Below are 72,089 nucleotides of genomic sequence, written 5' to 3'. Positions count from 1 at the left end.
GTACAGAGAGGACTCACCGGTACATGTATGGAGGCCTTCCCTTCACACTGGCCACAGATCCCGGTAATGAGATACAGAGACATGGTACATAGAGGACTCACCGATACATGTATTTGTCCAGCTTGGCAGCAAAGTGCCGGGGCATATCCTGGCAGCCATAATAATTGCGGTCGTTCTCCGGAATGTGGTCCACATCATGGAATATCAGGCAGTCCCAGTCCAGGTCCTTCATGGCCTCCAGGAAGCCGACATTGAAGAGTTTGGCTCGATTGAATGGCTGCGTCCCGGTCTGAATTGAAGAGAATATGTTGCACTGAGATCGGTTATGTATACTGTATGTTCAAAAATATAGACTCTGTACCCCCAGTTGTGCAATATACAGGGCCGGATTTCTGGCAAGGCCACATAGGCCATGGCCTAGGGCACCAGAAATTTAGGGGCGGCTCAGTAAAGCTGTTCCATGCAGCCATTCCTATCTACAAGGACAGCTTTAACCTTTGAACTCTCTGTCCTGTGTACTTGTGTTGTCCCTACAAGACCTGTAAGCTCTATCCTACAGGTACACTTCAGCCTAACTCACATGGTGGCATAATGGGTCCATCATTAATGAGATGGCAGCAAACATAACATAAAAGTTCTTAAGGAAAATATAACTTATAACTTATACGCGTATTACTGAAATAGTTATTGTCTGTGACATCCAATGATGTAAGTAGAATTCTCATTGCGGCACACAGAGATAACAACCATACAGACGGTATAATTGGCCTTGGGCGGTAAAAAGTACAAATCCGGCCCTGGCAATATATGTAAGCTGCATGTTCTAGGCATCCATCTGAAAATGGCGCCTGCGAATAATGGCGCACAGTGTTGCAGCTAATCCGTTTGCCGCTTATCGCTATTTAACGTTAAAGCCTTATTGTTATTTAACGTTAAAGCTTTATTGTTATTTAGCGTTAACACACAGAACCCTCTCTGTACCTATCCCTAACCCATAAACCCTCCCTGGTGGTGCCTAATCCTAAGACCCCCTGGTGGTGCCTAACCCTAAGACCCCCCTGGTGGTGCCTAACCCTAAGACCCCCCTGGTGGTGCCTAACCCTAAGACTCCCCTGGTGGTGCCTAACCCTAATACCCCCCTGGTGGTGCCTAACCCTAAGACCCCCCAGGTGGTGCCTAACCCTAAGACCCCCCTGGTGGTGCCTAACCCTAAGACCCCCCTGATGGTGCCTAACCCTAAGACCCCCCCAGTGGTGCTTAACCCTAACCTTGACAGTGTTACATTAAATCCATTTGCAGTTAAATAGCGTCTGCAGTTTGGCTTATGTAGGGCACTATTGATAAATAACGTTACTGTAGGCAATAACGTCTGCTGTTTGGCAAATGAACAGCACTATTGATAAATAACGTTAGTGTGTGCCACTATTGATAAATAACGTTACTGTGGGCAATAACGTCTGCTGTTTGGCAAATGAACAGCACTATTGATAAATAACGTTAGTGTGTGCCATTATTGATAAATAACGTTAGTGTGTGCCGTTTTTCTTTTTTTCCCCCTGTGCGCCATTATTATGCAGTACTAACGATAAATAGCGATAAGCGTATCTTTTTAATGCGGCGCCATTTTTATGCAAAGGCGCTGTGCGCCATTATTCACTGATCCGTGTTCTAGGGCTGTGTAGTCGGAGCAATTTTTGGGTACCTGGAGTCGTTACTTAGTCAGTACTCAGCACACAGGACCAGAGCCTGAAGAAGGCTTATTAGCCAAAAGCTTACTATTTTTCTTTTAAGTTAGCCAATAAAAGGTCTCTTTCTGATTATTCATATAAAAAATTAGAGATTTTTAAAGCGTTCACAGACTTTTGGGCACCCCGGTATTGGGAACCATTGACAAAAGAGATAGTCAGAAGAAGCACCTGGCTGGATTTACTGCTACATTTTCTATCTGATTTGAGTCTGAGAGCAGATACTTGCAATGTGCTGTGTGTAGCTCATCTGTAGTTCAGCAACATGGCCACCAGTGGGCAGTGTGCATACTTTTAGTTCTCCATTCACATACACATGTAGCATAATAGGGTTGTTATCTGTTGTTATTGCCATTATTGATATATGTGCATCATTGCTATTTACCTGGTTTTGGCAATGTTTGCCTAGTGCTGGAACTTTTGTATATCACTGATATCTGCCTGTAATTGGTTTAATATGCATGTCGCTGATATTTGACTGTCATTGATCTCTGCCGTTGTTGATATTATTTGCATGTCATTGATATATTTGAGGTGGTAATAATAAATACCTGTTAATATCTGCATGTCAGTAGAATTTGCCTGTTGCCAGTGGGGTAGCTAAGGAGCTGTGGGCCCCAGTGCAAGTTTTACATTGGGCCCCCCCAAGCACTCTATACATGACAATTGATACGGCGCAGCAAAAGCTGCTAATGGCAGCTACAGTGTCAGAAGGGGATGGGGAACAGCTTGTTAATGATCACTACTATTCAAAGCACCTGTATAAGTGATTATTACCAGCACATGACCAATAGAGAGCTAATACTGTGGTTGAGGGAGGGTCTTTTGGGGCCCCTCAGGTTCAAGAGCCCCGGGGCAGTCACCACCTCTATACCCCCTATTGCTATTTGCTACGCCACTGCTTGTTGCTATGAATGGTACAGTCCTGTCAGCAGTATGGGGCACAAGCCATCTATGCGCCCAGCCACATGTGGACCCCAATCTGTATCAGCCACAGAGCAGCCCACCCAGCCTAATAGTCAGTGAGGCTCCCCCAATCTCGTTTTCTACTGAGCAGTACCAAACTGCCAATGGTCAAACAGTAGAAAGTGGGGGGCATCCTCTCTGAGGGCACCAGAAAGCTGGGGGACACAAGGATTATTATTATTTATTGTATTTATAAAGCAATATTATTAATACAATAAATATTCTAACTTATTATTAATATAATGTGTGATAAATACAACATAGTATGGGGGGTACTAGAATCTGAGGAAACCTATAGGGAGACCTGGAAAACGGAGAGTATAGAGGTAACTGCACCACTACAGGGGTCACTGGGGTTGTGGCAGATCATATGTGGCACACGTGGCCCTGTCCACTTCAGGCCACACCCAGCACCCTCCCACCATTCCTCCTATATACTACAGGGGTCACTGGGGTTGTGGCAGATCATATGTGGCACACGTGGCCCTGTCCACTTCAGGCCACACCCAGCACCCTCCCACCATTCCTCCTATATACTACAGGGGTCACTGGGGTTGTGGCAGATCATATGTGGCACACGTGGCCCTGTCCACTTCAGGCCACACCCAGCACCCTCCCACCATTCCTCCTATATACTACAGGGGTCACTGGGGTTGTGGCAGATCATATGTGGCACACGTGGCCCTGTCCACTTCAGGCCACACCCAGTACCCTCCCATAATTCCTCCTCTATACTACAGGGGTCACTGGGGTTGTGGCAGATCATATGTGGCACACGTGGCCCTGTCCACTTCAGGCCACACCCAGCACCCTCCCACCATTCCTCCTATATACTACAGGGGTCACTGGGGTTGTGGCAGATCATATGTGGCACACGTGGCCCTGTCCACTTCAGGCCACACCCAGCACCCTCCCACCATTCCTCCTATATACTACAGGGGTCACTGGGGTTGTGGCAGATCATATGTGGCACACGTAGCCCTGTCCACATCAGGCCACACCCAGCACCCTCCCATAATTCCTCCTCTATACTACAGGGGTCACTGGGGTTGTGGCAGATCATATGTGGCACACGTGGCCCTGTCCACTTCAGGCCACACCCAGCACCCTCCCACCATTCCTCCTATATACTACAGGGGTCACTGGGGTTGTGGCAGATCATATGTGGCACACGTAGCCCTGTCCACATCAGGCCACACCCAGCACCCTCCCATAATTCCTCCTCTATACTACAGGGGTCACTGGGGTTGTGGCAGATCATATGTGGCACACGTGGCCCTGTCCACTTCAGGCCACACCCAGCACCCTCCCACCATTCCTCCTATATACTACAGGGGTCACTGGGGTTGTGGCAGATCATATGTGGCACACGTGGCCCTGTCCACTTCAGGCCACACCCAGCACCCTCCCACCATTCCTCCTATATACTACAGGGGTCACTGGGGTTGTGGCAGATCATATGTGGCACACGTGGCCCTGTCCACTTCAGGCCACACCCAGCACCCTCCCACCATTCCTCCTATATACTACAGGGGTCACTGGGGTTGTGGCAGATCATATGTGGCACACGTGGCCCTGTCCACTTCAGGCCACACCCAGTACCCTCCCATAATTCCTCCTCTATACTACAGGGGTCACTGGGGTTGTGGCAGATCATATGTGGCACACGTGGCCCTGTCCACTTCAGGCCACACCCAGCACCCTCCCACCATTCCTCCTATATACTACAGGGGTCACTGGGGTTGTGGCAGATCATATGTGGCACACGTGGCCCTGTCCACTTCAGGCCACACCCAGCACCCTCCCACCATTCCTCCTATATACTACAGGGGTCACTGGGGTTGTGGCAGATCATATGTGGCACACGTAGCCCTGTCCACATCAGGCCACACCCAGCACCCTCCCATAATTCCTCCTCTATACTACAGGGGTCACTGGGGTTGTGGCAGATCATATGTGGCACACGTGGCCCTGTCCACTTCAGGCCACACCCAGCACCCTCCCACCATTCCTCCTATATACTACAGGGGTCACTGGGGTTGTGGCAGATCATATGTGGCACACGTAGCCCTGTCCACATCAGGCCACACCCAGCACCCTCCCATAATTCCTCCTATATACTATACTATATATACAGGGGTCACTGGGGTTGTGGCAGATCATATGTGGCACACGTAGCCCTGTCCACATCAGGCCACACCCAGCACCCTCCCATAATTCCTCCTATATACTATACTATATATACAGGGGTCACTGGGGTTGTGGCAGATCATATGTGGCACACGTGGCCCTGTCCACTTCAGGCCACACCCAGTACCCTCCCACCATTCCTCTTATATACTACAGGGGTCACTGGGGTTGTGGCAGATCATATGTGGCACACGTGGCCCTGTCCACTTCAGGCCACACCCAGTACCCTCCCACCATTCCTCCTATATACTACAGGGGTCACTGGGGTTGTGGCAGATCATATGTGGCACACGTGGCCCTGTCCACTTCAGGCCACACCCAGCACCCTCCCACCATTCCTCCTATATTCTACAGGGGTCACTGGGGTTGTGGCAGATCATATGTGGCACACGTGGCCCTGTCCACTTCAGGCCACACCCAGCACCCTCCCACCATTCCTCCTATATACTACAGGGGTCACTGGGGTTGTGGCAGATCATATGTGGCACACGTGGCCCTGTCCACTTCAGGCCACACCCAGCACCCTCCCACCATTCCTCCTATATACTACAGGGGTCACTGGGGTTGTGGCAGATCATATGTGGCACACGTGGCCCTGTCCACTTCAGGCCACACCCAGCACCCTCCCACCATTCCTCCTATATACTACAGGGGTCACTGGGGTTGTGGCAGATCATATGTGGCACACGTGGCCCTGTCCACTTCAGGCCACACCCAGCACCCTCCCACCATTCCTCCTATATACTACAGGGGTCACTGGGGTTGTGGCAGATCATATGTGGCACACGTGGCCCTGTCCACTTCAGGCCACACCCAGTACCCTCCCATAATTCCTCCTCTATACTACAGGGGTCACTGGGGTTGTGGCAGATCATATGTGGCACACGTGGCCCTGTCCACTTCAGGCCACACCCAGCACCCTCCCACCATTCCTCCTATATACTACAGGTGTCACTGGGGTTGTGGCAGATCATATGTGGCACACGTGGCCCTGTCCACTTCAGGCCACACCCAGCACCCTCCCACCATTCCTCCTATATACTACAGGGGTCACTGGGGTTGTGGCAGATCATATGTGGCACACGTAGCCCTGTCCACATCAGGCCACACCCAGCACCCTCCCATAATTCCTCCTATATACTATACTATATATACAGGGGTCACTGGGGTTGTGGCAGATCATATGTGGCACACGTGGCCCTGTCCACTTCAGGCCACACCCAGTACCCTCCCACCATTCCTCTTATATACTACAGGGGTCACTGGGGTTGTGGCAGATCATATGTGGCACACGTGGCCCTGTCCACTTCAGGCCACACCCAGTACCCTCCCACCATTCCTCCTATATACTACAGGGGTCACTGGGGTTGTGGCAGATCATATGTGGCACACGTGGCCCTGTCCACTTCAGGCCACACCCAGTACCCTCCCACCATTCCTCCTATATACTACAGGGGTCACTGGGGTTGTGGCAGATCATATGTGGCACACGTAGCCCTGTCCACTTCAGGCCACACCCAGCACCCTCCCATAATTCCTCCTATATACTATACTATATATACAGGGGTCACTGGGATTGTGGCAGATCATATGTGGCACACGTGGCCCTGTCCACTTCAGGCCACACCCAGTACCCTCCCACCATTCCTCTTATATACTACAGGGGTCACTGGGGTTGTGGCAGATCATATGTGGCACACGTGGCCCTGTCCACTTCAGGCCACACCCAGTACCCTCCCACCATTCCTCCTATATACTATACTATATATACAGGGGTCACTGGGGTTGTGGCAGATCATATGTGGCACACGTGGCCCTGTCCACTTCAGGCCACACCCAGTACCCTCCCACCATTCCTCCTATATACTACAGGGGTCACTGGGGTTGTGGCAGATCATATGTGGCACACGTGGCCCTGTCCACTTCAGGCCACACCCAGTACCCTCCCACCATTCCTCTTATATACTACAGGGGTCACTGGGGTTGTGGCAGATCATATGTGGCACACGTGGCCCTGTCCACTTCAGGCCACACCCAGTACCCTCCCACCATTCCTCCTATATACTACAGGGGTCACTGGGGTTGTGGCAGATCATATGTGGCACACGTGGCCCTGTCCACTTCAGGCCACACCCAGTACCCTCCCACCATTCCTCCTATATACTACAGGGGTCACTGGGGTTGTGGCAGATCATATGTGGCACACGTGGCCCTGTCCACTTCAGGCCACACCCAGTACCCTCCCACCATTCCTCTTATATACTACAGGGGTCACTGGGGTTGTGGCAGATCATATGTGGCACACGTGGCCCTGTCCACTTCAGGCCACACCCAGTACCCTCCCACCATTCCTCCTATATACTACAGGGGTCACTGGGGTTGTGGCAGATCATATGTGGCACACGTGGCCCTGTCCACTTCAGGCCACACCCAGTACCCTCCCACCATTCCTCCTATATACTACAGGGGTCACTGGGGTTGTGGCAGATCATATGTGGCACACGTGGCCCTGTCCACTTCAGGCCACACCTTCCCACCATTCTTTCTATATACTGCAGGGGTCATTGGGCCAGAGCTGTACTATCTCAGGAGGAGGAGCGGTTGCTGTAACTTGCTATAACTGATGCATGGAACTGGAATGAGCCTTTGATCACTGCTAGTGATGAATGTAATCAGCTAATTATGATTACGTGGAATTTCAGGTCTATTGTCACAATCATGCCTATACGTAATTACGATTTGTAAATTCAATTGATTTCTTATATTCATTCGTAATGTTGTGTACATTATCCAGGAATTTTCGAGTAATTGTGCTGAATTTAGCAGTGAATAGCACAGTCCCCCATACCTGCTATTCTCCCCAAAATATAGTGGGTACAAGTCAAAAAATCATTTTTCAAAAAGACCTTGTAGTTTTAGAGAAAAGTCGATTTGAAAAATGCAAAGAAAAATGTTTTTTTAAACACAGAAAAACGACAGTTAAAAAAACATTTTTCTTTTGCTTTTTCAAAATCAGTTTTCTCAAAAACTATTAGGTCTTTTTGAAAAATTATTTTTTTGATTTTTTTGTATCCACTATTCTATGTAACAATTTTGGTGGCAATAGCATGTAGGGGGCCTTGCTATTCACCAGCACAAAATTATGTGAACATTATGCAAATATATACACAAAATTACAATTACTGATGAAATTAACTACGATTTTTTCCAAAAGTTCACATTACGATTTTGCATGGTAATTGCGAATTAGAATGCAAAATTACGTCTATGAGAAATCTGTGCTCATCACTATTCACTGCATTTTTTGACAGGTCCTCTTACCTGTTCAATGACGTAGAAGGCAAACTGTAGCCGCTGCCTCTGCAGGAAAGGGATGAGGTGTCTGAGGAGGACAGGAAGATGCTCGTGGCGGTTCCGGAATGGAATAAGTATGGCCACCTAAACAGACGTAAACAAAATCTGCATGTTACATGAACAGCACTCGCTATAAGTGAGCGGGAGATGGAGGATGCCATGTTTATTAACCTTTATACAATGCCGATTGCCTGGCTGTCCTGCTGATCCTCTGCCTCTAATACATTTAGCCATAGCCCCTGAACAAGCATGCAGCAGATCAGGTGACTGACGCGTGACTGGATTAGCTGCGTGCTTGTTTCAGGTGTGTGATTCAGACACTACTGCAGCCCAAGAGATCAGCAGGGCTGCCAGGCAACTGGTATTGTGTAACTGGAAATAAACATGACAGCCTCCATGTCCTTCTCACTTCAAGAGTCCTTTGAGCCCAGAGAGTAACAAGTACTACAATTTAGAAGTTTTAGAACACCAAACATTTTTACATTTTTTTTTAAATTAAATTTCGTGCAGTTTAGAACCTCATCATACTCATGAATTAAAACAGAATTAATAAACAAAATAAAAGGAAACCATGAAATCCATGTAAAAAATTTTTTTGGGGTAAGATTTGTTGAGGGCTAGCATGAACCAGGCCCCTAGGCTTTCTCCACGCCCTAGACACCTGTCTACGTTGCCTTGGGGATGATCCGGCTCTACCCGGGCCTAGTCAGTATGAAACTAATAATCCATAAACAGCTACTTTATCCCACGACTGATAATAGCAGGCATACAAAGATTGGCCGATGACTCCTTACCTTCCAGCGGGGGATGCAGTCACGGGGCTTCCAATGTCCACCAAGTCTGATGGAGTCTACAGCAAGGAGGTGGGGAAGGTTCTCCATCTGGACTTCACTCATGTTGACCTCTATGGGTCCTCCTGCATTGTGGCAAATGGAGAGAAGGTATGAGAAATCAAGCCATGATTGTTCTATGCCAGCTATCCTTTCTTATCACAGGTCTCTGTAGAATAACAGATACGATTTCTCTATGGGGAATGTCACCCTAATGCTGGGAATACACGGTTAGATTTTGAGCCATTTAGATGGCTCGATAGATAATTTCCGACATGTCCGATCTCGCGCCTGATCATTTCCTCTGGCCACCAGCTGCTCTCCCTTGTACCTCTCTAAAGTGGTGACGGTCCAAAAAAACCCCACCCCTCTTTCGCACAGTCTCCCCAGATTCTGTTGTAGCACCTTGGCGCCCACAGAGTAATTAGAACTGCTAGATCCTCCAGTATTGGTGAAAAGAATGGTAAGATCAGACCTCCCCGCAGTGACGTGATCACCATGCTTGTTGGTCGGCTGGTCAGTGATGTGTAGGTCTTCGGGAGGACTCTCCTCTCCAGAGATAGACATATCCGGTGCTCAATACCAAAAAGACAAAAAGTGGTACACAATTTCTGGGAGAGCTGGCAGGCACTGGGGTTAAACTGAAATTGGCAGGTTACCCATTAAAGTGTCCAAGCACAGTAACCTGCCAATTTCAATTTAACTCGAGTCGAGTGCCTGCCAGCTCTCCCAGAAAAAGTTATTTGTGCACTAGGCACTGTACACACCCATGTCTATCTCATCATGTCACACGTCACTTTGGGTATCCTTTAACTGGTTCCAATTTTTGGATGTAGTTTCCATGTTCAAAAAAGTCCTCAGCTGTGTTTCCATTGCATAGAATCTACGTCCACCAATGAAAGCCACCGACCCCATTCAATACAGTTAGGCAAAAAATTTTGTACATGTTTTCTTTAAAAAAATTAATGTAACAAGGTCGCAGTAAACTGGTTTTTCAGTTTTAACGCCTACCTTGCCCATTAACCCCTTTGTAGCCCCTGTAATAGCTATATATGTTAACACACCTTTAATGAGTGCCCCCGGTAGCGATTGGTTGCGATGGCTAGGGCGACAGTTCCGGCACCCAATGTTCTACAGACACAGGCATAGCAATTGCAGGGGGGCACCAGGGCTTTGGGGGCTCCTCCCACCATGCAGAGTAGCGCAGGAGCGTTACATTCACCTGCTTCCAGCGCTGCAGATCTCCGCGCATCACTGTAGCACTGGAACAGGAAGCGAGTCTCTGCTGCCATTCAACGGCTCGCTATCACATGACCAATGAGTGATCAGTGGCAGGAGGGCGGGCAGGGACGTTTGTTTACTGGCTGCCTGCCTGGTGCCTTGTGGGGGGGCCATGGACCTAGGGGGCCCCATGTATTTTTATTTTTTTATTTTTGCAGGGGGGGGGGGGGCATACATGGTAGTTATGCCCGTCTACAGATAAGTTGCTTTGCTGTTGCCTAGCGATGCATCCGTACAGAGATAACCCTTCGGACCTCAGTGAGCTCAATCCGTGGTAAGGCATGAAATCGTAGAATTTAAAATACATGTAAACACTTACAAACAAGAAGTACATTTTTCCCAGAGTAAAATGAGCCATAAATTACTTTTCTCCTATGTTGCTGTCACTTACAGTAGGTAGTAGAAATCTGACAGAATCGACAGGTTTTGGACTAGTCCATCTCTTCATGTAGGACTCTCAGCAAGGCTTTTATTCTTTATAAAGACAGTCCCTGAAAAGAATTTATACAATGATGCTGGCCAACCTCCTTACTCGCTGCACATTTTTTGGGCAGTTGGATGGAGCAACTGCCATTTACTAAGTGCTTTTGAAAATAAACAAAACCCTGAGAATCCCCCATGAAGAGATGGGTTAGTCCAAAACCTGTCTGTTCTACCAGATTTCTACTACTTACTGTAAGTGACAGCAACATAGGAGAAAAGTAATTTATGGCTCATTTTACTCTGGAAGAAATGCAGTTCATATTTGTATGTGATCACATGTATTTTAAATTTTACAATTTTCACGATAGTGTTGCTTTAAAGAATTCTTGGAAAAAATATTACCAAAAAGAAGGCCTAGATTGTCCTGAAGGAAAAAAAAACAAATATATATATGTTTGGATGTTATAAGTAATGAAAAAGTTATTGCTGTTTGAGTAGCCACACAGGTGAAGTGTCAGACTTGTCAGGATGGTACGGGGTAACCTATGGATGTGAGGGGGTTAATAGGGGTACAACACGAGAGGTTGGGTTCAGCAGAAGACCTGAGGCTTCCAGAATCTCTTACTCATTGATGGGAGTCGCTCTGGACACGCCCCGTACACGGGATAGCTGAAGTCTTCTGGAAGGAACGTTGTGGTCCTACTATGGGAATCATTCAGGCTGACATACACGGGATGTTCTGATGGAAGACAGAAAAAGACACGTGATTATATACCATCGATATTGTTTCCATCATTAAATATCATCATTATTATGCATTTGGCGGTGTCAGTATCTGGTCCTCACAATCTATCGTATTTGCCAAACTGCAGGAACAAGTTTCAGGAAACTTAACTCGATACTTTGGTTTCCTCACAAATTCTAAAACCAGAGTATCTGGAGGAAGCTCAGGAGGGCCTGGGAAAACCATACAGGCCCCATGTGGAAAGTGGAACCTGGAACTTAGAATACTACCACAAATCGTTGTACCAGATACTTCCCTGGTTATGAGATTCCATGTTCTGCTGCAGTGAAACACGCAGCTAGACAGGAGCAGCTATCCATAGCATTGGAAGGACGGGTTCCTTGTGGTCGACCTTCTTGCCATGATATTTAGGAACACTTCACTGGATGGAGAAAAGGAAAGCGGCAACGCCTCCAACACAATTCACCGCATGGCAAAGTGTGGCTTCAGGTTTGAGCCACATTCACCTTAAAGTGAACCTGAAGTGGGGTAAACAGAAAGGTGACATACTTGCCTATGTAGAGGGAACGCTCTATAGAGCCTTCCTGGTCCTCTCTGTGCCCCGTGCCCAGCGCCATCACTGGCAAAGTTCTACGATTCCCTCTTCGACCCTCCTCGGACAGCCTTTCAAGGTAATCGCATCCCAGAGTACCTCTGAAGACGAGTGGATCCGTACTGCCCCCACGTGAGGCTGACCTCGTGCATGCGCAGGGTTGCCTTCTCATCCCTTTAAAGAGGAGCTATCAGCCATACTATCTCAGAAATCCCACCCCCCATATATATAAGTAAATAAATACTTGCTCTATTTACATAACATTTGTACTGCACTGTCCACATTTTGATTTTAGTGATTTTTCTACAGAAAAAAAAAGAGAAAATGCTTCTTAGCATTTCCCATTTTAGGTGTGGCTATTTTGAAGCCGATCCTGGTGTCATTTCCTCCCTTACTCTCCTCTGCCTGATTGTGTATGCAGGAGGGAGTTTGTGTGCACCACATAACCATGACGATGGTACATGGCGGCTCAGGGTGAGTTCGCTGCTGTGGGCGCATATTGGGCTTGCTACCACGTATACGTGGGTTGTTATGGTAATCAGCGCAAGGACGCCGTAATGACACCCGCCTGGTTAGTCTGTACCTCTGGGTGTTACAAGCCCTACTGCATAGAGCCAAATTAATCCATGCCATGCAGTGATGAGGATCAACCAATACGAAACAGTCTGTATGCATGTTGGATTATTATGGTTCTGTACAAATGAACAAGCTGACACATCATTGCATTGCATCGGATGTGGAGGTGTGTTTAGCTAGAGTGGCCAGATTTTTGTCTGTTCAACCTGGGACAACCTGGGGGGGGGGGGGGGGGGGGGGGGGGGGGGGGGGGGGGGGCGGCGCGCACAGCGAAAAACGAGGGGATGCGCGCTGCGCCGAAAAACTGGGGGCTGCGGCGCGCGCAGCTCGCCGCGCCGAAATATGGGCATGGCCATGACATTCTATGGGCGGAGCTAACGTAATGATGTAACAACGAGGCATAAGAAAGCAGTGTTTACGCCATGATGTGGTGAAACGCGGATTCGCATCATGGGTGTGCAGAAACTGTGTGATGCTATTTAATAGTATACCGTAACCCCAAAGCAGCAAATATAGCCAACTATGACCATTAAATAATAAATGCAGCAACAGTTACCCCGGACACCAGAAAATAAATGCAATGTGGGCACATTTCAGCACAAAATAAACACAATGTGGGCACATTATAGCACAAAATAAACGCAATGAGCAACATTTCAGCACAAAATAAACGCAATGGGGGCACCTTTCAGCACAAAATAAACGCAATGGGGGCACATTTCAGCACAAAATAAACGCAATGTGGGCACATTACAGCACAAAATGAACGCAATGGGAGCAGATTTCACGTGGGAAAAAAAAGAATTTACTCACCTGGCAGAAGTCTCCTCTCGCTCCTGGCCGGCCTCTGGCGCGCTGCTCCTGGGACCGTCTTGCTCCTCCTCCTACAGTCTCCCGCGCTGACAGGCAGAGCAGGGCTACGGCAAAATGGCGCCCGAAGCCCTGTGCTGGAGATACAAATTGTCTCCAGTACAGAGCTTCGGCAGCCATCTTACCGTACCCTGCTCGCCTGCCGGTGTCGGAACACCGGAAGACTAAGGAGGTTGGAGCGGGGCGGCGGGTAATGAACTGGCACAGCCTCTATAGATGCCGCTGCCAGTTCATGCAGTTACAGTGGCCAGAGTCCTGAGGCCGGGACGTCCCGCAGCTAAAAGCGGGACGTTTCCCGGGACCTCATGCTGCCTGGGACAGCGGACCCCGAATCCGGGACGTCTGGTCACTCTAGTTTAGCTTCTAAGGGCAACAATGGTTAATTTGCATATATTCAGCAGTGGTGCTCTGGGAGACATCTCGGAGCTCACTCCAACCTGAATTATCGCAAATTCTATGTTTTAAGAAAGCAAACTTTTGTTCACCCTCCATAAGAAAGTCCCCTTTTCTAATCCTATGCTGCCCTCTGGTGGTTATCTACATAATATGACGTTACTAAAGGTGTCACCGTCACCCTTCATAGGAAAGTTTCCATTTCTATTCCTATGCTGCCCTCTGGTGGTTATCTGGCATGACTGGTTGCTCTAGGCTTCAGTCTTCATAAGAGTCTCAATATTTACTCCTATGTTGCCCTTTGGTGGTTACCTTCATGCTATGACTGGCTGCTCTGTTGGATCTGTAGTATAATAGCAGTACTGTAATTCAATCGGTGATTTGCCTCTGGGGTACCTACCTGTGTGGTTAGTCTTATTACTTCTCCGGGGGTAGGCGCTGCGCACTAGCTGCTCGTAGACCTCAGCCCCTATAGAGCGCATGTTGTCCCGGATAAGAATGCTTTGTGCTCGCATCATGAAGAGGTAAGTATTCACTGCAGAGACACAACATGGAGACACGTGTAATACCATGCAATAACGTGACTATCCTGACGCTGCACAGAGACATAGCAGTATGCAGAGGACATACACTATTCATGAGATCATAACTAACGTTGCTGTAATTCTGTCATCTGCAGCAGAAGAACGCAACACACACAATCTTAACACACAATCCGATTGCTGATTACGCACGAAACAATAACGTTCCCTGCACAGCGGAGTATATTGCATTACGGATACTTTACTATCAACTACCCCTAACCTTCTCTCCCCATCACCTTTATCCTTCTCCTAACCTGTCCTCTAGCTAACTAACCCACCTCACCCAGGTATCGGAGGCCAACGTCCATTAGCTGTTCACCTCCCCGATATCCAGAGCTTGACCTCTGATAGCTGAACCCCACCTCCATTAGCCACTCACTTTCTGGTAAAGCCAGGCTAGGTAAAGCCTCCAGCGCACCATAGTCTAGTCATCAAATTACATTGCGGCCTATACCGGTGCCTGGTGTAGCTGGCGCTCCAATGAAATGATCAAGGGCGTAACCAGTAATCACTGGGCCCACCTGCAAAAATTTGGGTGGGGCCCCCTCCCGCCAAAACAAACCTGCAAATCTTTGTCTGCAAAACTATCTATGATTCCTTATCAGTGGCTGAGCAGATGCAGTCATTAGAACAATTATGCAGAGAGTAGAAAGTTTTTTTTCCCTCCTTGCCCTTTGTTGTTAGTTTCTCAGGATGGGGCCCCCTGTGGCTTCTGGGCCCTCCTGTGGCTGCATCCCTTGCAGGGTCTATTGTTACGCCCCTGGATCCAGGTCCTTAGCAGGTTGGACACTTGAGGTGCAAACGTGCGTGTTGTGCAGGAGGTTGCTGCATACTATGTTAGGCCCAGTAGGTCCACTTCTGAGACCAAATGGCAGCTGACTAATAGACAGCTGTGGCCACTGTTACACTACCCAACCATACCAAGTGTGGCTACCATGACTCCCTACCCCCAACACACACAAACATGCCCTTAACATGTGTGGCCATATGACTCCCACAACCATAGCTAATGTGGCCACCATGACTACCCCAACCGCAACAAGTGTATCCACCATGACTCCCCCCCCCCACACACACCAATAACAAATATGGCCACCATGACTACCTCAACCATGACAGGTGTATCCACCATGACTCCCCCCCCCCCACACACACCAATAACAAATATGGCCACCATGACTACCCCAACCGCAACAAGTGTATCCACCATGACTCCCCCCCCCCCACACACACCAATAACAAATATGGCCACCATGACTACCTCAACCATGACAGGTGTATCCACCATGACTCCCCCCCCCCCACACACACACCAATAACAAATATGGCCACCATGACTACCCCAACCATGACAGGTGTATCCACCATGACTCCCCCCCCCCCACACACACCAATAACAAATATGGCCACCATGACTACCCCAACCGCAACAAGTGTATCCACCATGACTCCCCCCCCCCACACACACCAATAACAAATATGGCCACCATGACTACCTCAACCATGACAGGTGTATCCACCATGACTCCCCCCCCCCCCACACACACCAATAACAAATATGGCCACCATGACTACCCCAACCATGACAGGTGTATCCACCATGACTCCCCCCCCCCCCACACACACCAATAACAAATATGGCCACCATGACTACCCCAACCGCAACAAGTGTATCCACCATGACTCCCCCCCCCCACACACACCAATAACAAATATGGCCACCATGACTACCTCAACCATGACAGGTGTATCCACCATGACTCCCCCCCCCCACACACACCAATAACAAATATGGCCACCATGACTACCCCAACCATGACAGGTGTATCCACCATGACTCCCCCCCACACACACACACCAATAACAAATATGGCCACCATGACTACCTCAACCATGACAGGTGTATCCACCATGACTCCCCCCCCCCCCCACACCAATAACAAATATGGCCACCATGACTACCCCAACCGCAACAAGTGTATCCACCATGACTCCCCCCCCCCCCACACACACACCAATAACAAATATGGCCACCATGACTACCTCAACCATGACAAGTGTGACCACCATAACCTCCTCCACCAATAATAATTGTGACCACCATAACCCCCCCCCTTCCCGAGCACACACCCATAACAAATGTGGCCACTGGCCACGTGACTCCTCCAACCATAACAAGTGTGACCACTGGCCAGCATGTCTCCTCCGCCCACAAGAAGTGTGACCACCACAACATGTGACCACCATGTGACCACCATGACTCATGGCTGAGAAGACTTGGATGGCCAGACAGCAGACACCATAGAATAAAAGGATCCAATTTTACAGCAATTCAATAAAAATCATCGGTTGTTGCAAAAATTAGAACGCTTTTTTTCTCATTTGTTCAAGAAAATATAATTGAATTTCCTGTTTTTATTTCATAAAAGAAGATCGGGAGTAGTAGATTTTTCCGATTTTTATGAAAATTGAATGATGTAGGGTAGATTGTCAATTCTTTGATGTACAGATCCAAGCAATTTTTTTCTGAATTTTCAATATTTTTTTTTTCATAATTGGGCAAAAATTGAACATATGTGTGTGGTACATTGGTCAGATTTTTTTAAATGCTACTATCAGTCAGAAAATTGATTGCAATTCGTGAATTGAAAAAAATATTTAAAAAAATTGTATGGGGTGCGGCCACCTTAGTTAGTGGCTCCTATTCTTTGATGTACACCCCTCATTCTTAGCTGAGAAGGCTGAGAATGGCTTGTAGCTCTTATTGTTTTCATGAAAACTCTGACAAGTGGACCTGCCTACATCTTTTCTTTACTACTATATACAGAGCCGGATTAAGGCTAAATGGGGCCCTAAGCAAAGTAACTGATTTGGGCCCCCCCATCATGTCGTAATAGAATCAGAAGATGCAGCTGCACAGCAATATGCCGCACACACCGGGCAGCCGAGCTACTGGTTGCTATGGGCAACAGCCCGCTTTCCTCTGTGGGTGCACAATGCAGGGAATAGCAGCGGCAAAATGCAGAGTGAGAGATGAATGGCTGGGACATTTGCACTCAGGGGCTGGGGCACCCCTGTGAAGAGGGTGCCAGATATCACAGCAGCAGCACTTTCCCCCTGCATCTCCAGCCTGGCAATAGCAGAAAGCTCTGGACACCGCCAAACCGGAAGCCATTCCCCAGACAGAATTACATAACCACTCCCACCACCGAACAACCAATTTCCTCCCAAACTAGACAGCCACAATGCAGCCTCCATCCCAGTGAATACGATAGTCCAGCAGAGAAGGCAGCCGCAGTGGGGGAGATTGACAGCACCAGATGAATCACATTCACCTATTGCGATCCAAGCAATAGAGGTCCCGTCATCCGGAGCCCATCTGTCTCCTCTAGAGTGCTGCCGCTCTGTTACTACTACTATTACTACTTCCTACTTCCTGTCTGATCTGAGAATCAGGAAGTTCAGAGCGAGCGGCTGCACTGTAGAAGAGACAGATGGGTTTCAGATGACGGGATCTCTATCGCTTGGATCATGGATAGGTGAGTGAGCGTTTGCCATCTGTTGCTATCATTCTTGCTGCAGCTGTGGTTCTCTGTGGGAAGGGAGGATGGAGTGGGCAGCGGCAGAGCGCACAGTAGCAGGAGGGGGACCTAGGAGGAGAGCCTGGCTCTGAAGACAATCAGCAGCGCACGGCATCATTTGACAAGACAAGACAAATAACATTTATATCGCGCTTTTCTCCTGGTGGACTCAAAGCGCCAGAGCTGCAGCCACTAGGATGCGCCCTATAGGCAGTAGCAGTGTTAGAGAGACTTGCCTACGGTCTCCTACTGAATAGGTGCTGGCTTACTGAACAGGCAGAGCTGAGATTCGAACCCTGGTCTCCTGTGTCAGCTGCAGAGCCCTTAAAGGGACTCCAAGCAGTGTCTGTGGATATGACTTTAAGCATACCCACAACTAATTCATTACATCCTCACACCTACCAGCATGATGTTTGTAATTATATCCCCCTGGGTTCCTTATATTTCATTGCATTGTGCTGAATCGAGCTGCCAACTTTGGAGAAAAGTCATCTTGTGGCCGTGACTTCGATCGCGAAAATATCAAAAACTAAAAGGCATAGAGCAGCCGTTTATATATCATTGGAATGAGGAGAAAAAGAGCTTTAAAATGATATGCATCTTTCCATAGTTACTGCACTGCTCAGAGTCCCTTTAACCATTATACCATCCAGCCACCGCTGACTTTGGAGAAAAGTCGTCCTGTGGCCACGATTTCGATCGCGAAAATATAGAAAACTAAAAGGCATAGAGCAGCCGTTTATATATCATTGGAAAGAGGAGAAAGAGAGCTTTAAAATGATATGAATCTTTCCATAGTTACTGCACTGCTCAGAGTCCCTTTAACCATTATACCATCCAGCCACCGCTGACTTTGGAGAAAAGTCGTCCTGTGGCCACGATTTCGATCGCGAAAATATCGAAAACTAAAAGGCATAGAGCAGCCGTTTATATATCATTGGAAAGAGGAGAAAGAGAGCTTTAAAATGATATGCATCTTTCCATAGTTACTGCACTGCTCAGAGTCCCTTTAACCATTATACCGTCCAGCCACCGCTGACAGGATGGCAAGGGCTGGTTTATGTGCTGATGGGGCCCCTTTGACTCTGAATGGGGCCCCAAGCGACTGCTTTTGTTGCCTGGTCGGTAATCCGGCCCTGACTATATACTATTTTCTGACCCATGAAATCCTTCCAGTACATTAATAGTTATAAACTAACAAAAGTATATTTAGTCATGCAAACAACATGCTGGAGGCAGCACATCTCTTACCTGTGCCTGGGGCAGCATAGATGAAATAGAGGAAGGAGGACGAGAGGGAGAAGAGGAAGAGAACCGCCAGGATGGAGCGCTTTGGCAGCCGATTCATCTTCCCCATCGATAGCTGACAGAATCTTCGCAGCTTTAAAACTAATGAAGAGTTTCCAGTTCCAAGAGTTTGGGGTGTCAGAAGGAGGCTCTAAGGAATAGTCACATGTTTTCCACAGACCAGAACAATGAGCAGATCTCACCAACCAAGCCTTGATGGAGAACGACCGGAGAGAGTCCACTGACCAGGAATAAACAGTCTTCTTATGCTGATGAAGTGATGTGTGATGGCTCTGTCAGGAGGACATGTTTATTTAATGAGGAGGGAGATGTTCCACAGATGACAGGTATCTTAAGGAGGGGCTAGCACCTCAGATAACATGTCTCCAGGTATATAGAGGGATGGATCCTTGGATCGTAGAAATCATTTAGGAGTTGTAACCCATCATACATTAGGTGCCTCCAAGTATTTAGGAGGTGTGCCCCACTCATACGATTGGTGTTACAAGTATTTAGGAGGTTCTGCCTCCTCATAGGATAGGTGCATCCAAGTATTTAGGACAGGTACTCCTTCAGATGATAGGGATCTCTAAATTTTTAGGAGGGTCAGACCGAAATATTACAGGAGCCTCAAAATATTTGAGTCTCCCACTATTTTGGAAGGACTGAGGTCTTCAGGTATTTAGTGTGGGGTAGTCCCTGAGATTACCGGGGTATGAAAGTGTTTAGGAAGAGGAAGCCACTCAGGTGATTGGGTTCTCCATGGTTTTTAGAAGTAGAAAACAAGAGACATTCAATGTAAATGAAAATATATACATTAACTAATATACTCTAGCTGTCAAAGTATTAATGAGGGCATGTTTTTCAAATGATAAAAGTGTCCAGTTGTCCACATATAGAACAGGAGCTATTGCAACGTGACTGAGGTCTGGAGGAAAACTGTAGGGATCTTTCGGTATGAGAGGTTTCTAGCTATGGACAAAAAGATTTCATTGAATTTTAGGGCTCTGTGGAAAAGGAAGAGACTCCTTGTGTGAGACAATAAAGAGACAATAAACCCCAGATTTTAGTGGCCTGTATGTAAAGAAGAGACTATGCTTCTTGGACTTTTGTTGGTGGTGGATACTTGGTCCTTGGATGTTTGGGGTTCTTCAGCATAGAAGTATATATTTCTTTGGTGTAAAGGTCCCTTAGATGCTGAAAAGCAGTTAAGGTAGAGATGGACGGCTGCTAGCTAGGTTTTGATGTTGGGAGAGATACACACGGGTGTCAGGATTTTTCACGGAACATTCTGGAAATGGTAGGGAGGACTAGGGATTCAGAAGTAATGTTCAGTATAGAAGTTGGCCAGGTATTGAGGAAGTTCTACCACAGATCTTGGAGTTGTTTCATAGAGGTGTACACACATTTAACAGAGGAAGCTTTTTAGATGATTGTAGACACTAGATACTGAGAATTAAGTAGTCCTATAAGTCAGTGGCAGTCTGGCAATTAACCAGAATATATATTGTGGTATGGAAACACATAACACCAATGAGAAATACAGTGTGACTGAGGTACCTGTGAGATGATAGGTGGAGCCTGGGGTCAGCTTCTCAGCAGATGGTAGTATCACGTACATAAGGACCATGGATGGATCGGAGCTAGCTACAAAGATCCAGGATAGATATTATCACAAGTTACGTGATGAGATAAGGGCATCATAGAAGACTGATCTGCAGGTGATTTGGGACAACTGATAGTATTGACTAGGGAGACATGAATTATGAGGTTTTCTGTATAGCGAAAAAGGGACCAATTCCAAAAAGACCTGCTCTCTGGGTATTAAGGGAAGGGCAGATTTATTAATTATCTTCCTGGGTATCCAGCTATGGCAGATCCACAAATGATGGACTCCCGAGGTACTGAGAAAGTACACAGTTCCAAAAATGATGAGTTCTTAGAGTATTTTCAGAGCAATAAAGAAAAGGAAGCCAAGGTCAGATGATCTAAAGATAATGGACTATCAGGTTCCTGATGAGGAGGGCATATCTGTAGATAATGGTTAATCAGGGCATTATGGAAGGGTCACATCTACACATGGTGATGGGTTATCAGGGCACCAAAGAGGAGGACAGATCCACAGGTCATGGGTTCTCAGGATACTGAAGAGGAGGATTAGTCCACAGATGATAAACTTTCAGGGTGCTGAAGAGGAGAGGTCCACAGATGATAGTATCTCTGGGCACTGAAGAGGAGGAAAGGTCCACAGGTGATGGTATTTCAGGGCACTGAAGAGGAGAACAGGTTCACAGGTGATGGCATCTCAGGGCACTGAAGTGGAGGACAGGTTCACAGGTGATGGTATCTCAGGGCACTGAAGAGGAGAACAGGTTCACAGGTGATGGTATCTTAGGGCACTGAAGAGGAGGACAGGTCCACAGGTGATGGTATCTCTGGGTGCTGAAGTGGTGGACAGGTCCACAGGCATAGATGGGTTCTCCCATTACAGACAATCTACAAATTCTGCAGCTGGCACAGGTCAGAGCCCCAGCTCAGCCTGTATATACTGGGGATCACTGGGAAGGGTAGACATCTTCTGACCACCACATACAAAGGTGGCAGAGCTGAGGGCTGTGAGTCTCTGTGAGGATATAATGATAGAGGAAACCCTGCACTTCTATAAAGCTCAAACAATATGGAGCAAGTTTCTTCAGGTGGAGGACACCTCCCCTTCCTCCAGCAATGCACAAACAATGGTCTTCACTCCTCCCCTTCCACCAGCAATGCACAAGCAATGGTCTTCACTCCTCCCCTTCCACCAGCAATGCACAAGCAATGATCTTCACTCCTCCCTTTCCACCAGCAATTCACAAGCAACAGTCTTCACTCCTCCCCTTCAACCAGCAATGCACAAGCAATGGTCTTCACCCCTCCCCTTCCACCAGCAATGCACAAGCAATGGTCCTTACCGCCCCCCTTCCACCAACAATGCACAAGCAATGGTCTTTACTCCTCCCCTTCCACCAGCAATGCACAAGCAATGGTCTTCACCGCTCCCCTTCCACCAACAATGCACAAGCAATAGTCTTCACCCCTCCCCTTCCACAAACAATGCACAAGCAATGGTCTTCACTCCTCCCCTTCCACCAGCAATGCACAAGCAATGGTCTTCACCCCTCCCCTTCCACCAACAATACACAAGCAATGGTCTTCACTCCTCCCCTTCAACCAGCAATGCACAAGCAATGGTCTTCACTCCTCCCCTTCCACCAGCAATGGTCTTCACCCCCCCCCCCTTCCACCAACAATGCACAAGCAATGGTCTTCACCCCTCCCCTTCCACCAACAATGCACAAGCAATGGTCTTCACTCCTCCCCTTCCACCAACAATGCACAAGCAATGGTCTTCACTCCTCCCCTTCCACCAACAATGCACAAGCAATGGTCTTCCCTCCTCCCCTTCCACCAGCAATGCACAAGCAATGGTCTTCACTCCTCCCCTTCCACCAGCAATGCACAAGCAATGGTCTTCACCCCTCCCCTTCCACCAGCAATGCACAAGCAATGGTCTTCACCCCTCCCCTTCCACCAGCAATGCACAAGCAATGGTCTTCACCCCTCCCCTTCCACCAGCAATGCACAAGCAATGGTCTTCACTCCTCCCCTTCCACCAGCAATGCACAAGCAATGGTCTTCACTCAGACATTAATGTGCAACAAGATCATGTCCAACTTTTGAAACCCATGTCCCTTTATACTGGCATAGCTTCCATTCATTCTCCACAGATGCAGAAAGCACAAGATACTGAATAGTGTGGAGTGTTCTTAGTCAGCGCTGGGCAAGATGCAAGCAGATACGTGCACCTGTCATTAGTGAAGGATGGAAGGTGTAAGGAGAGCCTCAGTCATGTCTGCCCAGAGATCTATGAATTAATCAGGAGACTGTCAGCATATGACAGTCACAATACCAGCGTAACCTTATCACCTTCCATGGAGTGTCCTGTCTGTCATCCATCTCGTATTGTACAGATGATCAGGGAAACCACCTGTGCCGTCTGTCTGAATATTCATCCTGTGAGGCCTCTGCTAAAATATAGAGTCTTAGAATGGTGCCCACTAAACATCCAACCTCACCACTTCTTTGTAATATGAGGGACTACCTAAAGTATCCATTCAATATATTCACTCAGTCTACTCTTCTACTACATAGATTTGGTAAGATTGGACCAAAAAGATTGGATCATTAGTAGCAACCATAAGATTGTGGATCATTTGGTGGACATTGGAACAACCACGAGTCTACGAGTACGCCAATAACAGCTGCCATATCGTTGCCCAACTCACACAGCAGTGTCCATCACAACCCCTACAGTGCAATCAGCAAGGCTTTATGGGAACAACTAAATAGCAAAGAACAGGAGAGCAAATCCAGTGGCGTAGGAATCACCCTAGCAACCATAGCATCTGCTATGGGACCCATAGCCAAGAGGAGGGGGGGAGGGGCAGCACCAATATCTGGTGGTGTTGGGCTACATGGAGACCTTTGGTTGGCACTGTGGCAAAAAATAGGAAAAAGAATCGAATGTGAAACGCAAAACACAGAATTGAAAAAAACTTCCAAAAAGCACAGGTGTAAGTGTTAAAACCAATAGGTACCGCTATAAAAATAAAAAAGTCAGATACTCACCTAAGGCGAGGGAAGGCTCGGTCCTAATGAGCCTTCCCTCTCCTCTCCCGGTGCCCTCGGTGCTGCGCTGGCTCCCCCGTTCGCGACCGCCGCCGCAGGGACTTCGGAGGTCTTCGGGAGCACTCGAGCTTCCGAAGACGGGCTGCTCCATATTACGCACACGCGATTGTGTCCTAGAGGACACTTGCGCATGCGTAGTATGGAGCGGCCCGTCTTCGGGAGCCCGAGTGCTCCCGAAGGCTTCCGAAACATCCCTTCGGCAGCGGAAGTGGCAGTATTTGACCGAACTGGTCGAATACTGCTACGGGGGAGCCAGCGCGGGACCGTACACCGGGAGAGGAGAGGGAAGGCTCATTAGGACCGAGCCTTCCATCTCCTTAGGTGAGTATCTGACTTTTTTATTTTTATAGCGGTAAACATTCACTTTAAGGCAATCTTAGTATTTTTCCTGGGTAGTCATTACAGATAGGAATTTAGATTGAACATGCAAAATATTTTTTATTGTAACACGAACAATAATAAAGATGATCAGAACCTATGTAAGGTATTCACCTTCCAAAAAGCATTACTTTCTAAATGCACATTTTGCTGCAGTTACAGCAGTTTCTTGGCTAAACTGCTCCCAGTACGAGGGTGTATACATTGCCCCTCCACCCCCCTTCTATGGGCTCGATAACGTTATTGGTGATGCGGTATGTAGCCCACCCAGAATAGGTAGACAGGTATAGGTGCCACAGTATATAGGTTACCCAGGTGTAGGTGTCCCAGTATAGGTAAAAAGAACAAACGACTGGCTCTCGACCTGGATTTATGCAATTATAGCTTGACTTATTAGTAGCACGGCCACTAGATAGCATGACGTTTCGGCACTCAGGCCTTCATCAAATGCTAAATTAATAAAGGCCTGCGTGCTGAAACGTTGTGCCATCTAGTGTCTGTGCTACTAATAAATCAAGCTATAATTGCATAAATTCAGGTTGAGACCCAGTCGTTTGATCTTTTAACATTGGATTTTGACACCTGTTGTTGGGATCCGAGTGTTGGCTGGCTGACTCCCTGGTTGAGAAAAGATTTGTGGTCTCAGCGATTGGGCAAATCGTTTTTTTTTCTGTGTGCCCCAGTATAGGTATCCAAGAAAAGGTGCTTTGAGGCTCTCAGCTATACACAGTTACGGGAGAGCTGTGCTGGGGAGGGGCAGCGGGTGCGCGGAGATCTTCAATTAAGTTATCTTCATTGGAACATTTCTGAGGATACTGTTGTGGGAACATTAATTAAAGGTAAGTATTTCGGTTACTTAACATTAATGAAGGGCTTTCCTTGTTGTTGCCTGTTTATTTTTATTTTTTAACTCTTTGTGGAAATAGGTAAGGGGTTCTCAGTACCCCATTTCTCATTTCACCTGGGGAGGAGACAGGCATCTGGGGGTCCCCTTCTTAAAGGGGACTCCCAGATGCTACCATAAACACCCCCCGGCCCATCGAAGAGCCCCTTGTCCATGAATTGGGCAAGGGCTCTGGGGGAGAGCCCCCCCCCCACATATCATGGACCATACAGGTTGGTATAACTCAGGGTGCGGAGCCCCATGCTGCTCAGGCTCCACATTCTGACTATCCCAGCCTGCATGGGGGGCAGAGGCTCAGGAGGAGGAGACCACGTTAATTTTTTTTTTTAATTACCACTTTCTTTTCCAAAAAATAGGTAAGGTTGACAAGGATCCTTATACAGCAACACTGCGGCTGTATAGTGATCCCTGGCCGAAGCGTTGTCACATGTCCAGGTGATCATTACACACTGCACACTGACCGCCTGGAAACCTTGGCATGGAATTCACTGCTCTTTCTTTTGAAATACGTAAGTGTACGCTATTCACAGGTCGATACATTATCCGCCATTTAATCACATTAAAAAAACAAAACATTTTTTCTACCGTAACTTTAAAATCGATTTTCTCAGAAACAACAAGCCCCCCCGATCTTCTTAAAGAGAAACTCCGACCAAGAATTGAACTTTATCCCAATCAGTAGCTGAAACCCTCTTTTACATGAGAAATCTATTCCTTTGTTGCATTGTGGGAAATAGCTGTTTACAACTGCCAAAAAAGCATGCGGCAGCTACATCACTTGCCAACAGTAAAAATGTCACCATGTTATAAATGTCAGAATGTAAATCAGGGATTTAAAAGATTTTACAATGGGTAAACACTAACTAAATCAAATCGCTAGGGATATCAAATCTAACCCAAAAAAGTTTTACAAGTACATCAACTCTAAAAAAAGAAAGGTTGACTGTATAGGACTCCTAAAGGATGAGGGTGGGAACTCAATGGTGGATGACCAAGGTAAGGCAGAGTTATTAAATGCTTTCTTTGCTTCTGTCTTCACAAAGGAAACAGCACTGTTGCAAATTACAGAGGCAGAAGAATCTCAATCTTCTAACTGTAATATTCAATACTTAACGCAGGAAGAAGTAAAGGCAAGACTAAATAAATTAAAAATAGACAAGGCACCTGGCCCGGATGGCATGCATCCTCGGGTCCTAAGGGAATTAAGTTCAGTTATAGCTAAACCCCTTTATCTTATCTTTTGTGACTCTCTTGCAACTGGCAGAGTCCCAGTGGATTGGCGTACAGCCCACTTTTTCCCATTATTTAAGAAGGGCAAAAAATCAGATCCAGGAAATTATAGACCTGTAAGCTTAACATCAGTTGTATGCAAACTATTTGAGGGGTTACTAAGAGATACTATACATGACTTCATAGTAGAAAATAATCTTATTTCTCAGCATCAACATGGGTTTACTAAAGACAGGTCCTGTTTGACTAACATGCTCAGCTTTTATGAGGTAGTGAATGCTAATAGGGATATTGGGAATGCTGTAGATGTGATATACTTGGACTTTGCAAAGGCCTTCGACACTGTTCCCCACAGAAGTCTGGTGCAAAAGTTGAGGATGCAAGGACTGGGGAAGAGTTTGTGTGCATGGATAGGGAACTGGCTAATGGACAGAAAACAAAGAGTTGTGGTCAATGGATCATACTCAAAATGGGAGACTGTTAGCAGTGGGGTCGCACAGGGGTCTGTACTGGGTCCAGTGCTCTTCAATTTATTTATTAATGACTTAGTAGATGCAGTAGTGAGCAATGTTGCTATTTTAGCAGATGATACAAAATTGTGCAGAATCATCAACTCTCAGGAAGATAGTGTCATATTGCAACAGGATGTGGAAAGGATGGCTATATGGGCACATACATGGCAGATGAAATTCAATGTTGACAAATGTAAAGTCATGCATTTTGGTCATACCAATGGTCTAGCACCATACAAAATAAATGGGATACAGTTGGGGACATCAAACTTGGAGAAGGACTTAGGAGTACTCATCGACAACAAGTTAAATAATCGTACTCAATGCCAAGCCGCTGCAGCTAAAGCGAACAAAATTTTGGGATGCATTAAAAGGGAAATAAAAACTCGAGATGCTAGCATAATATTGCCCCTGTTTAACTCTCTAGTAAGGCCACATCTAGAATATGGAATTCAGTTCTGGGCACCACATTACAAAAAAGATATTGCAGTTTTAGAGCAGGTGCAGAGACGAGCAACAAAATTGATACGTGGGATGGAAGGTCTCACTTATCAAGAAAGGTTAGATAAACTGGGTTTATTTAGTCTAGAGAAAAGATGCCTTAGAGGGGATCTAATTAACATGTATAAATACATCAGAGGGCAATATAATAGCTTGGCGGATGAGCTTTTTGTCCCTAGGCCTTCTCAAAGGACTAGAGGACATGATCTGCGCATGGAGGAAAAACATTTTAGCCATTTATTTAGGAAAGGGTTCTTTACAGTAAGAGTGATTAAGATGTGGAATGCATTGCCACAGGAAGTAGTTATGGCAAACTCTATACCTGCATTTAAAGGGGGCTTAGATGCTTTCCTTGCGATGAAAGACATCCATGGCTACAATTACTAGGTTATGCCTAATGATGTTGATCCAGGGATTTTATCTGATTGCCATCTGGAGTCAGGAAGGAATTTTTTCCCTTTTGGGGCTAATTGGACCATGCCTGGTGGGGTTTTTTCGCCTTCCTCTGGATCAACAGGGATATGTGAGGGTGCAGGCTGGTGTACTTTGTACTCAGGAAGAAAGGAGACTGCTACACACACGTGTATACTTAACTGGGAGCATGGGAATCAAGGTGCCAGAAGTCCATAAATTGCAAAAAGGAAATCCCGCTACACCAGAAGTAGGGTGAAAATAGAAAAACTTTTATTCTTGATCCAACATCAGTGTAGTATAAAAAGAGTGAGAACAAGCCCAAACCAACTTGGTTAACACACAAAGGATCATATAGGTGCGGTTACGGCACCTGCCGTTATTGCCGAGTTCACAACCAGACACGTGAAATTGTCTCCCTCTCCAGACACAGCAACTACGATGTTAAACAGTATATTAACTGCCAGACCCAGAATGTTGTCTATTTGGTTGCTTGCATGGAATGTGGGATTCAATACGTGGGGTGTACTACTCGTCCCCTCCGTCAGAGGATTGCAGAGCACTATAACGGTGCTGGAAGGTGTCTTAGAAACACTGCCTATATCAGCCACGCCTCCAGCGTCTCCAAACACTTTTTCTATGCTCATTCAGGCAATATGTCTGGGTTTAAATTTCAGGGCATAGAAAGATTAACATATCCACCCAGGGGAGGGGATTTATATAATAGATTATTAAAACGAGAAGCCTTTTGGATATGGAGACTAGGGACTCGTGTCCCCTTGGGGCTTAATTCGAGATTGCACCTCAATACCTTTTATGACAAGTAGTCAGTATCTCAGCTGGTTCCTTCCTCCTTGTGTTCCTTTTCCCCTCTCCCTCTCCTCTCCACCCTTAACCACACAGGTATATGCTGGTTATTTGACCTAACAGGTTTCTCCCAAAATTCATGCATGCTGTCTGTTTTCTATTAATCATGATCTATGGGTAGTCTGTCAACTGATGCTATGTTCTTCCTGTGTTTTTAACCAATTGATTATTTAGTGATTTTATGTATCTGTATTGGTCTATACCATTCTTAAATAGTATGTATATATCTTTAAGGCCAATGTGTACACCCCTCTTGGACGTGGCCCCACACTATTTAATCTGTGCAACACATGTTCTTGTAAGCTATGATTAAGGAGCCATTCTATGCTCCGATACGCGTGAGCTTTTTTATACTGCACTGATGTTGGATCAAGAATAAAAGTTTTTCTATTTTCACCCTACGTCTGGTGTAGCGGGATTTCCTTTTTGCAATTTATGTACTTTGTACTGGTTGAACTCGATGGACGTATGTCTTTTTTCAACCAAAATAACTATGTAACTATGTAATACATAACTATTGTAAAAATGAAGCACTTTTTTTATTACATTATTTTCATTGGCGTTTCTCTTTAACCACTTAACCCCCGCCCGTACGGATTTCTCCGTCCCTTTTTCCATCCTTTAACCCCCAGGGATGGAGAAATCCGTACTTTCCGCGCTCCCGCCGCTGCCCGCGCTCCCGCTCGCAAACACGCCGCCCGCCGCTAGTAAACACGCCGCCGCCCGCTCGCCCAGAGATCAACGAACGGGAAAATCCATTCCCGTTTGTTGATCTAAGCCCCGCAATGATCCACTGCTCTCCGATGGGCAGCGCAATCATTGTGGAAAAAAAACAAACACTCACAGCCTCCTAGTACTTCCTGCGAGCATCCGGAAGGACGCTCGCAGGTCGCAATAAACAAAAAGTTACTGTTGCCATCTTGTGGCCAAATAGTAAAACTACACCCTAAGCATTTTTTACATAGAAATAAATTAGTGTTACACAAAAAATTAACTCATTACCTCCCACACTCCCCATTTTTTTTTTTTTTTTTGTAATTAAAATAAAATAAAAAAATTTACAATTAAAAAAAATACATAAATAGTTACCTTAGGGACTGATTTTTTTTAAATATTTATGTCAAGAGGGTATAACACTGTTACTTTATAAACTATGGGCTTGTAATTAGGGATGGACGCAAAACTGAAAAAAATGCACCTTTATTTACAAATAAAATATTGGCGCCAAACATTGTGATAGGGACATAATTTAAACGGTTTTATAACTGGGACAAAAGGGCAAATAAATTTCATGGGTTTTAATTACAGTAGCATGCATTATTTAAAAACTATAATGGCCGAAAACTAAAAAATAATAAATTTTTTCCCCACATTTTTCCTATTTTCCCATTAAAACACATTTAGAATAAAATAATTCTTGGCATAATGTCCCACCTAAAGAAAGCCTAATTGGTGGCGGAAAAAACAAGATATAGTTCATTTCATTGTGATAAGTAATGATAAAGTTATAGACGAATGAATGGAAGGAGCGCTGAAAGGTGAAAATTGCTCTGGTGCTCAGGGGGTAAAACCCCTCAGTGGTGAAGTGGTTGAAGGTTACCCGAAGTGACGTGTGACATCATGAGATAGACATGGGTATGTACAGTGCCAAGCACACTAATAACTATGCTGTGCTCCTTTTTTTTCTTTCTCTGCCTGAAAGAGTTAAACATCAGGTATGTAAGTGCCTGACTCAGTCCTGACTCAGACAGGAAGTGACTACAGTGTGATCCTCACTGATAAGAAATTCCAACAATAAAACACTTTCCTAGCAGAAAATGGCTTCTGAGAGCAGGAAAGAGATAAAAAGGGTCAATAGTTCCTAGATTTTAGCTCTGGCTTACTTCAATGAATGCGTCATTGAGCAAAAACAATTAAACAGTTAAAACTTAAAAAAGTAGATTTAAACATAAAATAAAACTGTGGAATATCTTAAAGACATTTTTAGGAGAAGGAAGATAGATACAATCATTTATTTCATTAGTTTATTTTCAGGTGTCCTTTAACACACCATATGAATGTGGTGATTCTAGCTTGTATGAGGAGTTTTCCGTTAACAAAAATTCTAGTAAATGCGATCGGTCATTATTCACCAGAAACCATTCGCCAGCGAACATGTGCGGCCAGCCTGTGACAATGATTGGGGTAGTCGTGTCATTGTGGGGCCACTAGCAGTCATGTCTGTATGTTTGTAGAAAAAGCGTATCAGCACACCGGTTTTCATTAAGTTCACGCTCTTTTATTGAGCCATGCGTTACCAAAGAGGTATAAAGCCTAGGGCGGAGGCGAATGGAGATTACACGCCCATTGCGGGCGGAACAGACAGCTCCGCTGTGCTTGGGGCATTGCGACTGTTGCATAGCAACAGGTCGCAACTAGCCCCATTACGTATAACTGACTGACACGCCCATTGGGGGCGGAGCATGCAGCTCCATCACGACGGGGGCGGAAGCAAACGGTGAGAGCGGCGAATCCCATTGCTTGGGACCCCTCCACCTATGATAGACGAGGGGCGGAGCCTAGACACGCAGCGCGCGGTGGACAATCAGCCTGTCAGCCAGGCCAGTAACGGCTGCGTGTCATTTCACACATTTCAAACGCTGCAGCAATTACCTATGGTTTGACAACAGGGTGTGACTGGAGAATCCCCTGACAGGTATGAATAGCAAAGTACAGTAGCGCTGTTCGCACTGAGAAACAATATCATTTAACTAATGGTTTTGATTACAGGTTACGAGTGATAATGTAGCATGCTCATATTGTAAACAATGGAGATGACATCACTGTTTTGCATCATTTGGGGTGGGGTTAATGGGGATTATGTTAGTTCATATAGGTGGTTTGAGTTGCATGCATTTGTAACCATACGCCTTGAAGAAGGGGGACCCTGTGCGGCCCCCGAAACAATTGTCAGGCTTTATACCTCTTTGGTAACGCATGGCTCAATAAAAGAGCGTGAACTTAATGAAAACCGGTGTGCTGATACGCTTTTTCTACAGTTTCACATGAGACATTTGCCTATGTCCCAGTGTCAAGCACCCGAATGATAATATTTTTTGATGGTGTGCCCTCTGGAACCTTTTTCTTTGCATGTCTGTATGTTTATCATGCAAGATTCACATTTTTGTAGAAAATAAATTAGCCGTAGCAGAGATGATGTTTTTCAATGTTTCACAGAATAAAATAACAAAAAACAGTGTTTAAAATAAAGTAGGACTCCGGTATAACTATTCTGAGCTCTCCTCCTCTGATATACAGAGAGGTACAGACTAACCAGCAAGCTCATGGTGACCCAGAACTCAATGGTTAATTTGCATATATTCAGCAGTGGTGCTCTGGGAGACATCTCGAGCTCACTCTAACCTGAATTATCGCAAATTCTTTCTGTTTTAGGAAAGCAAATTTTTGTTTTTCTTAACATCTCAGTAAGGGGGCTTTTAGGACCATTGTAGTCCCTTACACACTCCAATGAGTTCTGGGTCACCATGAGCTTGCTGGTTAGTCTGTACCTCTCGGTTTACAAGCCCTACTCCATAGAGCCAAATTAATCCATGCCATGCACTGATGAGGATCAAACAATCCGAAACAGTCTGTATGCATGTTGGATTATTATGGCTCTGTACAATTTAACAAGCTGACACATCATTGCAATCCAGCGGTTCTGGAGGTGTGTTTAGCTTCTTAGGGTACAATGGTTAATTTGCATATATTCAGCAGTGGTGCTCTGGGAGACATCTCGAGCTCACTCCAACCTGAATTATCGCAAATTCTTTCTGTTTTAGGAAAGCAAATTTTTGTTTTTCTGATATACAGAGAATGGGTTACTGTCCAGTCATCCTTCCTAATTCCATGTGTAATATTTACTGCTAGCAGCAGAGGGCGCTGTCTGACCAGATATAGAGCCACAGGTAATCCATATATGATCCATCAGGGAGTACTGTGTATCAGGCAGGATTACTGCATTGTGTGGCTCACAAGCAGAATGCTGGTTCCAGGGCTCTCCCTTCACTCGCAAAGATGCTGAGCATGTGCACCCCTGCCCTGGAACTAGCATTGAGCTGGAAGCCTCCATCAGATGGAAGATCAGCCTTGTGAAGGGTCTCCTCTGTATACCTGTAGGGGCTTTTCTGCCTGAAACATGGGGGATAATTATCTGGCTGCAATGACGCCCATCCCTCTGATTGGATGGAAAGCACACAAACAGGCAGACAGTCAGTGCTTGAAGGTTATGTGCTGGAAGCAAGAAAAATGGGCAAGTATAGGGATCGGAGTGACTAGACGGCTGGATCAGAGCTTCTCCAAAGCAGCAAGTGTTCTCAGTGTTCCTGGGATACAGTGCTTAATGTCTGCCAGAAGTGGTTCCAGAAATGAGTCCAGGCCTGACCACCAGGGGGAGCTGCACTATATTATAGGCTGATAGTGTGTTATAGATATATAGTCAGATATCACAGGACACCTTCACAGGTCTTGTGGCGTCCAAGCCTGACCACCAGTGGGTGCTGCACTGTATTATAGGCTGATAGTGTATTACATGTATTATATATAGTCAGATACCGCAGGACACCTTCACTGGTCTTGTGGAGTCCAGGCCTGACCACCAGGGGGAGCTGCACTCTATTATAAGCTGATAGTGTATTACATGTATTATATATAGTCAGATACCACAGGGCACCTTCATGGGTCTTGTGGAGTCCAGGCCTAACCACCAGGGGGAGCTGCACTCTATTATAGGCTGATCGTGTATTATATGTATTATAGATATATAGTCAGATACCACAGGACACCCTCACAGATCTTGTGGAGTCCTGGCCTGACCACCAGGGGAGCTGCACTCTATTATAGGCTGATCGTGTATTATATGTATTATAGATATATAGTCAGATACCACAGGACACCCTCACAGATCTTGTGGAGTCCAGGCCTGACCATCAGGGGGAGCTGCACTCTATTATAGGCTGATCGTGTATTATATGTATTATAGATATATAGTCAGATACCACAGGACACCCTCACAGATCTTGTGGGGTCCAGGCCTGACCACCAGGGGGAGTTGCACTATATTATAGCTGATAGTGTATTATATGTATTATAGATATATAGTCAGATACCACAGGACACCCTCACAGGTCTTGTGGAGTCCAGACCTGACCACCAGGGGGAGCTGCACTATATTATAGGCTGATAGTGTATTATATATATTATAGATATATAGTCAGATACCACAGGACACCTTCACAGGTCTTGTGGAGTCCAGGCCTGACCACCAGGGGGAGCTGTGCTATATTATAGGCTGATAGTGTATTATATATATTATAGATATATAGTCAGATACTACAGGACACCCTCACAGGTCTTGTGGAGTCCAGGCCTGACCACCAGGGGGAGCTGTGCTATATTATAGCTGATAGTGTATTATATGTATTATAGATATATAGTCAGATACCACAGGACACCTCACAGGTCTTGTGGAGTCCAGGCCTGACCACCAGGGGGAGCTGCACTCTATTATAGGCTTATAGTGTATTATATATATATTATAGATATATAGTCAGATACCACAGGACACCTTCACAGGTCTTGTGGAGTCCAGGCCTGACCACCAGGGGGAGCTGCACTATATAATAGGCTGATGGTGTATAACATGTATTATAGAGATATAGTCAGATAGCACATGACACCTTCACAGGTCTTGTGGAGTCCAGGTCTGACCACCAGGGGGAGCTGCACTATATTATAAGATGATAGTGTATTATATGTATTACAGAGATAAATTCAGATACCACAGGACACCTTCACAGGTCTTGTGGAGTCCAGGTCTGACCACCAGGGGGAGCTGCACTATATTATAGGCTGATAGTGTATTATATGTATTATAGATATATAGTCAGATACCATAGGACACCTTCACAGGTCTTGTGGAGTCCAGGCCTGACCACCAGGGGGAGCTGCACTATATTATAGGCTGATAGTGTATTATATGTATTATAGATATAGCCAGATACCACAGGACACCTTCACAGGTCTTGTGGAGTCCAGGTCTGACCACCAGGGGGAGCTGCACTATATTATGGGCTGATTGTGTATTATATGTATTACAGAGATAAATTCAAATACCACAGGACACCTTCACAGGTCTCTTTTGAGTCCAGGCCTGACCACCAGGGGGAGCTGCACTATATTATAGGCTGATAGTGTATTATATGTATTATAGATATATAGTCAGATACCACAGGACACCTTCACAGGTCTCTTTTGAGTCCAGGCCTGACCACCAGGGGGAGCTGCACTATATTATAGGCTGATAGTGTATTATATGTATTATAGATATAGTCAGATACCACAGGACACCTTCACAGGTCTTGTAGAGTCCAGGCCTGACCACCAGGGGGAGCTGCACTATATTATAGGCTGATAGTGTATTATATATATTATTGTGACATCCAGGCATGGCGGGGTCAAACAAGGGAGTGCTGCAGGATACTAGGCAGGTGGTAGCACAGATTTGGCTGACCAGGGTATATATATAAGAGGTCATAGAGATACAGCACCTGCCAGTCACAGTCACCAGGGGTCACTCACCGGGGGTCACCAGGGGTCGCCGGACACCTCTAGGTTGTATTTATAGAGCTGGGAATGAGGGCAGCTGCTGGATAACGATGAATGATGGAATGAGGGGTGCTGGGTTATTGCCAGAGGGGGTGACCTGACCTGAGGGGGAGGTGTCATGTGATTATTTCCTGTTTGTAAACAATGTATCGCTGAGTGACAGTTTGGGGGAATCTCCACCCACAGAGCACTGCACCCCCATTCAGGAGAGCTGTGAGAAATACCTCTCTGTGTATACCATGGGAAGGAGGCAGAACCTCTGCTAGGTTTTTATTACTGTCTGGGTTCCTGCAAACAAACACTGCCTTACGCAGTGGCGTGACTAAGGAGCTTGGGGCCCGGTTGCGAGTTTTTCATGGGGCCCCAAGCACTCTATTGATATGGAGCCTCAAAGCTTGGACAACTGCTGTGTCTGAGAGGTGTAATCAGAGTAAGGAAACAGTTAAAGAGAACCTGTAACCAAAAAAAAAAAAGTTCCCCTGGGGGGCACTCCCCTCGGGAGGGGGAAGTCTCAGGGTCCCAATGAGCCTTCCCCCTCCCCTGTGGCTGCAGGCAGTCCAGCGCTGGCTCCCCCGAAGTCTCCGGCAAGGCTGACAAGCTACATTTATGTACCTTCCCTGGCTCCAGCAGGTGGCGCTGTTGCGGCTCTCAGCGCGGAGATAGGCGGAAATATCTGATCTCTGACGGGTCCGCACTACTACGCAGGTGCAGGAGACTTGCGCCTGCGCAGTAGAGTGACCCGACAGCGATCGGCTATTTCTGCCTATCGCTGAGCGGAGAGCTGATACTGCGCCTGCGCTGGAGCCGGGAAGGTAAATATTTACATCCCTGCTGTACAGGGGGGCACAGCGAGACCACCGTGGGATGAAGGAGGGCGGAGGGAGCCTCAATAGGATCCGGAGGCTTCCCCCACCCGAGGGGAGTACACCCCAGGGGACTTTACCGGTTTTCTTTAAAGAACAAGTTACACCCATGCTAACCTAGAAATAAAAAACACATATATAAGTAGATAAATACTACTTCTACTTACATAACAGATGTATTGTGCTATTTACGTAATGATTCCTGTGAATATAAAGGAAAAGCAGAAAATCCTATTCTAGGCAGTGGCCATCTTTCCAAGCTATCCTCCCTGACTCTTGTTTTCCCCCCTCCCTTCTCTTGCTCATTGTGTATTCATTAGCTGCCCTCCTCCCAGAGTCTTCAGACACTCCCACTGAGGTGTATACTAAAAATGCACTGTCTTTTTTAATTACACATCCAATCACTGAGTCACCTCAGCCTTGCTTGTAAACACAAGTGATCAGAGGGTGTTTCTGATAAGCAGCTAGGCAGGGAAATAAATGGAAGAGGAGGAATATATTATAGATAAAAAGAACTCCCAGCATTCAACTCTTTGGCATTGTTTGGCACCAGGGCCAGTGCTCCTAAAGTACGTGATAACTCCAAACCATAACAGCAGAAAAAGTTTTGCAAGTTTTGAATGCAGGATTAGCATCTTTATCACTTACTTCACTCAGACCAGTTGCTGTTGAAATTTGATTTTTATGGTGAGAATACCGCTTTAAGGATTACCGCTATGCAATACACATGTAGAGGTGATCATTACCAGCAAAGCACCAATGCAAAGCTAATAAGATGGCTGAAGGAGAGCCCCCTAGTCGGCCTCTCTGGCCCAAGGGCCCTGGTGCGGTCACAACCTCTGCATCCCCTATTGCTACGTCAGTGGTCTTATGGTTTTGTGGGTAAATAATAAAACCCCTCTGAGGTTTTTAATGCTGTCTGTGTTACTGATGAGAAGATTCAGTTTATGTCCCAGCTCAGAGATGGGATATTAGAACCAGAACGTGAGATCCGGTCCCCCCAGAGTGGTGCACAGACAGCAATAAAAACCTGACAGATATTCTGACCATCCCTCAATGTATATTATATGTGAGAGTAAGATCTGCTGTACCACCCTGCCTGGCTGGATGGAGGAATGGAAACACATCTGTCAGGTTCTTATTTATGTCTGTGTTAAAGAGACCCGAGATGGATCTTCGGTGGGCAGATGGGATACAGAGGCATGTTCTCTGCCTCATGACATGGCTCTGGGTCCCCACACTGCCGCTCTCTGCCCCCCCCCCCCCCCCCCCCACAGGTGTGTGATTCAGACACTCAGACACTACTGCAGCCAGAGAGATCAGCAGGACTCTTTAATAGTATATTGTTTAATAGGAAACAAATATGGCAGCCTCCATATCCCTCTCACTTCAGTTGTCCTTTAACTGTCTAAAGCCATACTCAAAAGGTGGCCCAGCAGTCTACAGTATCATTTAGTATAACATCATTTAAAAGGTATTGAAAACAAAGGTGTTTTATTCCTGTCTCTGTCCCCATCTGGCAGCATTTCCCCACATCCTTCCTGTACTGTCTGGCTCAATTCCACGCTCCGCCCTTCATGATTGTACGGCTGATATTTCACTTCCTGTGCCTGGGACTGTTTGGGGTATACACTGCAGTCACTGAAATCAAGGTACAGGAAATGACAGAAAAGCTCCACTACATGGCTGAAGACAGCAGTAAAAACCCAGAAACACTTCCTACCATGCCAGTACTAAAATAACGAAAAATAACTGCTACTGCCGGACGATCATGGGGAGAAAAGTATCATGAAACCAAAGAGATAGGTGTGAATTTCCTGTTGCTTATCAGGAACAGAAAGGGCCCTTTTTCACGCAATTTCACGCAATCGTGTGCGCAATTACATCGCAACCAGATCACGTTTATTTCCATTTCCACTAGTAAAATCTTGCCACAACTGCGTTTTCATCCGCTGGGAGTGCGGCACAATTACGGTGCATTTCTGATTGCAATTTCCGACGAAGGAATAAAAAAACTTGGATCGCAGGGAAAATCGCATGCCGGCACAATTGCTGTGCAATTTTCCTGAGCTCCTATAAAAAGATTAGGAACGCAAACACACCAAAAACATGCAGGCTGGCGATTCAGGTAAAAAAACAAACGCACTAGTAGAAAATCAGCCTCGTGATTTACAGGTTAATCGCAGTGCTGATATGATTGTCTTAAGGTGGCCATACACCATACAATTTTTTAGATATTTTTTTAAAATCAAGAATTGCAATAATTTTTTTCTGACTGATTGTAACAGTTTAAAAAACCACACACATATGTTCAATTTTTCTCCAATCCTGAAAAAAAAAAAAGATTGAAAACTCAGAAAAAAAATTGCATGAAAGTGTACATCAAGTAATTGGCTATCTACCACACACAATTCGATTTTTATAAAAATTGATTCGAAAAATCCAACACTCCTGAGCTTCTCTTATCGAATAAAAATGGGAAATGCGATCATATTTCTCTAAAGAATGGGAAAAAAAAGCTTTACATTTATTGGAACAACTGATCGTTTTTATCGAATTGCTGTAAAATTGCATAATTTTATTGTAAAGTGTGTGGATACCTTAAAGTGGATCTGAAATGAAAAACTAACTATAACAAGTAACTTGTCTATATATGCTACCTAAAGTTTAGATAGTTTACACAGCAAATCTAGCTGCAAACAGCTTCAACAGAATATGATTGATTATTCCTGTGATACAATGACAGCAGCCATGTTGTTTGTAAACATTACACAGAGGCAGGCTTATCTGCATCTTGAGCAAAAAAACCTAATCCCCCCTCCTCCTCCCCCCTCCCCACTGCCTCTGAAATCTCTGGCTAGTAACACCTCCCCCTCCTCCTGCCCAGACTGAGCTCCCATGAGCCCTTGCTACTGTCTGAAAGTGCCTTGGCTCTCTGAAATCCTGTGGGCGTGGCTTGTGTGGTTTATAGAGAATTAGAGTATTAAAACAAAAACAAAAAAGTATTTGGCTCGAGGAATGCGTAAAAACAATAGGAAAGGAACACAATTATGCAATGAGTAAAAGTTCACCTCGGATCTGCTTTAAGGGCTATATCAAACTGAAAATTACGATTTTTCATGATCACTCCAGAATTGCTACAGGCAGTGATTTTGCGATTGCAGTGCTGCAGTGTGACTGCTCTCATCATAAGGTGGCCACACACCATGCAATACAATGATCCGATTTTATGGCAATTTGATAAAAAAGATCAGATTTCCCGAAAAATCAGATGCTTTTTTTTCTTTTTATTTGAGCAAGATTTCCCTTTTTTATTTGATAAACGTTGATCCTGAATGGTGGATTTTTTTGATCAATTTTTATGAAAATTGAATGGTGTGTGGTAGGTTGTCAATTTATTAATATACACACCCTAGCAATTTTCTCAGCGTTTCCAATCATTTTTATTATAATTGGGTAAAAATTGTACATAGGTGTGTGGTACATTGGTCATATTTTTGAAATCTTACAATCAGTCAGAAAAATGTATTGCAATTCTTAAATTGAACAGATATTTAAATATTGTATGGTGTGTGGCCACCTGTAGGAAGACACTGCACTGGCAATTTACCAATCAGCAATTGCAGCCCAAAGAGTGGGAACGTTCTCATCAGGGACACAGACAGCAATAAAATCCTGACCCCTCCCTGCCTCCCCCCTCCATCCCTCACCTGCTGCACCCAGCTATCGGAAAGCCCCGCCCCTCCCAAATTCTCCCATCCAGAAGTGCTGCAGAGATCCGGACCTGCTGGGTGCTCCGGCAGCTCCTCCAGCGAGGCGTCCCACCATAGAATGCGGGCAGCCCCAGCAGCTGGGCGAGGTGCAGAGACTCCCTCCTGATGTGACAGCTGGGAATACACACATTTGCATACAGCTCACACACAGCGCTGCAGGGGTTAAAGCATTACATCCCATTATGCTGGCAGGAGAAGACGGACAGTTCAACTGCGACAGTGTGAGCCGAATCTATCGCCAGCCAGGAGAGGAGCCCCCCGCCTGTGCCCTGCACTGGTCCCTGGTCACCAAACTTCTGCTACTGCGCTACGATGGGAGCCACCCTGCCGATGATGTGAGTACCCCATCCATTATCCCTCTGTGTATAGCGCCAACAGACATCACTGACCCATCAGTCTCTGCACCAGAGGAGCTTACACTCTAATGTCCCCACCACAGTCACACACTATTATTATACATTTATATAGCTCTGACATATTCCACAGCGCCGTACAGAGATCACTGATCCATTCCCATCAGTCCCTGCACCAGAGGAGCTTACACTCTAATGTGCTCACCACAGTCACACACTATTATTATACATTTATATAGCTCTGACATATTCCACAGCCCTGTACAGAGATCACTGATCCATTCCCATCAGTCTCTGCACCAGAGGAGCTTACACTCTAATGTCCTCACCACAGTCACACACTATTATTATACATTTATATAGCTCTGACATATTCCACAGCGCCGTACAGAGATCACTGATCCATTCCCATCAGTCCCTGCACCAGAGGAGCTTACACTCTAATGTGCTCACCACAGTCACACACTATTATTATACATTTATATAGCTCTGACATATTCCACAGCGCTGTACAGAGATCACTGATCCATTCCCAATCAGTCTCTGCAAAAGAGGAGCTTACACTCTAATGTCCTCACCACAGTCACACACTATTATTACACATTTATATAGCTCTGACATATTCCACAGCGCTGTACAGAGATCACTGATCCATTCCCATCAGTCCCTGCACCAGAGGAGCTTACACTCTAATGTCCTCACCACAGTCACACACTATTATTATACATTTATATAGCTCTGACATATTCCACAGCGCTGTACAGAGATCACTGATCCATTCCCAATCAGTCTCTGCACCAGAGGAGCTTACACTCTAATGTCCTCACCACAGTCACACACTATTATTACACATTTATATAGCTCTGACATATTCTACAGCGCTGTACAGAGATCACTGATCTATTCCCATCAGTCTCTGCACCAGAGGAGCTTACACTCTAATGTCCTCACCACAGTCACACACTATTATTATAATTATTATACATGTGTATAGCTCTGACATATTGCACAGCACTGTACACAGATCACTGATCCATTCCCATCAGTCTGCACCAGAGGAGCTTACACTCTAATGTCCCCACCACAGTCACACACTATTACTATACATTTATATAGCTCTGACATATTCCACAGCACTGTACAGAGATCACTGATCCATTCCCATCAGCCTCTGCACCAGAGGAGCTTACACTCTAATGTCCTCACCACAGTCACACACTATTATTATTATACATTTATATAGCTCTGACATATTCCACAGCGCTGTACAGAGATCACTGATCCATTCCCATCAGTCTCTGCACCAGAGGAGCTTACACTCTAATGTCCTCACCACAGTCTCACGCTATTATTATTATTATACATTTATATAGCTCTGACATATTCCACAGCGCTGTACAGAGATCACTGATCCATTCCCATCAGTCTCTGCACCAGAGGAGCTTACACTCTAATGTCCTCACCACAGTCTCACGCTATTATTATTATTTTACATTTATATAGCTCTGACATACACCACAGCGCTGTACAGTGATCACTGATCCATTCCCATCAGTCTCTGCACCAGAGGAGCTTACACTCTAATGTCCTCACCACAGTCTCACGCTAGTCACAGAGCTATATAAATGTAATAATAATAATAATAATATCAGGGATCTTTGTAGTTCCTGAATAGTGTAATGGGTAAGGGCTCTGCCTCTGACACAGGAGACCTGGGTTCAAATCTCCGCTCTGTCTGCTCAATAAGCTGTACCTATTCAGTAAGGAGTTTCTTGGGCAAGTCTCCCTAAAGGTGGCCACACATGATACAATAAAATGATCCAATTTTACGGCAATTCGATAAAAACAATCGTATCTCCCGAAAAAATCGAAAGCTTTTTTTTCATTAGACTGAAAAATCCGATCGGATTTCCCGTTTTCTTCGATTTTTATCGATCCGGAATGCCAGATATTTTTCTTCAATCTTTCTAAAGTTTGTATGGTGTGTGTTACATTGTCAATTTATTAATATACATACCCTAGCAATTTTGTCAGAGTTCCCAATCATTTTTTCTATCATAACTGGGGAAAAATTGAACATACGTGTGTGGTACATTGGTCATATTTTTGAAATGGTACAATCAGTCAGAAAAATTGATTGCAATTCTTAAATTGAACAGATATTTAAAAAATTGTATGGTGTGTGGCCACCTTAACACTGCTACTGCCTATAGAGTGTCCCCTAGTGGCTGCAGTTCCGGCCTAACACTGCTACTGCCTATAGAGTGTCCCCTAGTGGCTGCAGCTCCGGCCTAACACTGCTACTGCGCTGAGTGCGCTCTAGTGGCTGCAGATCTGGCCTAACACTGCTACTGCCTATAGAGAGTGCCCCCTAGTGGCTGCAGCTCCGGCCTAACACTGCTACTGCGCTGAGTGCGCTCTAGTGGCTGCAGATCTGGCCTAACACTGCTACTGCCTATAGAGAGTGCCCCCTAGTGGCTGCAGCTCCGGCCTAACACTGCTACTGCGCTGAGTGCGCTCTAGTGGCTGCAGATCTGGCCTAACACTGCTACTGCCTATAGAGCACCCCCTAGTGGCTTCAGCTCTGGCCTAACACTGCTACTGCCTATAGAGGGCCCCCTAGTGGCTGCAGCTCCGGCCTAACACTGCTACTGCGCTGAGTGCGCTCTAGTGGCTGTCTCACAAGCGCTTTGAGTCTGACAGGAGAAAAGTGCTATACAAATACTGGAATTATTATTATTACAGCGCTGTGGAATATGTCAGAGCTATATAAATGTATAATAATAATAATAGTGTGTGACTGTGGTGAGGACATAGAGTGTAAGCTCCTCTGGTGCAGAGACTGATGGGAATAGATCAGTGATCTCTGTGCAGCGCTGTGGAATATGTCAGAGCTATATAAATGTATAATAGTAGTGTGTGACTGTGGTGAGGACATTAGAGTGTAAGCTCCTCTGGTGCAGAGACTGATGGGAATAGATCAGTGATCTCTGTGCAGCGCTGTGGAATATGTCAGAGCTATATAAATGTATAATAGTAGTGTGTGACTGTGGTGAGGACATTAGAGTGTAAGCTCCTCTGGTGCAGAGACTGATGGGAATAGATCAGTGATCTCTGTACAGCACTGTGGAATATGTCAGAGCTATATAAATGTATAATAGTAGTGTGTGACTGTGGTGAGGGCATTAGAGTGTAAGCTCCTCTGGTGCAGAGACTGGTGGGAATGGATCAGTGATCTCTGTACAGCGCTGTGGAATATGTCAGAGCTATATAATTGTATAATAATAATAGTGTGTGACTGTGGTGAGGACATTAGAGTGTAAGCTCCTCTGGTGCAGAGACTGATGAGAATGGATCAGTGATCTCTGTACAGCGCTGTGGTATATGTCAGAGTTATATAAATGTATAATAATAATAGTGTGTGAGTGTGGTGAGGACATTAGAGTGTAAGCTCCTCTGGTGCAGACACTGATGGGAATGGATCAGTGATCTCTGTACAGCGCTGTGGAATATGTCAGAGCTATATAAATGTATAATAATAATAGTATGTGGCTGTGGTGAGGGCATTAGAGTGTAAGCTCCTCTGGTCGTAGCCCTTCCTCCCCTGTACAGAGGTGTTTGCTGCATTGTACATTGGGGTATATCAGTATGGGGGTTACGGTGCTGGTATTGTACACAGGTTTGTACTCCTTAGGATCAGACTGATTTGCAGTAGAAGGAATGTGTGATGTAATCTGAGTGTATAATCAGATATAAGCTGCTTTATGGTGTCTGCAGGACTTTATGTAGATATTTAGGCTCTTCTCGCTCTGAGGTGAGAGAATCTGGTATTTCTTATGGTGAAGAATGTAAAGTCTGAGGTACAAATTTTTCCTCACATAGTGTACCGAGCAGTGTATTGTGCGGCTGAGTAGCCGCTGTTCTCTGTTATCAGAAAAGCTCCTCAGAGCCCCTCGGAGGGATGGGTGGGGCGGCCCTGTGCAGACAGATGATGCCGGCCATGGTGGGGCAAGAACAGGGTGTTTCTCGGGGTGATGAACATCAGGGATCACTGAGACATCTTACTATCACACTGAGGTGAAATTATAAAATGATGAATGTTCCTCCAAAGTTCAATGTTCTCCATCTGGTTCCTGTGGTGATATCACCAATCCTTCCTCACAATCACCAGAGATACATGTGCAGATCATGGAGGGGTCTCCGCCCTTCGAATGAAGCCAAGATTCAGTCGTTTCAACCATAAAGAGTCTCAGGGATGTAGCCAGACGACAAGACGATTTTAATCTGCTGTTTCATGATTAAAATCGCAGATATACAAGTATCGTTCCCGGGGAGATATTAAACGAGACAGATGCTGTGGCTATATACTGTATGTGTATTGTAATATGGTGGCCCTTCCTGTGTGGGGATGACAACAGCAGGTACTTCCTGGGCCTCCAATCCTTCCATTATTAGCCAATGGCCAGCAAAGCTTCAAGCCATCATCAGTTATTAGCAGGTAATGGTCACTGCTAGAGATCATGGGAACTGTAGTGCCCACATCCAAGAGGCAGGTGGAGCTAGAGACAGCATCGGCCCATCCCAGTGCCCATCCTAGATAGTGCAGTCAGGCTTGGCCAACCATGCAAGCAGGATATTCAGAGCTTTTTTAAGGTGTTTAATTGGCATGATGCCAGGCAGCGGAGGGTCCGGATTGGGTTTGGGGGAGTATTTAGGTTTCTGACCTGGGTGGGTTGAAGGCCGTGTTGTAAACTATGTTGTGGGGGCCAGGACTCTTCACAAGTACTGACCTAACATGAATGCCCCCTCCCTGAAAACTCTGCATCCTCAGCTCTGATTTACCTGAAACAGATCATTTACAGAAGCACTAAACAGCCATTATACCCTGGCATGAGGGCGGTCAGCCACAGTCACAGATCAATATGGCAGCGTCCACTCACTGGCCTCCAATAGCATCAGCACAGACTGCGAGCCTCTCTCCCCCGACATCACTTATCATCCACCATTACATCTCCGAAATATTCCGGATCAACTACAGCTCAACTTTGCCCAGGAATAACAAAACAAAGAGAACTCGGGGCTTAAACTGAGAGGCCGTGTCTCTTCTCTGGAGCTATGAGCAGGCGGGTCTCTTCTCTGGAGCTAGGAGGAGGCGTGTCTCTTCTCTGGAGCTAGGAGGAGGCGTGTCTCTTCTCTGGAGCTAGGAGGAGGCGTGTCTCTTCTCTGGAGCTAGGAGGTGGTGTGTCTCTTCTCTGGAGCTAGGAGGTGGTGTGTCTCTTCTCCAGAGCTAGGAGAAGTTGTGTCTCTTCTCTGGAGCTAGGAGAAGGTGTGTCTCTTCCCTGGAGCTAGGAGAAGGTGTGTCTCTTCTCTGGAGCTAGGAGCAGGCGTGTCTCTTCTCTGGAGCTAGGAGCAGGCGTGTCTCTTCTCTGGAGTTAGGAGCAGGCATGTCTCTTCTCTGAAGCTGGGAGAAGTTGTGTCTCTTCTCTGGAGCTAGGAGTAGGCATGTCTCTTCTCTGCAGCTGGGAGAAGGCGTGTCTCTTCTCTGGAGCTAGGAGCAGGCGTGTCTCTTCTCTGGAGCTGGGAGAAGTTGTGTCTCTTCTCTGCAGCTGGGAGAAGGCGTGTCTCTTCTTTGGAGCTAGGAGCAGGCGTGTCTCTTCTCTTGAGCTAGGAGCAGGCGTATCTCTTCTGTGGAGCTGGGAGCAGGCGTGTCTCTTCTCTTGAGCTAGGAGCAGGCGTACCTCTTCTGTGGAGCTGGGAGCAGGTGTGTCTCTTCTCTGGAGCTAGGAGAAGGGGTGTCTCTTCTCTGGAGCTAGGAGAAGGGGTGTCTCTTCTCTGGAGCTAGGAGAAGGCATGTCTCTTCTCTGGAGCTAGGAACAGGCGTGTCTCTTCTCTGGAGCTAGGAGTAGGCATGTCTCTTCTCTGGAGCTAGGAGAAGGCGTGTCTCTTATCTGGAGCTAGGAGCAGGCGTGTCTCTTCTCTGGAGCTAGAAGAAGTCGTGTCTCTTCTCTGGAGCTAGGAGCAGGCGTGTCTATTCTCTGGAGCTAGGAGAAGGTGTGTCTCTTCTCTGGAGCTAGGAGAAGTCATGTCTCTTCTCTGGAGCTAGGAGAAGGGGTGTCTCTTCTCAGGAGCTAGGAGAAGGCATGTCTCTTCTCTGGAGCTAGGAACAGGCGTGTCTCTTCTCTGGAGCTAGGAGTAGGCATGTCTCTTCTCTGGAGCTAGGAGAAGGCGTGTCTCTTCTCTGGAGCTAGGAGCAGGCGTGTCTCTTCTCTGGAGCTAGAAGAAGTCGTGTCTCTTCTCTGGAGCTAGGAGCAGGCGTGTCTATTCTCTGGAGCTAGGAGAAGGTGTGTCTCTTCTCTGGAGCTAGGAGAAGTCATGTCTCTTCTCTGGAGCTAGGAGAAGTCGTGTCTCTTCTCTGCAGCTGGCAGAAGGTGTATCTCTTCTCTGGAGCTAGGAGAAGGTGTGTCTCTTCTCTGGAGCTAGGAGAAGTCATGTCTCTTCTCTGGAGCTAGGAGAAGTCGTGTCTCTTCTCTGCAGCTGGCAGAAGGTGTGTCTCTTCTCTGGAACTAGGAGGAGGCGTGTCTCTTCTCTGGAGCTGGGAGGAGTGTCTCTTCTCTGGAGCTGGGAGAAGGCATGTCTCTTCTCTGGAGCTAGGAGCAGACATGTCTCTTCTCTGCAGCTGGCAGAAGGCGTGTCTCTTCTCTGGAGCTAGGAGGAGGCGTGTCTCTTCTCTGGAGCTGGGAGAAGGAGTGTCTCTTCTCTGGAGCTAGGAGGAGGCGTGTCTCTTCTCTGGAGCTGGGAGGAGTGTCTCTTCTCTGGAGCTAGGAGAAGGCGTATCTCTTCTCTGAAGCTAGGAGTAGGCATGTCTCTTCTCTGGAGCTAGGAGTAGGCGTGTCTCTTCTCTAGAGCTGGGAGCAGGCGTGTCTCTTCTCTGGAGCTAGGAGAAGGCGTGTCTCTTCTCTGGAGCTGGGAGCAGGCGTGTCTCTTCTCTGGAGCTAGGAAAAGGGGTGTCTCTACTCTGGAGCTGGGAGAAGGGAGTCTCTTCTCTGGAGCTGGTAGCAGGCGTGTCTCTTCTCTGGAGCTGGGAGAAGGGGTGTCTCTTCTCTGGAGCTAAGAGCAGGCGTGTCTCTTCTCTGGAGCTGAGAGCAGGCGTGTCTCTTCTCTGGAGCTAGGAGAATGTGTGTCTCTTCTCTGGAGCTGGGAGAAGGCGTGTCTCTTCTCTGGAGCTAGGAGCAGGCGTGTTTCTTCTCTGGAGCTGAGAACAGGCGTGTCTCTTCTATGGAGCTAGGAGAAGGCTTGTCTCTTCTCTGGAGCTAGGAGCAGGCGTGTCTCTTTTCTGGAGCTAGGAGAAGGTGTGTCTCTTCTCTGGAGCTAGGATCTCTTCTCTGGAGCCAGGAGCAGGCGTGTCTCTTCTCTGGAGCTAGGAGCAGGTGTGTCTCTTCTCTGGAGATAGGAGCAGGCGTGTCTCTTCTCTGGAGCTTGGAGAAGGCGTGTCTCTTCTCTGGAGCTAGGAGCAGGCGTGTTTCTTCTCTGGAGCTGGGAGAAGGCGTGTCTATTCTCAGCCGTGTCTCTTCTCTGGAGCTAAGAGCAGGCGTGTCTCTTCTCTGGAGCTAGGAGCAGGTGTGTCTCTTCTCTGGAGCTAGGAGCAGGCGTGTCTCTTCTCTGGAGCTGGGAGCAGGCGTCTCTTCTCGGGAGCTAGGAGCAGGTGTCTCTTCTTTGGAGCTGGGAGCAGGCATGTCTCTTCTCTGGAGCTAGGAGCAGGTGTCTCTTCTCTGGAGCTAGGAGCAGATGTCTCTTCTCTGGAGCTATGAGCAGGCGTGTCTCCAGGACTCAGTACCATCAGCCAATGATGACAGTGAAGAGATAAGAGGCACATACTGTCTCTCACATCATTTCCCCATAGCTACTCATAAAAAATATTTACTTAATTTTTTGCATAAATGAAATATTTATTTTGGTTTTGTTGACGTTTCCATTTTCTTGCTTTGACTGAGATGGAGCTTCTCATAAGCACAACATAAAGGTTTTCTTAATTCACAGAAGGGATGAATGCCAACGTTCCCGGCCAGGAATTTGTCGGCCGCTCCTCCATCTGACGCACCATAAAAGGGCCTGAAGAACGTTTATCTGGCAGGGTTTCCGTGGAGTGGAAGTCGAGGACATCTCTCCCGAGCCGCCCAGTGATTCAGGGATACGCAGTTTATTACATTTCATCAGGAAAACTAATTATGGAGCACTTTTGTTCCTGTGCGCCGGTCAGACTCCCCCTTGCCAGGAGCAGGAGGGAGGGAAAAGATTGCAGGGTGCCCTCTGCCCAGGGGTCGCGTTCTCTGTGCCCTCACCCACCCATGTAGTCACATCTAGTAATTGCTTTTTTCATCGGCACAAATGAGCTTGTTTGATGGTTACAGAGACAATTGATGAAGCTTAGTGCTGCCAGCTGGGCACCTTCCAAGAAAAGCCCGCCTGCCAATTAACCCTTCAGTATGCAGATATCCAAGAGGCCACCAATGGGCAGAGGCAGACCTTGCGTCAGATACTTTATATATGCTCAGCGCAGAGTCCAAAAACAAAAGACGAGTCTTCAACAAAGAATAAGAGCAGGTACATCTCCACCACAATAAATATTGGCACAGCTCTGCAATAATGGATACCCAAAGGAAAGAGGCTTACCAGCTGGTGACAACCCACATTATAAGGTTGTATCAAGGCTTTGGGAGGACATGAGGAAGCAACAGTCTGTCCAGGATCCACCAATTCAGCAATGATTCAACTCACAAATGGATATCAGTAAACATCATAAAAACAAACAAACGGCAACTCTAAGTGTAAACCGTTTAATATAGAGTTTTCATAGTAAAAACAGCTTAAAAATAGCATAAAAACAAAACTTACATACGGGGCCCATGCAGTGGGAACCCCGAGAAAGTTGCACGAGTGTATGGGTGAGCAGTAAAGGACAGTATGAAGGTGCCGCCTGTCTCCTTCCCGACTGGTTTCGCAAACTAGCGTCATCAGGGGATTCCTGATCATCCCACTGAGGCGCTAAAACCATTGCTGCTGAAATTCTGTTGTCCCCACATTTTTGCCTGATGAAGCGGGCTTTGCCTGCGAAACGCGTTGCATTTTGGGGTATCGTATAATAATGTGTTTATTACTATTGAGACAGTATTTTCGTGTCTGCTTTCTGGAGGCAAGCCCACCACTTCCTCCAAGCAATTTTTAAAGAGTTTATCTAATTTTATCCTGCTGGCGCCTCTGTTCTACATACTATATACTGTGTCCACTCCTGGTGGAGGGGAGTGCTACCCCCCTTGTTTCCTGTCTACAGAGAGCGACTTCTTAACCCTGAGTGAGGACAGGTCTAATCTCCTCACCTGCTGATACAGTGGTTGCCTGTTGGTAACCCATGTTTGCGAGTATATTGTTTTCTCACCAATCACATTACCAATTATCCTCAACATACTACACTATTTTGGGCTCTCCGTCTTCTCCTTTTTATGTACTCTGTAAAGTGCTGCAGAAGATATCAGTGCTGTATAAATACATAATAATAATATGGTAGGACCTTAGACTATGACTATGGTAGGATTAGAGTGTGAACTCCTCTGAGGACAGTCAGTGACATGACTATGTACTCTGTAATGTGCTGCAGAAGATGTCAGTGCTATATAAATACATACCGGTAATAATATGGTAGGACATTAGACCATGACTATGGTAGGATTAGTTTGTGAGCTCCTCTGGGGACAGTCAGTGACATCACTATGTACTATGTATGGTGCTGCAGAAGATGTCAATGCTATATAAATACATAATAATAATATGGCAAGTCATTAGACTATGACTATGGTAGGATTAGAGTGTGAGATTCTCTGAGGACAATCAGGGACATGACTATGTACTCTGTAAAGTGCTGCAGAAGATGTCAGTGCTATATAAATACATAATAATAATATGGTAGGACATTAGACTATGACTATGGTAGGATTAGAGTGTGAGCTTCTCTGAGGACAGTCAGTGACATGACTATGTACTCTGTAAAGTGCTGCAGAAGATGTCAGTGCTATATAAATATGTGATAATAATATGGTAGGTCATTAGACTATGACTATGGTAAGATTAGATTGTGAGCTCCTCTGGGGAGAGTCAGTGACATGACTATGTACTCTGTATGTGCTGCAGAAGATGTCAGTGCTATATAGATACACAATAATATGGTAGGACATTAGACTATGACTATGGTAGGATTAGAGTGTGAGCTCCTCTGAGGACAGTCGGTGACATGACTATGTACTCTGTAAAGTGCTGCAGAAGATGTCAGTGCTATATAAATACATAATAATAATATGGTAGGACATTAGACTATGACTATGGTAGGATTAGAGTGTGAGCTCCTCTGAGGTCAGTCAGTGACATGACTATGTACTCTGTAAAGTGCTGCAGGAGATGTCAGTGCTATATAAATACTTAATAATATTTATTTATTTATTTGTTGTATTTATAAAGCGCCAACATATTACGCAGCGCTGGACATTAATTTAGGTTACAGACAATATTTAGGGGTGACAAACAGCAATATGACAATACAGGAATGCAAGAAAACCAGATTACACAGCACAGTATGAGTACAAGGTAATGCTTAGTCAGTCACTGGATGGAAGCATGGAGTTAGGCAAGTTAGGTTCACTCAAATGCATAGCATGGGTGCACAGTAATGGAGGTGCATGATCAGGTAGGACACAAAAGGAGTGAGGACCCTGCCCAAAGGCTTACAATCTAGAGGGAGAGGTAGGGACACGAGAGGTAGGGGACCAGAGTTCGGCTGTGGGTTTAGAGCAATTGTGAGGGGTGGTAGGCAAGAGTGAAAAGGTGAGTTTTGAGGGCCTTCTTGAAGGTGTTGAAGGAGGGGGCTGCCCTAATGGGTGGAGGTAGGGAGTTCCATAGTGTCGGAGCGGCTCTTGAGAAGTCTTGGAGGCGTGCATGGGACTGGGTGATGCGGGGGACGGTCAGGCGAAGTTCATTGGAGGAGCGGAGTGAGCGGCTTGGTGTGTATCTCTGAGTAAGATCAGAAATGTAGGTTGGACAGGTTTTGTGGATGGATTTGTAGGTCAGACACAATATCTTGAATCTGATTCTGGACTGGATACGAAGCCAGTGGAGGGATTCACGGAGGGGAGCCGCCCTGGTGGAGCGATGGGAGGAGTGGATAATTCTGGCAGCCGCATTCATGATGGACTGCAGTGGGGCTATTCGGGTCTTAGGGAGTCCAGACAGAAGGGCATTGCAGTAGTCGAGGCGGGAAATTATGAGGGCATGGATGAGGAGTTTGGTGGTGGCAGGGGTCAGGAAAGGGCGAATCTTACAGATGTTACGAAGGTGGAAGTTGCAGGACTTTGTGAGGTTTTGGATGTGGGGAGTGAAGGAGAGTGCGGAGTCCAGGGTGACACCCAGACAGCGGGCTTGAGAGGTAGGGTGAATAGTAGTGTGGTTAACAGTGACTTGCACATCTGGGAGGTCCAGGGATGACCGGGGTGGGAAGATCATAAATTCCGTTTTGTCTAGATTTAGTTTTAGGAACCTAGCGGACATCCAGGAGGAGATGGCAGATAGGCAGGAGGAGACCTTGTCCATGGTAGTGGTGGATATGTCAGGGGTGTGGAGATAGATTTGGGTGTCATCTGCATACAGATGATAGTTAAAACCCATGGAGGAGATAACCTTGCCAATGGAGGATGTGTATAGGGAGAACAGTAGGGGGCCAAGGACCGAGCCTTGGGGGACTCCCACTGAGAGGTGGTTGGGGGTGGACGAGGACTCATTGAAAGAGGTCGTGAAGGAGCGGTTGGAGAGGTAGGATGAAAGCCAGGTCAGGGCGAGATCGTGAATGCCCATGGATTGGAGGGACTGGAGGAGTAGGGGATGATCTACTGTATCAAAAGCTGCTGAAAGGTCAAGGAGGAGGAGAATGGTGTATTTACCTTTAGCTTTAGCTAAGGCAAGGTCATTGACCACTTTGGTGAGAGCCGTTTCGGTTGAGTGGGCAGGCCGAAATCCAGATTGCAGTGGGTCTAGTAGTGAGTTGGCATTGAGGTACTGGGTCAGGCGTTTGTGAACCAGACGCTCAAGGAGTTTTGAGGCGAAGGGGAGGAGGGAGATCGGGCGGTAGTTGGAGGGTAGCGAGGGGTCGAGGGAGGGTTTCTTGAGCAGAGGCAGTACAGTGGCCTGCTTGAAGTCTGAGGGGAAGGTGCCTGTGGATAGGGAGAGGTTAAACATGGTAGTGAGGACTGGGGCCAGATCCGTGAAGTGAGGCTGAAGTAGATCAGAAGGGATAGGGTCAAGGGGGGAGGTAGTGGTATGGGAAGTCTGCAGTAAGTGGTTGACCTCCTCAGTGGTAGTAGGAGTGAAGGAGGTGAGGGGAGGATAGGGTGGAGAAGGTAGGACATTAGACTCTGACTATAGTAGGATTAGAGTGTGAGCTCCTCTGAGGACAGTCAGTGGCATGACTATAACTATGACTCTGTAATGTGCTGCAGAAGATGTCAGTGCTATATAAATACATAATAATAATATGGTAGGACATTAGACTATGACTATAGTAGGATTAGGGTTGCCAGGTGTCCGGTTTTAGACCGGACAGTCCGGTTTTTGGCCGCTGTGTCCTGCCCAAAAAGGCATGTTAAACCGGACAATTAAGATGTCCGGTTTTATGCCTTTTGCCACTTGCCGCCACCCGTCCGCCAGCGCTGCGCGACCGCTGATTCGCTGCCTGGCTGTCAGTCAAAGGCACAGCCAGCCAGCTTACGCGGCGTAAGTTACGCCAGCTTAAGTACCGCCCCCGAGCCCGCGCTTCCCGACGTTGCTACGGCAACGCCAACGCTGCGTTGCCAATGCACGCATGACGTGCGTCACTCACGTCATTTGCAATGCGATTCTGCATCTGCGAAGGAAGCAAGTTAAGGTCAGGAGTCTGGAGATATGGTGAGTGAGTGACCCAGAATTCTCTGGTTGTATTTCCGCTCTTTGTGTGCATTGGCTCCGCTCTATCTCCCCTCCGTATAGTCCAGGCGTGACTTTCAATCTCATTCAATCTCGCCTGAGCCCGCTGCTTACTACTTTACACTTGAATTCATACTATTGTACAACGCAATTTATACTGTTATACTGTTATATTTGCTCAAAATGTGTACATACATGTATGCGCAGATTTATATTTTAACTTTATGCCTATGTATGTCCACTTTATTGTTCTCAATAAAAAATTTTGGTGGGAAAAAATAAATACATTTTAAAACTTCCCGCAAGAAATCGACCACTTCACTGTGCAAAAACGCCATAAATGCATTGCATTATTTGCATAGTTTTCCAGTTTTGTAATAGTTTTCTGCTCTGTCTCTTATTATGTGCATTTACTGGTGAAAAGCGGTCTCTTATTATGTGCATTTACTGGTGAAAAGTGGTCTCTTATGTGCATGTACTGGTGAGGACAGTTAGTGACATGGCTATGTACTCTGTAATGTGCTGCAGAAGATGTCAGTGCGATATAAATACTGTAAAAAACATTTTTTAAAAAGCCCATTGCTTAGCCCCACTCTACATAAAAGTGCGCTTCTGACTCCGCCCCTAACTCCACCCCCTGTCCGGTTTTCTCCATCAGCCGACCTGGCAACCCTAAGTAGGATTAGAGTGTGAGCTCCTCTGAGGACAGTCAGTGACATGACTATGTACTCTGTAATGTGCTGCAGAAGATATATGAATACACCTAATCAGTTCCAGTATACCCCTCTCCATGAGTCTATACCCAGCATGCACCTCTCCATTAATTTGTACCCAGCATGCACCATTGTTCTGGCTTCTCTTAGACGATGATGAGATCGTCTGGATGTTTTGAAGCACGGAGGAGTTAGTGAATAATTTACATTATAAACACCCATTAGGCACTTAATGTGCGGCTCTGCTCACTTGGGGAGACGCCATTATCGCTGGGGGAGGGGAGGCAGAACTTTCTGGAAGGAGAGGCCCATGCTCCGGGATACAGTCATCTGCCATCTTGTTCTGTCCACAGAAGCCTCCAGCTTCCCATCATCCCTAGCAATGTTAATCAATGGGCAAAACCATTAAAGCTCTTTCACACCAGAGACCTTTTTCAGCGTTTTAACACAAAGTCTATACTTTTCGTTAACCAAGGTGAAAGGAAAGTCCACAGACTCTCATTTTACCTTTCACACCCGACGCTGCGTTTCGATGCGTTGCGGCACGACGCACCCGGGCGCATTTTATCGTCGGGAATCAGCGTTTCCCCGTCGGGTTAACTGATACTACCGCCGTTACTCAGCGTCGCACCGCAGATTCCCGACGACAGCCGCAGGCTAGTAAAACGCGTGCAGGAGAACGGCTTCGGCACGCATTGTTAGATGTGAAAGGAGCCTTACGTTTTGGGGGGAAAATGTCATTATTATCAGTGGTTATAATGACAGTTATATCAGACATATTTTTTGTTTGCACTTTTGTGTCATGATTTTCCATATGAGAGGAAAGAATGGTGCTATTTATGTAAAATACATTAACCAAGCGCTTTTCAAAATGCCGGCGTTTTTAAAAGTGCTCAGAAGCGCTCTTTGTGTGCACTCTGCTGGCTGCATGCTTGTTCCAGGTGTGACTCTGCTGGCTGCATGCTTGTTCCAGGTGTGACTCTGCTGGCTGCATGCTTGTTCCAGGTGTGACTCTGCTGGCTGTATGTTTGTTCCAGGTGTGACTCTGCTGGCTGCATGCTTGTTCCAGGTGTGACCCCTCTGACTGCATGCTTGTTCCAGGTGTGACTTTGCTGGCTGCATGCTTGTTCCAGGTGTGACTCTGCTGGCTGCATGTTTGTTCCAGGTGAGACTCTGCTGGCTGCATGCTTGTTCCAGGTGTGACTCCGCTGGCTGCATGCTTGTTCCAGGTGTGACTCTGCTGGCTGCATGTTTGTTCCAGGTGTGACTCCACTGGCTGCATGCTTGTTCCAGGTGTGACTCCGCTGGCTGCATGCTTGTTCCAGGTGTGACTCCGCTGGCTGCATGCTTGTTCCAGGTGAGACTACGCTGGCTGGATGCTTGTTCCAGGTGTGACTCTGCTGGCTGCATGTTTGTTCCAGGTGTGACTCCGCTGGCTGCATGCTTGTTCCAGGTGAGACTACGCTGGCTGCATGCTTGTTCCAGGTGTGACTCTGCTGGCTGCATGCTTGTTCCAGGTGTGACTCCACTGGCTGCATGCTTGTTCCAGGTGTGACTCTGCTGGTTGCATGCTTGTTCCAGGTGTGACTCCACTGGCTGCATGCTTGTTCCAGGAGTAACTCCGCTGGCTGCGTGCTTGTTCCAGGAGTGACTCCGCTGGCTGCAAGCTTGTTCCAGGAGTGACTCCGCTGGCTGCATGCTTGATCCAGGTGTGACTCCGCTGGCTGCATGCTTGTTCAAGGTGTGATTCCGCTGGCTGCATGGTTGTTCCAGGTGTGATTCCACCAGCTGCATGCTTGTTCCAGGTGTGACTCTGCTGGCTGCATTCTTGTTCCAGGTGAAACTGTGCTGGCTGCATGCTTGTTCCAGGTGAGACTCAGCTAGCTGCATGCTTGTTCCAAGTGTGACTCAACTGGCTACATGCTTGTTCCAGGTGTGAGTCCGCTGGCTGCATGCTTGTTCCAGGTGTGACTCCGCTGGCTGCATGCTTGTTCCAGGTGTGACTCTGCTGGCTGCATGCTTGTTCCAGGTGTGACTCTGCTGGCTGCATGCTTGTTCCAGGTGTGACTCTGCTGGCTGCATGCTTGTTCCAGGTGTGACTCTGCTGGCTGCATGCTTGTTCCAGGTGTGACTCTGCTGGCTGTATGTTTGTTCCAGGTGTGACTCTGCTGGCTGCATGCTTGTTCCAGGTGTGACCCCTCTGACTGCATGCTTGTTCCAGGTGTGACTTTGCTGGCTGCATGCTTGTTCCAGGTGTGACTCTGCTGGCTGCATGTTTGTTCCAGGTGAGACTCTGCTGGCTGCATGCTTGTTCCAGGTGTGACTCCACTGGCTGCATGCTTGTTCCAGGTGTGACTACGCTGGCTGCATGCTTGTTCCAGGTGTGACTCTGCTGGCTGCATGTTTGTTCCAGGTGTGACTCCACTGGCTGCATGCTTGTTCCAGGTGTGACTCCGCTGGCTGCATGCTTGTTCCAGGTGTGACTCCGCTGGCTGCATGCTTGTTCCAGGTGAGACTACGCTGGCTGGATGCTTGTTCCAGGTGTGACTCTGCTGGCTGCATGTTTGTTCCAGGTGTGACTCCGCTGGCTGCATGCTTGTTCCAGGTGAGACTACGCTGGCTGCATGCTTGTTCCAGGTGTGACTCTGCTGGCTGCATGCTTGTTCCAGGTGTGACTCCACTGGCTGCATGCTTGTTCCAGGTGTGACTCTGCTGGTTGCATGCTTGTTCCAGGTGTGACTCCACTGGCTGCATGCTTGTTCCAGGAGTAACTCCGCTGGCTGCGTGCTTGTTCCAGGAGTGACTCCGCTGGCTGCAAGCTTGTTCCAGGAGTGACTCCGCTGGCTGCATGCTTGATCCAGGTGTGACTCCGCTGGCTGCATGCTTGTTCAAGGTGTGATTCCGCTGGCTGCATGGTTGTTCCAGGTGTGATTCCACCAGCTGCATGCTTGTTCCAGGTGTGACTCTGCTGGCTGCATTCTTGTTCCAGGTGAAACTGTGCTGGCTGCATGCTTGTTCCAGGTGAGACTCAGCTAGCTGCATGCTTGTTCCAAGTGTGACTCAACTGGCTACATGCTTGTTCCAGGTGTGAGTCCGCTGGCTGCATGCTTGTTCCAGGTGTGACTCCGCTGGCTGCATGCTTGTTCCAGGTGTGACTCTGCTGGCTGCATGCTTGTTCCAGGTGTGACTCTGCTGGCTGCATGCTTGTTCCAGGTGTGACTCTGCTGGCTGCATGCTTGTTCCAGGCGTGACTCCGCTGGCTGCATGCTTGTTCCAGGCGTGACTCTGCTGGCTGCATGTTTGTTCCAGGTGTGACTCCGCTGGCTGCATGCTTGTTATAGGCGTGACTCCGCTGGCTGCATGCTTGTTCCAGGTGTGACTCTGCTGGCTGCATGCTTGTTCCACGTGTGACTCTGCTGGCTGCATGCTTGTTCCAGGTGTGACGCCGCTGGCTGCATGCTTGTTCCAGGTGTGACGCCGCTGGCTGCGTGCTTGTTCCAGGTGTGACGTCGCTGGCTGCATGCTTGTTCCAGGTGTGACTCCACTGGCTGCATGCTTGTTCCACGTGTGACTCTGCTGGCTGCATGCTTGTTCCAGGTGTGACTCTGCTGGCTGCATGCTTGTTCCAGGTGTGACTCTGCTGGCTGCATGCTTGTTCCAGGTGTGAATCCGCTGGCTGCATGCTTGTTCAAGGTGTGATTCCGCTGGCTGCATGGTTCTTCCAGGTGTGGCTCCACTGGCTGCATGCTTGTTCCAGGTGTGACTCAGCTGGCTGCATGCTTGTTCCAGGGGTGACTCCGCTGGCTGCATGCTTGTTCCAGGTGTGACTCCAGGTGTGACTCCGCTGGCTGCATGCTTGTTCCAGGTGTGATTCTGCCGGCTGCATGCTTGTTCCAGATGTGACACCGCTGGCTGCATGCTTGTTCCAGGCGTGACTCCGCTGGTTGCATGCTTGTTCCAGGTGCAACTCTGCTGGCCGCATGCTTGTTCCAGGCGTATTTCAGCTAGCTGCATGCTTGTTCCAAGTGTGACTCAACTGGCTACATGCTTGTGCCAGGTGTGAGTCCGCTGGCTGCATGCTTGTTCCAGGTGTGACTCCGCTGGCTGCATGCTTGTTCCAGATGTGATTCTGCTGGCTGCATGCTTGTTCCAGGTGTGACTCCGCTGGCTGCATGCTTGTTCCAGGTGAGACTCTGCTGGCTGCATGCTTGTTCCAGATGTGACTCCGCTGGCTGCATGCTTGTCCAGGCATGATTCCGCTGGCTGCATTCTTGTTTCAGGCGTGACTCCGCTGGCTGCATGCTTGTTCCAGGCGTGACTCCGTTGGCTGCATGCTTGTTCCAGGCGTGACTCCGCTGGCTGCATGCTTGTTCCAGGCGTGACTCCGCTGGCTGCATGCTTGTTCCAGGCGTGACTCCGCTGGCTGCATGCTTGTTCCAGGTGTGACTCCGCTGGCTGCATGCTTGTTCCAGGTGTGACTCCGCTGGCTGCATGCTTGTTCTAGGTGTGACTCCGCTGGCTGCATTCTTGTTCCAGGCGTGACCCCGCTGGCTGCATGCTTGTTCCAGGCGTGACTCCGCTGGCTGCATGTTTGTTCCAGGCGTGACTCCGCTGGCTGCATGCTTGTTCCAGGCGTGACTCCGCTGGCTGCATGCTTGTTCCAGGTGTGACTCCGCTGGCTGCATTCTTGTTCCAGGCGTGACCCCGCTGGCTGCATGCTTGTTCCAGGTGTGACTCCGCTGGCTGCATGCTTGTTCCAGATGTGACTCCGCTGGCTGCATGCTTGTTCCAGGTGTGACGCCGCTGGCTGCATGCTTGTTCCAGGTGTGACTCCGCTGGCTGCATGCTTGTTCCAGGTGTGTCTCCGCTGGCTGCATGCTTGTTCCAGGTGTGACTCCACTGGCTGCATGCTTGTTCCAGGTGTGACGCCACTGGCTGTATGCTTGTTCCAGGTGTGACTCTGCTGGCTGCATGCTTGTTCCAGATGTGACTCCGCTGGCTGCATGCTTGTTCCAGGTGTGACTCCGCTGGCTGCATTCTTGTTCCAGGCGTGACCCCGCTGGCTGCATGCTTGTTCCAGGCGTGACCCCGCTGGCTGCATGCTTGTTCCTGGTGTGACTCCGCTGGCTGCATGCTTGTTCCAGATGTGACTCCGCTGGCTGCATGCTTGTTCCAGGTGTGACGCCACTGGCTGCATGCTTGTTCCAGGTGTGACTCCGCTGGCTGCATGCTTGTTCCAGGTGTGTCTCCGCTGGCTGCATGCTTGTTCCAGGTGTGACTCCACTGGCTGCATGCTTGTTCCAGGTGTGACGCCACTGGCTGCATGCTTGTTCCAGGTGTGACTCCGCTGGCTGCATGCTTGTTCCAGATGTGACTCCGCTGGCTGCATGCTTGTTCCAGGTGTGACGCCACTGGCTGCATGCTTGTTCCAGGTGTGACTCCGTTGGCTGCATGCTTGTTCCAGGTGTGTCTCCGCTGGCTGCATGCTTGTTCGAGGTGTGACTGCTGGCTGTATGCTTGTTCAAGGTGTGATTCTGCTGACCCCAGTATGAGCAGTATGATGGTGGTTGCGCTGTGTCTCTGTCTGCAGGCATCAGGGCCGGGCCGAGGCAGAGGCGAGAGAAGCTCCAGCCTCAGGGCGCAGTGTAGGAGGGGGTGCACAACTCACTGAGCTATCCTTCCCCTATTGTGTTTGAAGCAGAGAGAAATAAGAAAAGGGGACACATGACAGTGACTGCAAGCCAGATAACTAGAGATAAAGGTTTTAGAGGGGTTGGGGGCCCTGGGCCGCCTCTTAGTCTAATAGAAATCAGTGTGTGACGGCTGGGGTGGGAGGGATGGAGGGGCGCACTTTGGTGCCTCAGCCTTGGGTGCTGAAGGACCTTGTCCCGGTTGTGCAGTTGGCAGGGACTCTGGCAGTGATTATGGGAGGATTGTTGGATGCAGGAGCGCTGGTCACATGACTGCACATTGTCAGGGTGACGGCTGTCTTGGCAGAACAGTAAAGGGGGATAATGCAGCATTTGGCGTGATGGGTGACGGGTCCTCCTCTGATATATCTCCAGCCGTACGCTCAGCGCTGTGACTCACTAATGGCCACTGAATCACACTCACTCCAAGACCGCCTGAAATGAATTCTGGATGCTTCTGTCCTTTCATCTCACATCAGGCATCCCGCCAGCGATCGCCGAGGCCAGGGAAGCTGTATAGAGAATACATGTGGCTGGAGAGCTCCGTACTCCGTACTGTCTGCTGGCCACACACACACAGATCTCTCACCAATGGAAATCTCCCTCTGTGATAATGTGTTGTATAGCAAGTCTCAAGTCAGCGGGCACTAAATGATCATTTAGCGGGTGATTCCCGCTAATCGCCGAAGCGCTTCTGAAAAGACCTGGCACACCATTAACCTTATGGCAGTGATCTGACTGCCGCGATTGCCGCCGATCGCGGGTGATTCACGGTTAGCGGCAATCGCTAAACGTGTTACCTGCAGCATTTTACAGTGCTCAACCAAGCGCTGATCGCGGTCGCTCAATGAATGCATGTTTGTCCAGTTCCAGTGATATTTCCACGTTAATCGGAAAGCGCTAGCGTTTTGCGATTGCAAATATGAATGGGCCCTTAAGGTTAGTCACGAGTGCAGGATAGGCTAGGGCGGAGCTGCATGTAAACACAACATGTGGGGAGAGGTGGGCTGGTGGATGGCAAAAACATTCTTACTGAATCATCCTGAAATCTATTGCTACAGTCAACCTCATTTGGCGATCTATGACGATGTCTGCTTGCAATGTCTGCTTACAATCACAATTGCAAGCAGACACGGCGAACGTCTTCAGTGATCCGCAGCGGATTGTTGCCTTTGCGCTGCACTAATCGAGACAGCGCCTTGCAGAGCTGAAGTGAAGGAATTGCCCAGGGATTGGACAATGTGTGGCCAATGTAAGGCCTTGATTGTCTGATGACTGGAGAATTTTACAACTTCCATGTAGTGTGAGTGTGAGTGTACCTGCACAATCTGTACATAGGGGTTGATTCACTATAACAAATAGCGTGCCTTATTAGAGTTAACATGCCTTATCAGAGTTAGATACCTTATCAAAGTTATCATGCCTTATCAGAGTAGCATAGTGCACTACGAACTTATGCCTGCTAATTGGCAATGACAAGAGCTCCGCCCGTCCTGCCCTGAGCCTCTGTACATCCAATCACTTTAAAGGACATTATTCCTGCACTTTGATTGGCCCAATAGGCTGCCTGCCACTTGACAGGAAACTTAACATGCAGCCTTTAGGTTTTAGGTTCATGGAGGGCAGAGTCTAAGGTGCCAGGACATCTGTGCCTATAGACCCCTCTTGATTAGGGGTGTGGTGGGGGCGTGGTTAGAGGTGTAGCATGGTTAGAGGTGTGGCAGGGGCGTGTCTTAAAGTGTCCCTCTTTCTTATCTCAAAAGTAGGGAGGTATGTGTAGTCTGTCAGCTACCTCAGTGTCCTCCCGGTCCAAACACTTGTGCTGCTATCAGCCAAATTAAAGTCCACAACTTGGCTGAGTCGTGGACTACTGGGTATTTCCCGGGAGCATTCAACTCATGCACAGTTTGTACAGACATGTAATTACGCATGCGCAGAATGCTCCTGGCCACAGAAGTGCAACCGGCAGGAAATTTGGAAATTTACAAACAATCCATAAAAAAAAATAAAAATGTTGTTGTCTTGTATGGAAGAGAGCTCCAAAGGAGTGAGGAGATTCAAGAGAAGTCTTTTATGTGAAAATATGTGATAATTAAAACTAAAGGTGCTGATAAGTTGTCATAGACCATATTTGTAGATGGAGAAAAGGAGGGGTCCCAGGACTGAGCCTTGGGGAACGCCGACGGAGAGGAAGCAGGAGGACATGTTGCCTAGATGTACAGCTTCCTGAGAGATAAGAGGAAGGCTAGGAGAGAGCAAGACTCTGGATGCCAAGACAGGAGAGGATTTGGAGAAGAAGAGAATGGCCCATCGTTTTAAAAGCTGTGCAGAGGTCCAAAAGGATGAGAATAAAGTAGAATCTTTTAGCTTTAGCGGTGAATAAGTCACTGACTACTTTAAAGGGATACTGTAAGGGGGTCGGGGGAAAATGAGTTGAACTTACCTGGGACTTCTAATGGTCCCCCGCAGACGTCCTGTGCCCATACAGCCACTCACCGATGCTCCGGCCCCGCCGCAGGTTCACTTCTGGAATTTCAGACTTTAAAGTCGGAAAACCACTGCGCCTGCATTGCCGTGTCCTCGTTCCCGCTGATGTCACCAGGAGCGTACTGCACAGGCCCAGTATGGTCTGTGCCTGCGCAGTATGCTCCTGGTGATATCAGCGGGAGCGAGGACACGGCAACGCAGGCGCAGTGGTTTTCCGACTTTAAAGTCTGAAATTACAGAAGTGAACCGGAGGCGGGACCGGAGCATCGGTAAGCAGCTGCGCGGGTACAGGATGTCTGTGGGGGACCATTAGAAGCCCCGGGTAAGTTCAACTCATTTTCCCCCGACCCACCTACAGTATCCCTTTAACTAGAGCTGTTTTGTGGAGTTACTGGAGCGGAAGCCAAACTGGAGCTAATCAAACAGTGAATTGGCAGTGAGTGGACATGCCAGCTCCCAGTGGAAGCTCCAGTCATTTGGAGGAGAAGGAAAGGTTTTTTGAGTAAGGATGTTATGGGGCTTGCCTGAAGGTGGATGGGAAAGAACTAGTAGAAATGGAAAGGTTGAATAGAGTGGTTAGGGTGGGTAAGATGGAAGAGGAAAGGCGAAATATCAGGTGAGAGGGCAAAGAATTAAGAAGCCCTGTAGTGGGACGGGATTTAGAGATGAGAAAGTAAAATTGGAATCGAGGAAAAATGTGTTAGTGGGACTGTTACAACAAAAACTAGTAATGCCTTTTGCCTTACAACCACACCTTCTTTTAAAACCAGGCCCCGTAAATAAAGTTCCACAGGTCCAAAAATGTGTTTGTGCATTGAGAATTGCTCAGCCTTTTGTCTTGAACTGGCAGCCCCCGTCAGGGCCCCATGTGGTATTCAGTACCGTGCTTTGCTGTGTGCGCACCACCCCTCATGTTGTATGGTTATATTCATGATACATAACACAAAATGTGTGGCGAAACGCAGCAAAGGCTTTGATGTGGGGGCATTTGTCATTTGAACTTGGAAATACTAATGACCACAATTGCCTTCTCTGTTTTCCAGATATTAGTGGCGGACCTGCAAAACTGCACAATGGACAAGACAGGGGAACACATTGCTCTCAGCGAGTACAGCCTTGGAGAACAGTCATCTTCTGAATCCAAGGACCTGGTCACCAGCAGGACTGAAAGCACCCTGTACAGCTCCTCTAGAAGTGAGTCCATGTGGACTACAGTACACCGAAGTGCCTGGGATACGTACCAAAAGCCCATCGTCATCATGTCCATCGGTGGATCTGTCTTCCTTCTAGGGATCATTCTCACCTCCATGTACTTTGTCTATACAACCACTGCTCCAATCTCCAAAAACGTCGGGCCTGTAGCCCTCTCCATTGGATTAATGGTTTTGATTGTTGGTTTGGTTTGGGTTCCCATCATCAGAAAGAAGAGGAAACAGAAATCAGGGTCTCGACTTTTCAATCACTCTCGTCAGTTTTTTCATTTCTGATCGTTTGAGATCTGGTAAAAAGTGGGAAAAAACGTGGGCATTTTCACTACCGTTTGCCTTGTGATGGAGGCGCCCATTGGATTTTATCACCAAAGCTGGGTTATTAACAAAACTTGGATATCAGAGAACTTGGCTTCTGTGATGTTTAGAGAGTGTACAGGAAACCTGGAAAGAAGGGTGACAAGTTCATCCAAGGATGCTACAAATACCCAACACAGAATCGTGTCACGGCTTCTCTGGTCTCCGAAGCCTTCTGCTCATGGAGGCAAGGTGCTTGAGGTCCTTCAGATCTGCTTCTCTCCTGGCCTTTCACCAAATAGATGGATCAGAACACATACTCAACAATCAACAACAACATTTCACGAGAAGGAAAGACGTGATCAGAGGAGAGGACTAAGCAAATTTCACAATTTGGTTTCTGCAGCCTCCACCGAAGGTTCTGCTGGCCGATATGACGAATGGGAATATCTGAGATGGGACTTTCTTTCTTGACCTCACATATTGAGGAACTTTGGATGTATTTCATGCTTCATTCTCTAAGTGGACATGGTTTCTTCTTCTCCTGAGTGAAAAGCAGGGGGCAGACAGTTCATGCCGGGATACCTAGACACTTGCATGGCCATTTATATCTACAGTCATTTCATGGGGAACAATTTCCTGGCAAAGTGCTGAGATACTAACTAAACGATTACCGTGTGTGCCGATGACCTAATGCTGCTTTCATTGTACTTTTTATTGTCAGTCTTTATTTTCAACATGTTACGTTTGTTTTTTTACATGTTGGGGTTCTGCAGGGAGAGGAAATGTTGTTTATGACGATCGCTGCTGTTTTCAATAAACACGAAGAGTGCGTTTCCATAGGATGACATTTTTCACAAAATCTACTCATTCGTTGTCTACAGATGTCACGCTTTTGCTTAGTATTTGGACAGCAGTTTATGTTATATATTTAGGTAAGATTCCCTCCTGTATGCTGTGAATCGCGGTAAATGTATATGGATTCATCTTCTGTAAAAATTGGTGGACATTGACAGCCGGTAGCAACCATTCAGAAGGCATCTTCTCTGTCTGAGTCTGGGCCACTTATGTCACCAATCTGACAATCCGAATGCAGTAGTGTAGCAATAGGGGTTGCAGAGGTTGCGACCGCATTGGGCCCTTGGGCCAGAGGGGCCCCGTCTGGCTCGCCGTCAACCACAATATTAGCTCTTTATTAGTCCTGTGCTTGTAATAATCACTTCTATAGATGCTGTGAATGGTAGTGATCATTAACACACTGTTCCCAATCCCCTTCTTGCACCTCTGACACTGTAGTTGTCGTTGGCAGGTTTTGGAGCGCTATATCAATTGTTATGTATAGAGTTCTTGGGGGGCCCCATTGTAAAACTTGCACTGGGGCCCAGAGCTCCCTAGCTACACCACTGGCTATTTAGTATTCTGAGATGGTGATAGTGAGCACCTGGGCAGTGAGCTCTGTAATAACAGCGCAGGAGATTTGGGGGCAGCCGGCGCCACCATAGTCTGTAATAGGAATTACGGCTATAGGGGTGCACAGTAAGTAACTTTGGCGCCGTCAGAAGACGGACCTGAAGTTACTTTTAAAACACTGTAATTTGGCTGCCAGCAATAGCTGGGAGCCGAATTACATTATTCCCCACCATCCACGTGGACCTGGAGGGGGAATAGTAATTAAAGGACACCCGAAGCAAAAATAAACTAATGAAACAAACAACTTCCTTCTCCTAAAAATGACTTTTTAAGATATTCCACAGTTTTATTTTATGTTTAAATCTACTTTTTAAGTTTTAACTGTTTTATTGTTTTTGCTGAATGACACATTCATTGAAGTATGCCAGAGCTAAAATCTATGAACTATTGACCACTTTTGTCTCTTTCCTGCTCTCAGAAGCCATTTTCTGCTAGGAAAGTGTTTTATAGTTGGAATTTCTTATCAGTGAGGGTCACACTGTAGTCACTTCCTGTCAGGACAGAGTCAGCCACTTACATACCTGATATTTAACTCTTTCAGGCAGGGAAAGAAAAAAAGGAACACATCATAGTTATTTGTGTGCTAGGCACTGTACATACACATGTCTATCTCATCATGTCACATGTCACTTCGGGTATCCTTTAACACGGCCAGGATAAGCTATATACTGGCTGTCATGGCCGGCCTTTGACCTGAGCGACCGGAGCGGTCGCTCAGGGCGCCATTTTACAAGGGCGCACAGTACAGTGTCGCTGCTTGCCGCCCTGCTCTGTCTCTCCCCACCTCTGCTCCGTCTGGAATTAGAGCAGGGCTCCAAGAAGATTGCCGCAAATCCAGACATCGGTGGCCATTTTCTTGTAGTCCTACTCTAACTACAGGTGGAGTGGAGGCGGGGAGAAGCAGGGAGAGAAGAGTGACATTGGCGCTGGAAGTCTGGAACGCGGATGTCAGGTGAGTGATTCTCTACCCGCTGCCACTGACACTATCTAGAGGGGCGCAGAAGAGGGGGACTGGGGGCAACTATACTAGCTACCTATACTGGCTACCTACCTGCCTATACTGAGTCTGAGGGTGTTTTTTTGAGGGGGGGGGGGGCGGTCTGCGGTTATTATACGCGGAGCAAAGTGTGTGTGTGTGATTAGGATGAAGGGGGCGGGGCACAAAAATCAGGTTTTGCTCAGGGCGCTGTGAAACCTAAGGCCGGCCCTGCTGGCTGTACCCTGCGCCCAAGTCTCCCAGCGGCGGTTTCATACATATGCCCTGGGCAGGGACTGGGCTATTTAGGCTCTGAATCCCCAGCATCCTTTGCTTCCCCAACATCCACTGCATCCCCGGCAACCTCTGCATCCCTGGCAACCTCTGCATCCCCAGCATCCTCTGCATCCCCGGCAACCTCTGCATCCCCGTCATACTCTGCTTCCCCGGCAACCTCTGCATCCCCGGCATCCACTGCATCCCCAGCATCCTCTGCTTCCCTGGCAACCTCTGCATCCACTGCATCCTCTGCTTCCCTCGGCAACCTCTGCATCCACTGCATCCCTGGCATCCACTGCATCCCCAGCATCCACTGCATCCCCAGCATCCACTGCATCCTCTGCTTCCCTGGCAACCTCTGCATCCCTGGCAACCTCTGCTTCCCCAGCATCCACTGCATCCTCTGCTTCCCCAGGAACCTCTGCATCCACTGCATCCCCGGCATCCTCTGCATCCCCAGCATCCTCTGCATCCCCAGCATCCACTGCATCCCCAGCATCCTCTGCTTCCCTGGCAACCTCTGCATCCCTGGCAACCTCTGCTTCCCCAGCATCCACTGCATCCTCTGCTTCCCCGGCAACCTCTGCATCCACTGCATCTCCAGCATCCACTGCATCCCTGGCAACCTCTGCATCCCCAGCATCCACTGCATCCCCAGCATCCTCTGCTTCCCTGGCAACCTCTGCATCCCTGGCAACCTCTGCTTCCCCAGCATCCACTGCATCCCCGGCAACCTCTGCATCCCCGTCATACTCTGCTTCCCCGGCAACCTCTGGCTGTACCCTGCGCCCAAGTCTCCCAGCGGCGGTTTCATACATATGCCCTGGGCAGGGACTGGGCTATTTAGGCTCTGAATCCCCAGCATCCTTTGCTTCCCCAACATCCACTGCATCCCCGGCAACCTCTGCATCCCTGGCAACCTCTGCATCCCCAGCATCCTCTGCATCCCCGGCAACCTCTGCATCCCCGTCATACTCTGCTTCCCCGGCAACCTCTGCATCCCCGGCATCCACTGCATCCCCAGCATCCTCTGCTTCCCTGGCAACCTCTGCATCCACTGCATCCTCTGCTTCCCCGGCAATCTCTGCATCCACTGCATCCCCAGCATCCACTGCATCCCTGGCAACCTCTGCATCCCCAGCATCCACTGCATCCCCAGCATCCACTGCATCCACTGCTTCCCCGGCAACCTCTGCATCCACTGCATCCCCGGCATCCTCTGCATCCCCAGCATCCTCTGCATCCTCAGCATCCACTGCATCCCCAGCATCCACTGCATCCCCAGCATCCTCTGCTTACCTGGCAACCTCTGCATCCCCGGCAACCTCTGCATCCCCGGCATCCTCTGCATCCCCAGCATCCACTGCATCCCCAGCATCCACTGCATCCCCAGCATCCTCTGCTTACCTGGCAACCTCTGCATCCCTGGCAACCTCTGCTTCCCCAGCATCCACTGCATCCTCTGCTTCCCCGGCAACCTCTGCATCCACTGCATCCCCGGCATCCTCTGCATCCCCAGCATCCTCTGCATCCCCAGCATCCACTGCATCCCCAGCATCCACTGCATCCCCAGCATCCTCTGCTTTCCTGGCAACCTCTGAAAGCCTGGCAACCTCTGCTTCCCCAGCATCCTCTGCTTCCCTGGCAACCTCTGAATCCCCGGCAACCTCTGCATCCACTGCTTCCCCAGCATCCTCTGCATCCCCGGCATCCTCTGCTTTCCCAGCATCCTCTGCATCCCCGGCATCCTCTGCATCCCCAGCATCCTCTGCATCCCTGGCAACCTCTGCATCCCCGGCAACCTCTGTTTCCCCAGCATCCACTGCGTCCTCTGCTTCCCCGGCAACCTCTGCATCCCCAGCATCCTCTGCATCCCCAGCATCCACTTCATTCCCGGCAACCTCTGCATCCGCTGCATCCCCGGCATCCTCTGCATCCCCAGCATCCTCTGCTTCCCTGGCAACAACTGCATCCCTGGCATCCTCTGCATCCCCGGCATCCTCTGCTTTCCCAGCATCCTCTGCATCCCCGGCATCCTCTGCACCCCCAGCATCCTCTGCATCACCAGCATCCTCTGCTTCCCTGGCAACCTCTGCATCTCCGGCAACCTCTGCATCCCCAGCATCCACTGCATCCCTGGCATCCACTGCATCCCCAGCATCCACTGCATCCCCAGCATCCTCTGCTTCCCCGGCAACCTCTGGATCCCCGGCAACCTCTGCATCCCCAGCAACCTCTGCATCTCCAGCATCCTCTGCTTCCAGCAACCTCTGCATCTCCAGCATCCTCTGCTTCCCCGGCATCCTCTGCATCACTGGCAACCTCTGCATCCCCAGCATCCTCTGCTTCCCCAGCATCCTCTGCATCCCTAGAATCCACTGCATCTCCAGCATCCTCTGCTTCCCCAGCATCCACTGCTTCCCCGGCAACCTCTGCATCCCCGGCAACCTCTGCATTCCCAGCATCCACTGCATCCCCGGCAACCTCTGCATCCCCGGCAACCTCTGCATCCCCAGCAACCTCTGCATCCCTGGCATCCTCTGCACCCCCAGCATCCTCTGCATCACCAGCATCCTCTGCTTCCCTGGCAACCTCTGCATCCCCAGCACCCACTGCATCCCCAGCATCCACTACATCCCCGGCAAGCTCTGCATCCCCTGCATCCACTGCATCCCTGGCATCCACTGCATCCCCAGCATCCACTGCATCCCCAGCATCCTCTGCTTCCCCGGCATCCTCTGCTTCCCCGGCAACCTCTGCATCCCCGGCAACCTCTGCATCCCCGGCAACCTCTGCTTCCCCGGCATCCTCTGCTTCCCCGGCATCCTCTGCATCCCCGGCAACCTCTGCATCCCTAGCATCCACTGCTTCCCCGGCAACCTCTGCATCCCCAGCAGCCTCTGCATCCTCTGCATCCCCCAGCATCCACTGCTTCCCCAGCATCCTCTGCATCCCCGGCATCCTCTGCTTCCTGACAACCTCTGCATCCCCGGCATCCTCTGCATCCCTGGCAACCTCTACTTTCCCAGCATCCCCAGCATCCTCTGCTTCCCCGGCAACCTCTGCATCCCCAGCATCCTCTGCTTCCCCGGCAACCTCTGCTTCCCCGGCATCCTCTGCATCCCCAGCACCCTCTGCTTCCCTGGCAACCTCTGCATCCCCGGCAACCTCTGCATCCCCGGCATCCACTGCATCCCCGGCATCCACTGCATCCCCAGCATCCTCTGCTTACCTGGCAATCTCTGCATCCCCGGCAACCTCTGCATCCCCAGCATCCACTGCATCCCCAGCATCCTCTGCTTACCTGGCAACCTCTGCATCCCCGGCAACCTCTGCATCCCCGGCATCCACTGCATCCCCAGCATCCTCTGCTTCCCTGGCAACCTCTGCATTCCCGGCAACCTCTGCATCCCCATCATCCACTGCATTCCCAGCATCCTCTGCATCCCCAGCATCCACTGCATCCCCAGCATCCTCTGCTTCCCCGGCAACCTCTGCAAACCCCGGCAACCTCTGCATCCCCGGGAACCTCTGCATTCCCAGCATCCACTGCATCCCCAGCATCCTCTGCATCCACAGCATCCTCTGCATCCCCGGCAACCTCTGCATCCCCAGCATCCTCTGCATCTACTGCATCCCCAGCATCCTCTGCTTCCCCGGCAACCTCTGCATCCCCGGCAACCTCTGCATCCCCAGCATCCACTGCATCCTCAGCATCCTCTGCTTCACCGGCAACCTCTGCATCCCCAGCATCCTCTGCATCCCCAGCATCCTCTGCTTCCCTGGCAATCTCTGCATCCCCAGCATCCTCTGCATCCCCAGCATCCACTGCATCCCCAGCATCCACTGCATCCCCAGCATTCTCTGCTTCCCTGGCAACCTCTGCAACTCCGGCAACCTCTGCATCCCCGGTAACCTCTGCATCCCCAGCATCCTCTGCTTCCCTGGCAACCCCGGCAACCTCTGCATCCCCAGCAACCTCTGCATCCCCAGCATCCTCTGCATCCCCAGCATCCTCTGCATCCCTAGCATCCACTGATTCCCCAGCATCCTCTACATCTCCAGCAACCTCTGCATCCCCAGCATCCTCTGCATCCCCAGCATCCTCTGCATCCCCAGCATCCTCTGCATCCCCAGCAACCTCTGCATCCCCAGTATCCTCTGCATCCCCAGCATCCACCGCATCCCCAGCATCCTCTGCATCCCCAGCATCCACTGATTCCCCAGCATTCTCTGCTTTTCTGGCAACCTCTGCATCCCCGGCAACCTCTGCATCCCCAGCATCCACTGCATAACTGGCAACCTCTGCTTCCCTGGCAACCTCTGCATCCCCGGCAACCTCTGCATCCCCAGCATCCACTGCACTCCACTCTTGGGGCAGGGAGGCATGGTACTCTTGGGGCAGGGCGGCGGTGCACTCTTGTAGCAGGGAGCTCTGGCACTCTTGGGGCAGGGAGGTGGTGCACTCTTGGGGCAGGGAGGCATGGCATCCTTGGGGCAGGGAGGCGGGGTACTCTTGGGGCAGGGAGGCGGTGCACTCTTGGGGCAGGGAGGTGTGGCTTCCTTGGGGCAGGGAGGCGAGGCACTCTTGGGGCAGGTGAGACGGGGCACCCTATGGGGCAGGGAGGCGTGGCACCCTTGGGGCAGGGCGGAGGTGCACTCTTGGGGCAGAGCTGGGGACTCTGCTGCAGAGATCTCCTTGCTGGAATGGGGGTTGGAAGAATGAGCTGCACATTGTTTTCTGCAGCAGAGCAGGTATGGTCGGAAGAGCCCATTTCCGTTTCCGGGACAATTCCACATACCGTCATACCGAAATTACGCTACCGTTTCATTCCGACGGTATTCCGGAGCTGTTCCGCGGAATTCCGACAGAAAATTTTTATAATATCTCTCTCTCTCTCTCTCTCTCTCTCTCTCTCTCTCTCTCTCTCTCTCTCTCTCCCCATCCCTCCATCCTCTTATATCATCAAGCAGGGAATTGCAGATCTTCAAAACAGCTTATATTCCATAGCTGAATTCAATAGAAAAAGTAGCATGAATAAGGATTTGTACTTTTTGAAAAGCATGCTTATATTCCATAGCTGGGATTTGAACCCAGGACACAGTGGGTAGTAGGTATCTGTCTTACCCTCTAGACCAGTGTTTCTCAACATTTTACTGGTATGTACCCCTTTTAAAACCCTGTACTCACCAAGTACCCCCTAGCATAGTTAACATTATCACAAGTACCCCTTGACAAATATATATTTGATCGTAGTACATGAAAATTGGTTCTAAACACTTTCCAAGCATGTACTATTGCTTTTAATTAGCAAAAATATTAATTTGGTATTGTTTAAATAAATTTATCATTTTCTTAAACTCTACATTTGTTATTATTGGTAAAGTTTA

The 72,089-nt window shown here is 48.1% G+C and overlaps 3 protein-coding genes across 4 annotated transcripts in view; 1 reads left to right on the top strand and 2 right to left on the bottom strand.

The window, feature by feature from the left end:
* Window positions 1–19,487, bottom strand: part of LOC137540765 (beta-1,4-galactosyltransferase 5-like) — a 30,284-nt gene extending 10,797 nt beyond the window's left edge. Inside the window, exons 1-6 of the mRNA XM_068261915.1 lie at window positions 19,382–19,487; window positions 14,366–14,500; window positions 11,415–11,528; window positions 9,050–9,171; window positions 8,223–8,339; window positions 102–289 (exon numbers count right to left, since the gene is read on the bottom strand). Of these exons, the coding sequence (XP_068118016.1) occupies window positions 102–289; window positions 8,223–8,339; window positions 9,050–9,171; window positions 11,415–11,528; window positions 14,366–14,500; window positions 19,382–19,487 (782 nt within the window). The remainder of the gene's footprint in view (window positions 1–101; window positions 290–8,222; window positions 8,340–9,049; window positions 9,172–11,414; window positions 11,529–14,365; window positions 14,501–19,381) is intronic.
* Window positions 19,488–25,298: 5,811 nt separating this feature from the next.
* PIRT (phosphoinositide interacting regulator of transient receptor potential channels) lies at window positions 25,299–64,792 on the top strand. Of its 2 annotated transcripts, XM_068262244.1 has the most exons (3): window positions 25,299–25,362; window positions 40,422–40,564; window positions 63,512–64,792. In XM_068262244.1, the coding sequence occupies exon 3, from the start codon at window positions 63,542–63,544 to the stop codon at window positions 63,953–63,955; it is 414 nt and encodes a 137-aa protein (XP_068118345.1). In that variant the 5' UTR covers window positions 25,299–25,362; window positions 40,422–40,564; window positions 63,512–63,541; the 3' UTR covers window positions 63,956–64,792. The 2 variants fall into 2 exon arrangements, with proteins under 2 accessions (XP_068118345.1, XP_068118344.1); XM_068262243.1 differs by lacking the exon at window positions 25,299–25,362 and having other exon boundaries at window positions 40,242–40,564.
* A 5,321-nt stretch (window positions 64,793–70,113) lies between these two features.
* Window positions 70,114–71,506, bottom strand: LOC137541067 (uncharacterized). Its single transcript, XM_068262210.1, has 2 exons — window positions 71,501–71,506; window positions 70,114–71,310 (listed from the first exon to the last, which is right to left on the bottom strand). The coding sequence occupies exons 1-2, from the start codon at window positions 71,504–71,506 to the stop codon at window positions 70,114–70,116; spliced, it is 1,203 nt and encodes a 400-aa protein (XP_068118311.1).
* Window positions 71,507–72,089: the final 583 nt, after the last annotated feature.

Source organism: Hyperolius riggenbachi, chromosome 12 (genome assembly GCF_040937935.1).
Source record: "Hyperolius riggenbachi isolate aHypRig1 chromosome 12, aHypRig1.pri, whole genome shotgun sequence".
Lineage (NCBI taxonomy): Eukaryota > Metazoa > Chordata > Amphibia > Anura > Hyperoliidae > Hyperolius > Hyperolius riggenbachi.
The sequence above is the reverse complement of the archived record's forward strand: the minus strand, read 5'-3'. Positions and strand labels throughout refer to the sequence as shown.

Excerpts from the sequence above, each read along its gene's own strand:
- PIRT (XM_068262243.1), top strand. The coding sequence starts at position 40,412 with ATGCTGGCAGGAGAAGACGGACAGTTCAACTGCGACAGTGTGAGCCGA. Across the intron at positions 40,565-63,511 it reads GGAGCCACCCTGCCGATGAT|ATATTAGTGGCGGACCTGCA; the intron begins GTGAGTACCCCA and ends TCTGTTTTCCAG.